The sequence below is a fragment of the Cupressus sempervirens genome, chromosome 7 (assembly GCF_028749045.1).
Source record: "Cupressus sempervirens isolate cs-2001-9-10 chromosome 7, ASM2874904v1, whole genome shotgun sequence".
NCBI lineage: Eukaryota > Viridiplantae > Streptophyta > Pinopsida > Cupressales > Cupressaceae > Cupressus > Cupressus sempervirens.
In genome coordinates, this window is record NC_143124.1 from 513,070,093 (window position 1) to 513,142,181 (window position 72,089).

Consider the following 72,089-nt stretch of genomic DNA (forward strand, 5'->3'; position numbering starts at 1 on the left):
TAGGACAATGATTGGTATAGTTGTCTAGAGAGACATGTTAGTTAATGAGGTTTTTATTAGATAAAATGGAAATGAATAGTAGCAATTCACAACTACAACCAAGTTGCCAAGCACAAACCAACGTGACTAGAAACAAAAAGCATTAAGAAGAAGACTATCTAAAGATATAACCTTAATGATGGTAGAGCCATCCCTATTCAAGTGCACACTCTTACTCTAGTACAAATTTTGGAGAGAGATTTTAGAAGACTTGTCTACCTTTGTATGACTTTACAAATGATATTCTCTTTCAAATTCTTAAATTTAGAAGTTAGGATGAACTCTTCATAGAGGGCCCATCCATAAGCACAAAAGGGACAAAGGAATGTAGTGCAATTCTCTCAAGGGTGAGTTGAAGCTAATATGAGCTCAACGGAATTATAGACTATGCAATTGAGGTAGGTAGGTAGGACTCACCAATAGAAGTTGATGGGGAAAAAAGAGCAAGACTAACTAGAGTCACACAAATTGTATGAGAAACTATACTAGAAGAAAGACATTACAACATCTTGACAAGACTAGTCATCTTGAGAGAAACCATCAACTAAAGAGTCAAAAGAGCGAATAGTCAAATGATCTTCAAGGGCATTCCTACAACACATGAGCACTGCTCTTTCCTCAAGAGAGAAGATAGTAAGAAGCCAAGGCCAATGACAAAGTATCATCTACAGTTAAAGGGTAGATCCTCACAATTAAGTAGTATTATCTCAACCATCAAAATAATATCCCAAAATGCCAATGTCCACCAAAATAATATCCCGAAAATATCACTGTCCACCAAAATATGAGGCTATGAAGAGTGGATCTATTATAATCTAACATCAATGTTTACACATACTATATGAGTTTGTTGATGTGGGAAAAATATCAATAAAAGTCTAAACTAAGTGAAAAATGTACAAAACATATCATAACTTCATAATGATAATGGACATTGATTCTCCTATTTCATATACCATCACCAATATAATTTGTTGCAAATAATATTTATTAATTTCACTTATATCTCTTTAAAACCAAAGGAAAATCTCTTCTTGAAGTTACTTCATTTGCTAAGGGCACTTCAATTCACTCAAATTGTATCATCTACATATGTTAGACTTCACATATCCAAAACAAATTTGAACGATTGTGTAAGAAAGTTCTTTCAAAGAAAAGTCGTGTATTGGAAGAAAATAATGGTATTATGTTTTTATTGATCGAATAAGATGCCTAAAAGGTAGAACAAGTGATCAAATATTTTACGAGGTGTCACAATTGCATTTACTCTCAAACCTTAATAATAGATAAATATTCTAAAGACGATTTTTAATGAATTTTTACAACTTAGCCATAATAAAGATAACAACACGACGACTTTTATATTGTGGATGCCAAATCCCTTGATCAACACACCCAACACGAAAGGTCTTCAATGCAAACTCCAAGAAATATTCAAGTACTGCATCTACACAATGTAACATCAATAGATTAAACTATACACAAAAGTACTATAATAAATATAAAAACATAACTAGTACATGATGGAAGAAGAAATAAACATATCCTTAGTTTATCAATTTAGTTTTTTTTTAAACAACAAAATTGCACAAGAAATAGATGTTACAAAACAAACCTACATGGAAATGTCGATATCCAAATATATATTAATAAAACTCAAAACATGGTGATCAAATTCTTTAACCTTTTGTTCCATCTGCATTGTATACTTCCGTGGACCCATAATAACTCTTTGATAGAGATGTTTTTACATCGTCTTTTTACTTATTTTTAATAATAATATAATTCGTATTATATCATGTGTATAAAATTCATTGGATTGAAATTAAAAACAATTTTGCAGAATTTTGATCTTTCTTGCCCTATATTTTAAAACCATTACGAAATGTTCTTCAAATCAAAGCATTTAGGATTACCATCCCCCATTTAAATGGCCTGAATATTGATATCCTCAGGAAAATTTCTTTGAATTTTGAAAAGGAAGTCTTTTGTTGGAACATTGAGATTTTGAGCAACTTTGAATGTTAGTTTCCATCTTAAGAGGAGTGGCTATAATAGAAGGGAGTGTCCTCAAAGAAACTAAAAGAAATAGAATTCTTTAATATTATTCAAATGGAGGAAACTTCTAAGGATTTGCTTTAAAAAGATAAAATTGCAGATATAGATCAAAATAACAATCAAATGCCATGGGAGAAAGACTCAATAGAAAACAAGGGTAATTTGGTAAACAACTATTCTGAGGGAGAGGCAAATCTTATGAACTATATGTTTCTCTTATATTCTCAAATAAATATTAATAGAACTCAATATTTGCTAATCAAATTCGTTAATCTTTCTTTCCATTCACATTTTATACTTAGATGAACCCATAATAACTCTTCGATATAGATGTTATTATGTCATCTTATTATTTATTTTTCATAATAATATAAAGTGCATTACAATCGTAGGTATGAAATTAATTAGCTTGAAATTAAAAATATTTCTACAAAATCTTGGCCTTTCTTGCCACGGATTTTAAAACCATTGGTGAATGTTCTTCAAATTGAAGAATTGGGGATTACCCTTCCCCATTTAAATGTTAGGGTTCTTATTGCTTAGACTCGGAGACTGATATCCAAGGGAGATTTCTTTGAATTTTGATGAGGAAATCTTATGTTGAAACATTGAGATTTAGGGGAACTTGAATGCTTGTTTCCATTGTAAGAGGAATTACCATAACATAAGTGAGTGTTCTATGTTAAAGAAAAACAAAACAAAACATAATCCTTAAATTATTTTAAAACTGAGGAACATTCTAAGGATTTGTCTAAAAATAACAATATTGCAGATGTGGATAAACAGAACAATTAGATGTCAAGGGAGAAAGTCTCATTAGAAAACAAGGGTGATTTGGTATATAGCTCTTGTGAGGGAGAGGCAAGTCTTATGAACTATAATGTTTCTCTCATAAACCCTCTATTTGATAATGAGTTTGATGTTAATCCTACATGGAGACAAATCATGAATCAAGTCGATGTTGACAAGAGGACCCAAGGACGAAGAGTAGTAATGCCCAAAGAAGGTTAAATGCCTAGCAATTAGCTTTAAGCATCATACAAGAGAGCGAAAAACAATATCATTGTGCTAAGCAAATAACTCAATGATAATACCCTTAATAGAGATAACCAGTCATGAATGAGAGTATTGGTAGAGAATTAGTGGTTTATGAAGCTGATATGATGAGTGTTGAGAAGAAGGGTGACTATCCACCATTTGTGGAAGTCTCGAAAAAAGGAAAACATTTAGTAGGCATTCTCCCTCTTAGTTTAGTCTAGATAGAATGCCCCAAAAATAATGGGGAGATGCCTAAATGTTTCGATAGATTTTATAGGAACCAAGAAAACATCACCCATCCTTCCAAATGAATCTAAACATTACTAGCTCGAATGTAAGAGGTCATAAAATGAAAGATGGGAAGTTAGTTGTCTAATATTCCTACAAAATAATATGTAACAAAGATATTACCTACCTACAAGACATTAAAGTGATAGGATGTAATGCCTCTAGTGTCCTAAAATTCATTTGGGATCACGCCAAGTCCTTTTATTCTAATCATGAGCATGGTAAAGGTGGGCTTGCCATTTTGTTAGGACCTAGATGGGCTGAAAATTTTGCCAATAATGGTGTTTCTCCTTGAAATAGGGTTTGTAGGATCACCATAAGAAATTGGGGAATTGATGTTTGTACATGAAATATTTATGCCCCTAATTATTATAGGGAGAGGAGCTGCTTTTTGGGACTGGAGCTCCACACCATTCCCTATTGGTGATTTTGATATGACTAATTATAAAAGGGGATAATTTGCATGACTTGAAACATCGATGGAAAGGAAATGAGCAAAAATTTTGGGATAAATCTAAGAGAAAACTCAATCTAGTTGACCCCTTAGAAAGAAAAAAGGAAGAATCTAAATTGATTTGGTTTACATGATGTGATAATCAATGATCTAAGAAAATGATTTACTACAAGCTTGATAAGATTTTTGTGGATGCTTACACCTTTTCTTTTGTCTATGATGAATCATGCAATCTTGTTTCTATTACTCCTATTGTATGCTTGATCACTCTCCTATTTTTGCAATTATTAAAAATGATAATGGCATTATTAATACGATTAGGCCTAGAAGGAATAGTTTTCAAACTCAATACCTCCTTGTTTAAAGATGAAGAGACTATCGTGGCTATCAAGATTGCCATTTGTATTTCCAAATCTTGTCATCAAAAATTGCATGTGTTAGAGAGATGTGATGTCCTCATTAATGTTTGTATGAGAATGTTTTAATTTATGAGAGAAAAGAAGGCTAATGATAGAAATTGGAGGATGGCTTTAAATCTAAAATCAATTGCATTAAAGTTGACTTGCAACAAAAAGGGCGTGATGAATGGCTTGAAAGTGAACTAATAAAAGCCAAGATGGAATGGAGCAAAATCATAAATAATATTTTTTATGGGAAACGAATCGGGGGTCAAGTCAATTGGTTAAAAGGAGACAAAGGGTCTAGCTATTTTTTCAATATCATCAGAAAAAAAAAACAAAAGAGGGAGAGAAATGAAGAGATTGCAGTAAATGGTACTTCTACTAATAATCTTGAGGACATTTGCAAAGCCTTTTTATGCAATTTATGAAACCCTTTTTAATTCAAAATGCAAACTAGAGAATTTTGAGAAGATGAAGGAGCAATATTTTAAAAGGTTCCTAAAAAGTGTTGGAGAGAGATTATAGGAACTTGTCCAAAGATATTTCTATAATCGAAATTTATAATACACCGGATCCTTAACTAATGCTAAATCGAGTTTTGATGGGTTGTTAGCAAAATTCTATAAAGAAAATATTGATTGGATTGAGCAAGAGGAAATGGAACTTTATAATTAGTCATTCCATAAAGGAACATACCATCAATCAAGGTGTGATCAAACTACTTCCCAAAGGAGGAGACAAAACCCTAGTTAAAACTTGGAGACCAATTGAATCTCTCCTATAAATTTCTAGCTAAGACTCTTGCTAGAAGAATGCTAGTTGTATTAGGGAAGATTATATTGGTTATTAAAATAGGGTTTATACAAGGTAGACACATCCTTTAGAACTTAATCGCCAAGAGGGAAGTTGTGCATTGGACTAAAGAAGATTGGCATACTATAGCCATGGTGTTGCTTAACTAAAAAAGCCTATAGTAGAACTAACTAGCCATTTGTGATTGGTATGATGGGAGCTCTATGGTTTCCTTCATGCTTATGTGGATCCATTGAAATATTATTTCAAGACTCCTCAGTTTTAATTGGTATCAATGACTCCTTGTCTAATACTATTCAAGTTGTAGAGGTTAATTAGGCAAAGGTGCCCCATTGCCTCGACCTTATTTGTTATTTCTTTTTATGCTTTATATTATGTCTTGAGACATATAGAGTTGGGACCACAGAAAAAATGAATAAGGTTACCTAATAATAATTTATTACTCAATTTGCAAACGACGTTGCTCTCTTTCCTAAATTTAGTGAGAATAATTGAGTTGCTCCTCATAAATCCACAGCTATTGGTTGGTCTAATATAACTCCTACATGGATTGCTATTAAGGGGTGGGGATTGTTTGGGCCCTCTGGGCTATGAGACACCTTGGCATTCCTTTTGCTCTTAGTCCCTCATTGAAAGAAACACGCGAGTGAATCTTCACTAAGATTGAAAAAACCCATCTTAAATGGAAAACTCATCTTCTCTCTTTTACTTGAAGGATGTAGCTGGTTCAAAGGTGTTATCTTCTCTTGATATTTACTACTCTTCCACATGGTTGTTCTCTAATAGCCAAGTCAATAAATTGGAAATAATTTTGAGAGACTTCCTTTGATCTAATGAAGAATGTAACAAAAAAAGACACAATGTTTCCTGGGATTGGTGTTGTACTCCAAAATAACTTGTGGGGTTGGGTTTTTGGGCGCTCAAGACACATGGAGTTGCCTTAGTTGTCAAATGGATCTTCAAGGTCAATTAAGGAGGAAAGCCTTGAAAGCTACTCATTAGAAGCAATATTAGTCCCTCCTACACAAAGAAGGACAAAAATTGGAGCTCTTTGGACTTTAGTGATATAAAATGAGGCGATTTTGAGGTCAAGACCTTTGGAGCTACTACTTTCTCCTCACTGCAGAAAGCATGGGCAAGTGAGGAGTCTTCTTGGTGATTAACATGTTATTGGTAACTCCCCCACATAGTTGTGGACAGATCTCCTTGGTGGGTGCTATGTTGATTATAAGACCTCTTGTTCCTACTCAATGTTGTTCAGCTCCGATTCAAAACTCCTTGAGTATTTCTATTGTTGGTGATCTCCTTCTTTGTAATCGGCTAGGATCATGGGAAGAATTATGTTACAAGTTTAACATTTCCCCCTTCTCACGAGAAAACATATATAAGGTTTGTAAGGTAGTCGAGGCTTTCTTTCCTAGCAAGATTATTTCAGATAGATAGTCAATAGAGAATTTGAAATGCAATAATGGAAAATTCTTTCTTTTTTATTAATACCAAACATATTTATTTGATTCTCAAAGGCAGTGTTGGGATTACTCAATCAATAATGAGTCTTGGGTTTGTCATTGGTTGAAGTTCAAGTGGTCTTTTGTCTTGAATCATTTATGGCATTGTCTTAGTGAACTTAAGTAAAGGTGTTCGATGTTTATTATGGAGGTCCTACCTAAGAGAGTTGTTGTTGGGGATGTCTTATCAACTGTTGATCTATCCCATGTTGTAGGCTCTATGTTTAGCCACTAAGACTATTTTTCACCTTTTCTTTGAGTGTATATTTGCAATCATGGTTTGGTCTTTGTTTCTAGGATCCCTCATTGTGTGGAACTCCTAACCCAACTTATCTTGGTTTAAAATTCTTGTTGGTTTTATTGATTATTTTGATGACCACCTCAACACCTTCTTGTCTTCATTATTTTGTGAAGTTAATTGATTTTTGTGACCAAGAGAAAATGAGGATGTCTTTCAAGGTTCAAGGAGGATCCATATTGAGTTTAATCATAGATTCACTTTCCTTTTTATCATGCTACAAGCATCTATTGTCTTAGAGATCCCTAAGAGTCGCTTCATGATCCTAGTCAAAGAAGGGATGTTGCTAATCTATAAATCAAACATTAAATCAGCTCATTTTTTATGCATATAAAAAACATGTTGGATCAAGAGGAACTCAAAGCTATTCACAATTTATGAAGGACGAAAATATCACTAAGGAATACATTGCAACTATTAACAATATTCCTAAAATTATAGATGATCCTCACATTATGCAAGTAATTGGTAAATTATTTATTTGATGTATTAACAACGAGAAAAGATGCTCAATAAATAAGTTTACAAAATTTACAAAATAAGCAAGTTTCCAAAAAGAAACTACAAATAAGATCAGAGACAATCTTTCACCCAAAACTACAATAAAGTACATTTTTTAACATTAAATAAACAATAAAATAGTATTCTAATACTCTTCATTAATGCTCAATCTATCAATACCACCAAAAGAGCCCCTGAATTTTACAAAATTATCAAGACTAAGGGACTCTGTGAGGATATCTATTGTTTGATCCTCTTTTAGAACATACAACAATTGAATGGATCCATCTTCAACAAGCTAATGAATGAAGTTACAATGAATTTCCACATGCTCGATTCTTTCATGGAAGACTGGATTCTTGGCAAGTTTGATAATCAGGTCCCTAATTATCACAAAACAAAGGTGTCGAACTTGTTTGAGATATTTGCATATCTACAAGCATCCATCGAAGCCAAACTATCTCACAAGCTACTTTAACAATTCCACGATACTCTACTTCTGTCGAGGAGAGAGCCACATTTTAGTCCATGTGAGTGCACCTGATCCCCAAACTAAACAACTACCTAGATGTTGATTTTTTGTGATCAATTTAACCTGCTCAATTTGAATTTGTGTAACCAAGAAGCCTAGGATCTTGACTCTGAGTGTACAAGTGTCCAAAATCAGAAGTACCCTTCACATAACATAGCACACGATTTGCTTCAAAAAAGCCTCCCTCTCATGTTTCCCCTAATTCCCATATGATGGGGGTTAAAGGAAAATCTCAATTCTGGTGTCTTTCACTTTGTAGGGTGATTGGGTTATTATGGACTTATCTTTTCATTGATCACCAATTTGTCTTGGTGAGGGTTTTGCAATGTTTGGCATCCCCTTCTCAGTCTATGTTTCATAGTGTCTCAAGCTCGTATTTCATAGAAGAGTGTATTGCATATCTTTTGGGTTGTTTGCAAATTGTTTAATTTTACACCTACTTTGTAATTGGGTTTCAAGGCCGCTTCAAAACCTATTTTACTTGATCAAAAAGAAAACACACACTTTGCTACTACCGAATGATTAGCCTTGGCAACTATCATGAAGCATGAAATGTAGCTCATTGTAAAACTGAGGTCAAGTCTAGTCGCAGTGAGATAGATGAGACTAGCCACTAGTTGCCTAAAGAATGATTCATCTACTACAGGTGAATCAAACCTAGCTAACAACTTAAGCCCTTTTCCACGGGTGTGGAGACAAGTTTGCAATCCTCCATTTAGAACTTATCTAGAAGAGTTCGGGCATACTTGGACTGGGAGAAGAAGATATTTCTTTGTCTGCCAAACCTCAACACCTAAACAATAATGGAGAACTACCTAATCTATCATGTCAAATGAGTTGCACAAACCCTGTTTGAGCTCACTAATCAATTGTTTTGAGCTGCTAGTAATGATCAAGTCATCAACATAGACAACCAACGGAATCTCATTAGCAACCTATTTGACATACAAAATAGGATTAGATGGACATCTCTAATAGCCATAATCTATGAGGTACTTATCAATCTTGATGTACCAAGCCTAAGAAGCCTATTTTAGGCCATAGAGTGCTTTTACTAATCTGCACAACTTGTGTTCTTGATTGGCAACCTTGAACTTTGGAGGTTGAGTCATATAAACTTCTTCCTTCAACTCATTGAGGAAAGTACTTATAACATCCATCTAATGAACTTTCCAACCAAATTGGGTTGTCGAGGCAAGGACAAGCTAAATGGTACCCATCTTGGTTGTAGGATAAAAAGTCTCCACATAGCCAATGCTTTCCTTCTATAAGAACCCCCTCAATGAGACAAGCTTTGTACTTGTCAAGGGTTTTGTCAACTTCGTATTTCACCTTATACACCCATTTGTAACTAATGGACTTCTTCCCTGAAGGAAGATCAAAAAGGAACCAAGTGTAATTCTTCTGGAGACTTTGATATTCACCTTCCATAGCCTTTTCCCACTCACATTTCCCTTTAGCCTCTAAATATGCTTCAAGTTCATAAGCACTATGAATGATGGTCATGAGAGAAAAATTAATTGTATGTTGTTTGCTCTTGTTTTTGGATGATCTACCCTCAATGAGCTCAGTGTGATGAAGATCACCAATCCTCTTAGCCCACCATTTAGGTTGAGGAGTAGAAAAACCAACATCGAATGTAGGAGCTAGAACTAGTATTGGATTTGGAACAGGTTCAACAGGTGGAAGATTACCATCATCCAAAGGAAACTCAGGTTGAGCATCTTCAAACTCATAATCTACATCATCCCTCCCAATTAGGTAGACCTATTGGAAGATGGACACCCAAATTAGAAGTCCGCAAAGGTTGATGCTTGAAATTTTGCACAGATGAGGATGGGTGAAAAGGTCCATGTGCTTCTTCAAAGAAAACATCCCTACTGAAGACAATACAATCAATGTCTACATCTATCAATCAATGGGCCTTGTGGTCATCATTGTACCCTACGAACATAAGATTTTGACTCTTGGAATCCAAATCAGAGTGTTGGGCATCTGGAATCCATACATAAGCTAAAGAGCCAAAGATTTTGAGATGACTAATACTAGGTTTGTGACTAGTCCAAACTTCTTTGAGAGTCTTTCCCTAAACAACCTCTGAAGGGATCCTATTAAGGAGATAGACAACAATCAAATTGCTTCTGCCCAAAATTAGGAACACTCATGTGTTGTAATATGGAACGAGCCATCTCAACAATACTAAGATTGTGTTGCTCTACAACATCAGATTGCTAAGGAGTGTGGGGTGTTGTAATGCTCCCCATCTTTTAGACCCTCAGTGAAGTTCTTACCTTTTCATTCTTCGAAGGTTAAGTGGAGAAATAAGGAGAAATAAATTAAATTAAAGCCAATAAATGAATAAATCTAAAGGTGACTTTATATTTAAATAATTTAATTTTATAGAAGCACAACTAATTATTGTATTGAAAAGAGGGAAGCTTCTAGAGAGTGCAATTAAATAATATTTTATTTCCTTCTAGAAGGGTGAAGGAGAAGAATAAATAGAGGCGAGAGCTTCATTGTTAGTATCGGATTATTGTCAATTGCATTTGATATGAACTTGGGAGAAGAAACTAAAGGTTTTTTATTTTAGTTAGCCATTGGAGAGCATTAATTCTTCAGTGTTGCAACCATTTGAAGTGGTGAAATATCCACTGAATTTGGCATTCAGGAGAGCTTCATTCCAGAGTTCTATTTGTGCTTAAAGTTAAGGAATAATCTAAGGGTTTGAAGAATATTGAAGGACTATCAAGTGCAGACCTGAAGATTCATCTTTGGTAGCCATTAGTAATCGTTTTTTTCCTTGCTGCTACAATACGTGTGAACAATGTCGTTACAGTATTTATGCTTGATTCTGATTGCAACTTTCATCTCCATTTGTGGGCATCACTATTATCAGGTTCCTCTTGCAACTATTAGTAGTTAGCATTGTAATCTTAGGCATATAATTTTGTTGTTGTAAGTGATAATTCAGAATCGGATTTGGCATTGTTGTAGTCATTATTGTAAGCCCATTTGTCTTGGCAAATTCATAGCAACATTATACATGGGAAGGAATTCAATAAAGGAGATATATGTTGCATATCATTTGTTTGACGAAATGTCCATCTAATAGCATATATGATCAGCATAATAGTTTTATGCCAATTGTTTGTCAAAATGTCAATTGGATGTAGGTATGCATTCCATGTCTAGTTTCCATGTATATGCATTGAAAATACCAAAAAGAATTGCACTTTCATATTAGTTCATTGTAAGAGGTACTGAAATATCATTTGTGAACATTCTGAATTTCTTAGCATCATTCAAACTATATCAAACAATTTGAAACACAAAAAAGCCAAAAAAGAGAAAGACAACATATAAGTGTTTAACAATATTCTTTGAGCTAAAATCAGTCAGTTTGGGCAAGTGATATTGCATTGCTATCAAAGCTTTCTTGCAAAATGTTTGATGAAATGTCAAACAATTGAATTAGAGAAGAATTTGTTGTTTGACAAAGTTATAACCAGTTGGAGTTATTATATTGGTATCAGAGTGGTTTCCTGCCATCCTGTGGAGTGGGAAATTTATATTATTATCAGATTTGTTGTTGAATTTGGAGTGACTAGCACTAGTGTTTTCTAGCCATGGACAGACATAGGAGGATTGACAATTCTAGAAGTCGATGGAGTAATGAGGAAGTTAGTACAAAAATAAATGCTTCGCAAGAGAGTATCAAGAAACTTAAGTTTCATCAACAGAGATTGACAGAGAGCTTGTTGAATCCAGAGACAATTGAAAGGGCGACGAGTTATATGGTTTCCACCTTTAGAAGGACGACATCAAGGTTGTAGGGAAGGAAGCCAAAGTTTTCACTGATAGGAGTCCCTGATACAAATGTACCTATATTTAATACAACACTTGCTAGTCCTAATTGCAGTGTTGACAATGGACTTATTTCACAGGGACATGTGGTTGTGTCAATGGCAGCAGAGGATAGCGGCACCAAGCTTTGGCTAGTTGAGGCTCCCAGAGCTGTGTCTACAGTTAGTGCAGAGACAGTTGATGTAGTTGTTACCACTAATACTTTCAGCTCTTTCAAGGATGGGATTACTATTGGAGATTTGTCTGTGAGATCTCATGGTGTTGCTACAGTGCAGGAGGCAGTTGCTCCCTTAGGTGGGACCGAGACACATATAGAGTCACCCAGCTATGATGTTGGTGATGTGGGTGTTTCAACAGAGTTAGTAGATGTGGGTTTATGTTGTAGCATTATTGATTCGCAACCTAGCATTGAGTCGTGTGCAAAGTCGAGAGTCTGAAGTTGAGGCTTTGCTAGGAGATGTCGATGCAAAGAGTATGGACACATTTAATGATCCATTTAATGATGCTATGAGATGTATGGGGTATGACACCCCTTGTTAGATATTGGGTGATGACTCTTAGGAGGTTTTGGATGAGTCTCAGGATTGATGTTTACAGGATCTTACTATTGAGGTACAAGTTGAGACATTTGAGGAGATTGATACTGAGAGGGCTTACATTTCTTTGGATGAGGAGTTGTTTGAGGTACATAGTAGTTGTATCTCGAATGCAAAGTGGTGCAAGGACAATAGCACACGTATGAGTGATCTTGTGGTGGACAATTTTGATCCAATTTCCTATCACAGTGCAGTTAGTGAGATATAGAGCTTGCATAGAAGTCATGGGTTACAAAGGCATCATGTGACTTATCAGCTAAAGGTGAGTGACAGTGGCATTTTTTCATCTCTTGATCATTATGATGTTATTCGCCATATGCTAGCTACATCTGGTTAGGGTGCTCCTATATCAAATGAACATGATGATAGTAATCTTTCCATAGTAGAGGTTCATGTGCTTCAAGAAGCGGTTAGGATTTTGAGCATAGTTACTCTTAATTAGTTGCTAACAGGGATTACCTTCTAGAGTGGGGTAGCACCTACTATGAGATGTTGTTAGGGAAAGAGGAGGACGTGGTTGAGCTCACCCAAGAGCTTGACGGGACTGTAGGCTCTCTTCAGTATACTCAGTTGGCTCTTCAGAAGTTACAGTCACAATTGGATGAGGTTACCATAGAGTTAGAGCGGGTAAAATTGACACCAGCCCCAGAGCCTGTTCCATTACATATTGTGGTTGGTGGTGACTTTGTTTCTACGGTTGAGGATGAGGGATGTGATGATGTAGCGAACACATTCATCCATGATATGAGTGTGGTATGTACAAAGGAGGTGAGAGCATCAGTGGAGACGGGCTCTCATGGTGATTTGCTTCCTTCTACTGGATGTGAATCTATTTCTTCTTTTCATACAGCTGGTAGCATTAGACAATTGGCATTTTCACATTTTTGAAGGGATCAGCTGTGGATTGCAGGGAAGCAAACTGATGCTTCCACACATAATTTCTACTATACTAAGTCATTTATGGAGTATTTGCTTGAGAGCTTGGATTTGTGGGAGGTTTCATACAGTATATCTAAGGGTACTCTCATTCGGGGTTCTCGTCCTATACAACGATTGGTGAGGAAGATTGTAGAGACTTTGGCTACAATGCTTCCCAATAGGGATTCTGTGGTTGGGTTTACTGAGAGGGTTTCCCAGGATCCTGCCTGAACAATAGTTCGAGTCAAAGATTGGAGCCATCTTTTGATTCCCAGTTTGATGATGATGAGCCCTTGACATAGATTGTGAGTTTTTATCGGCATAACACTGTGAGGAGTGTTCATTACTTTTCTTTTAACCCACAGGTAGAGGGCTTGGTTTTCAGCATTATGGATGGTGATAGAAGGTTTGGAATTCATTATACCCGTAGATGGCATACTTCTCCACCAAGGGATGGAGATTCTGAGATATAGGGTATTGGGAAACAATTGGATGTGCTAATGAATGAGATGAATCGAAATCACAAACGGATGACTCAACTAATTTCAAATCCAAGATTTGAGCAGTGTGATATCACTTTTTAAAGAGAAAAATGTGATGATACAGTTGCATCTTTAGATTTGCAGGATATTTCTTATGAAACATTGAATGAGTTGGGCACAATTGAGGTGGAATGTAATGAGAATTCATGTCAAGTTAAATCAAATGATGCAGTTGTTGCCATGAGTTCCCCAAATCATGTATTTGATGGTGATGCAACAATAGTGGGAGTAGGAGCATGCAAGGATACTATCATATCAACAGTCACTTCTATGTCAGTTAAACCATCTAATGAGGAGTTTAGTAGTATGCATTTGGTTGTAGATGTGTGCTCTGATGATAGTAAACTTGTTATTGCTGATGAGGTCAGTGATATAGTGACAAAGTCATGTTATACTATCAATCAACAAAGTGTCGATGTTCACTTCATGGACAGTACTATGTTCGACATGGATGCAACATTGTCTTATGACAAACTGATGTTTAAGGTTGATGTTGATCACTCATCTGAGTGGAGTTGGGCTCAGTTTTCACCATTTATAAAGATTCAGTTTTGTGTTGCGACAGTTGGTAATATTCCTGTGTCCATAGATTTTAACACGGCTACACCTTTTGTTGATATAGTAGGCATGAGTGCATATGATTCTCTTGTAGCTACGTCTCTTCAATGGGATTGTTGATTAGGGTTCTAGTCCAGTATATATTATATGGGTGGGGACCAGGATGAAGATCTTCCTTGTGGGGTTTTCTTATGGTGATATTCTAACTCCTACATCATTAGCAAAGGTTTTGAGTGTTGTACTACAAGTTATGTTGTTGGTCCAGATGATGTTAGTGGTATGTAGTTGGTTCAATGTTGACAAGGGTGTCGCATACTACTTCATTTGGATCCATGTAGAGGTTGGAGTTCATTGTGTTGCTAGATTGCTTGAGGACAAGCAATTTTAGGGAGGCTGGACTGTAATGTTCCCCCATCTTTTAGACCCTCAATGGAGTTCTTAGCTTTTCATTCTCTGAAGGCTAAGTGGAGAAATAAGAAAAAATAAATTAAATTAAATTCAATAAATAAATAAATCTAAAGGTGTCTTTATATGTAATTTATTTAATTTTCTAGAAGCACAACTAATTATTGTATTGGAAAGGGGGAGGCTTCTAGAGAGTGCAATTAAATAATATTTTATTTCCTTCTAGAAGGGTGAAGGAAAAGAATAAATAGAGGCGAGAGCTTCATTATTAGGCATCAGATTATTGTCAGTTGCATTTGATATGAACTTGGGAGAAGAAACTAAAGGTTTTTTATTTCAGTTAGCCATTAGAGGGCATCAATTCTTTAGTGTTGCAACCATTTGAGGTGGTGAAATATCCACTGAATTTGGCATTTAAGAGAGCTTTATTTTGGAATTCTATTTGTGCTTAAAGTTAAGGAATAATCTAAGGGTTTGAAGAATATTGAAGGACTATCAAGTACATACCTGAAGATTCATCTTTGGCAGCCATTAGTAATCGATTTTTTTCCTTGTTGCTACAATAAACGTGAACAGTGTCATGCTACAATATTTATGCTTGATTTTGATTGCAACTTTCATCTCCATCTATGGGCATCACTATTATTAGGTTCCTCTTGCAACTATTAGTAGTTAGCATTGTAATCTTAGGCATATAATTTTGTTGTTGTAAGTGATAATTCATAATCAGATCTGGCATTGTTGTAGTCATTATTGTAGGCCCATTTGTCTTGGCAAATTCATAGCAACATTGTACATGGGAAGGAATCCAATAAAGGAGATATATGTTGCATACCATTTGTTTGACGAAATGACCATTTAATAGCATATATGATCAACATAATAGTTTTATGCCAATTGTTTGTCAAAATATCAGTTGGTTGTAAGTATGCATTACATATCTAGTTTCCATGTATATGCATTAAAAATACCAAAAAGAACTGCACTTGCATATTAGTTCATTGTAAGAGGTATTGTAATATCATTTGCGGACATTGTGAATTTCTTAGCATCATTCAAACTATATCAAACAGTCTGAAACACAAAAAAAATCAAAAAAGAGGAAGACAGCATACAAGTGTTTGACAATATTCCTTAAGCTAAAATTAGTCAGTTTGGGCAAGAGATATTACATTGGTATCAGAGCTTGCTTGCAAAGTGCTTGAGGAAATGTCAAACAACTAAATTGGAGAAGAATTTGGTGTTTCACAAAGTTATAACTGGTTGGGGTTATTATAGGTGTGGCTAACAGACATTTAAAACCATGTGTATCACAGAAACTGGAGAAAGAAATAGAACAAAATTCCCCCCCATCTCACCTAAGAGTAATTATACAACCACCAAACTCTTTTTCTACCAAGGCCTTAAACTTCTAAAATACAATAAACACATTTGATTTTTGTCTAAGAAAGTACATCCATATTTTGTAACTAAAATCATCAACAAAAAGAAAGAAATACCTGCAACCACTAACAAAATGTGTATTGATTAGCCCACAAAGATCAACATGAATCAACTAATGTACTTTAGAGGCTTGCCATGAGTCAACATCCTTGAACAATGTTCAGTAATACTTCCCATCTTGACAAGCTTCGCAAACACCATGATGTTGAATCTGGATCTCATGTAAACTAGCTACAAACTCCTCCTGAGCCAACTAAGAGAGATATTGCAAAATTAAGTGTCCATGCCAAAGACTGGTGATGGGATAACTTATGGTTGCCATGGCTAACTCTAGAGAATCACTAGTATCCACAAGTCAGAAAAGACCATGATTCTCAATGCTAACAACTATACTAGTGTGAGTCTCTCGATCAACAATCAAACAGTTGTGTGAGTTGAATACAACATCCAACTGAGGATAATTCCACAGGATCTAACTAGTAGAAAGAAGATTTAGTTCTATGTTGGGAACATAGTACACTAAGGAATATCAGATCCCTCCCACCAGAATGTACCTAAACAGTGCCCTCACCAACAATTGTACATTCTTCTCCTCCTTCAAAAATAACTGAGTTAGTGAACAAAGAGAAGCTTGTGAACCAATCACATTGATGAGTAAAGTAGCGGGAAGCATCCGAGTCAATGTACCAAGAAAAAGACTTCACAAAATCTGCATATATTTTAGCCATGAAAGCGTAAAAGGAAAATTCTTTATGCTCAACGTGCTCAGCTACATGCACTTTTTGTTGAGACCCTCCTTGCTTCTTTTGATCATAAGCCAATTGTTGACGGCAATCCTTCTTCATATGACCATATTTATAATAGTATTTACATTGTATGTTATTTTTCTTATAATCGTCCTAAGGTTGACTTGAGACTTTATGTTGCGAAGGTTAACCATTCCCTTTGTTTTTTTGACTAAGAGTGTGCTACAAAAGCTTGCTCTGCGAAAGATGAGGAAGGACTAGTACCAAACTATTGTTTCGAATGGTCCTGCTGCAGAAGCTTGGTACATAGGTCTGAAAACTTCATATCAACATTCATGGAAGTAATGTTGAGAGTTTCAACAAAATGTTCATAAGACCTCAGAAGGCTCATTAAAATAATAACCACCATGTCTTCTTTCTCCATCTTCTGACCAATCGCCTCCTACTGATCACAAATGTCCTTAATCTTTGTTAGATACTCCTGTAAGGACATTTTCTCATCCATCATGATGGAGAAAAGTTGATTCTTTAAAAAGAATGCATGACTTTTATCAAAGGTTTCTTGCAAGCCCTTCAAGTGCTCTCAAATCTCAGCGACTGATTTTCCAAAGGGAACCTATGGAAGTTGATCATTTGTGATAGAAAGTTTAATGAGCATGGCATGTTCATAATTGCGCTCATCAAACTTTTACTAATCTTTATGCATTGCAATTAGACGTTGAATGGTGCCCAAGACGATCTTATCAAGACAACGATACTAAAAAATGATCATCACTTGTTGCTTCCAAGTGTTGTAGTTTCTACCATTGAAAGGTTGACTACCTTCCAACATGATGTTGATCGATGAAGCCATCTTCACATCTTTTGAGACACAAAACAAGGAACTCTAAAGATGTTGAGTGCACGAAATTCTATGTACACATTTCAATGCATTGAGATAGGTATAAATATGTGGACACAAAATCAAGGCACAAATTTCAAGACAAAATTATCTGAAGACCTAGAAACTTTCTACAAACACCCAAAAGATATCTAAAAAACCCAGAAAGAATCTGAAATCAAAATAAAACTAACCACATGGAAATTGATGCACAAAAAATGAGGTACTAGCAAAATCTAAGAGCAACCTAGTTGAGCTCTTGAAAAACCCACCAAGAATCTGCAACTAGTTTTTTACGACAAAGAACCTAAGAGTTCTAAAGAAAACCTTGCCGTTTTTTTTTTAAAACCCAAAATATTGCAGAGATCTAAAAAAATGGAGACACAAATATGGTTGTAAATCAGTGACAAAGGGTTTTAGAAACCCTAGACATCGTCCTTAGCAGTAGAATTGCAGAAAATATGGGTCAAAACAACCCCAAAAAATGGTGAGGAGATCTAGAAAAAATGGCCAGAAAACAAGCAGGCAAAAAATGACCAAAATCCAATCGTTGTGGAGAGAAATCTAGACATGCAGGAGATTATTCCTACAAAAAAACAATGCCTGCAACCCTCCCACAAAAATGAGCAAAGGGTAGGAAAAAGAAAATTGGCCACCCACAAGTTACAAGAGATGAAAAAATGCAGATAGGAAACCACATGATTTGCAACAAGAAAGTCACGATTTGCAATAGGAAACCCTTGTCGAGATCCACTCAATTCTGCAAAGAAAACACAACAAAAAACCCTAGTCATGTTTTGAAAAGAGTTTAAATACCAAGTTTCTAATGAGCCCAAGCTAAAAGATAAATTTTGAAAAAAATAATGGGTATAATTTTTTAAAAGAAATTATATTTCTTTCAAAAAAAATTAATCTCGCTTTGATACCATATCACACAAGTGATTGGTAAATTATTTGATGTATTAACAATGAGCAAGGATGCACAATTAAAAAGTTTACAGTATTTACAAAATAAGCAAGTTTCTAACTGCAGATAAGATTAGAGACGATCTTATCAGCTAAAATTACAATGAAGTACGTTATTGAGCATTAAATAAACAATAAAACATTATTTTAATACCTCATTGGGACACACCTGCTACTGCTGTTCCAGACATTGATCCCCCCTTGGGGAGGTTTGATACCGATAGAGCTGAAGATAGCAATAATGTCATATGATCATGGGATGTTGTATGACCTTGTTTATGTATATAGTATATGATAGTGAAAACTCTCGATCTCATTATTTTGTATTGTATGATGTGAACTGATCAGTAGCATAACTGTTAGATCTTTTTGATGGCAGACTTGATATTTACAGTTAGACTAGTTGGTTGGTAATGATCTCATGGATATGATGTAAATCTTTTTGTGAACTGTTTTTAATACAAAGAAGATCATGTCTATGATTTGTATTTCTGAATTTGAAAGCCTTCAATATATCTAATTGTAAAGATGCATTTTCCTCATTAAACAGTTATTCTTACAAATATTGATCACAATATACCTAAACTCACGAAATTCACTGCAGGTAAAATCAGTTATATGTCATTATATATGTAAATTGTAATGCTTAAGAAATTAAGATTTATAAAAATTAAACATTTAGCCAAGTTTATGTTTATTATGGAAGTCCTCCATGACATTGGGTTGAAAAATTCAGTATTAGCGTGCTTCATAAATTTTCTTAGATTTATAAATTGTGTGGTTAAACTTTGTAACAAAATTACAAGTTACCATTGCTAAATCTTTTTTATTCTGTTCAACATGTCATGTGATTGTTTTCGACAAACTTGAAATCTTCAAAATATGCATCTCTAGAGACCTGATTTCCTCAAAAATAATAACATCTTAAATCTGTTTTGTGTATCACATTTTATAAGTATATCACAGTCTACATGATATTGTATGTTTTCCATCATTATCAAACTGACTAAAAGCATTGCATACAAAATCAACTAAATATGTCACGGTCTTCTGTGATGCTTAAAGAAATTCAACTTCAGGGTTTAAGTAAAATAACATCTAAATTTTTATTAACATTTTGTGCAAAACTAGTTTGCAAGACTCAAATTGATATAATATCTATGTTCCAGAAAATTTCTTACATATACAATTTGTACAGACAAAATTCACTATCTAAATTCTCTTTTTATGCTTTTAGTTTTAATGAATCAAATTTTGCACGCTGGAGTAAGTAATGAAGAAAATCTTAGCATGCTTTGCTAGAGTTGGTACGGTGCATGTTTCTGTTCATTTTGAGGTGACTGAGGTAGTATCTCACATGCAATTGAATGCTACTTCAACTCCTGCTTGATGGAATCCTTACCATTGCTCCCATTCCCTCAACAAAGAAAATTACTTTGCTCAAGAGAAACATCTACCATATCAAATTAGAGATTTGTGAAGTACAAGAAGAAATAATTCTTGGCTATTAGTGATGCAGCCCTTGATCGATTTGACAAGGAAATTCTGCATCTTGATGTCAACCCATGATTGTATACTCTTGGGATGTAGAAGGCTTAATTGATCCTGTCTAGAAGTATGATAGTAGAATAATTATTGAGTCTCCATTAAATAAGAGTCATGTGTCTACAGGAGTTTTAAATGGATTGTTTAGATGTAATTTGATTTTGACAGTTGTCCTCTAGGCACTATGAATATACGCGCTGCTAGATGCCCACCAAGACTTCAATCTCACTGAGTCCATGGACGATAGAGCTTTGCAATCCATGTGATGGTGAGTTGAACTAGAAAAAAGTGTGGTTTTACCTGTCATAGATAAGGTATCTTCCATATCTCAATTGCCACCACCACCATCCCTTGTCCCCAGCTTGGTTCACATGGTCCGAACTCAGGCAAGGCCAAGAGAATCTTAAAGACATTAATAGAGTTATGCTTGCACAGAATTATCTTTTTCTGTGTTTTTTCCTTGCTTCGATTGCCTCATTAGTGTGCATTTAAGTGTTGTTTGACCATTATCCAATCCACTTTTCTATTAGAGGGTCCCCACCATGAGAAAACAGTGAATTTGGAATCTAAATTAAATGAGCAATTGGAGATCTTAGTTGGAATGCTTGGTCATTGGTGTTATAAAGTGATTCCTAGCACAACCGCTTAAATTAAGATTCATGGCAGGTAGGCACAATTCTTCACCAACATTCTCTGAGGCAACAACCAGAGATTTTGCAAGGGTATCCTCCGATTTGGATCAAACATCTGTCGACAATTATCTTCAACTCGAAGTGACTGCTCCGCACCATAAAGTTTGAGTTAGTAGAGTCTTCTGCAGCTAGAGGAGTTGAAAGCCGAGCATATGTGAATTGGCTAATATTAGGAATTATATATTCAAGGTAAAACTGAAAACTCTCAGAGATATTTTGGAAACAGCTTTTATTCATAGATGGATTGGTTTTTTTGCATTTCCATGCCAGTGGTGTGAGAGAAAGTCCACTACGATGGAAACCATGTAATGTTCTTTCAACTTTCCTAGTTTTTCAGTAATATATTTTACTGCTTTTCAATTGTTTCAGAGAAAATGAATATATTTCTCAATCAAAAACGAATATCCAAATGCCACTTAATAAACAACTGTGAGTATAGTTAGTGAATATTACCATTGCGAAGCTCTGCAGAAATGAAAATGATAGTATGACTTCCACAAAGACCCTGCAAAGTAGTGAGTAGATCATGAACAATTGCCTCGTTGTAGACAACATCTGACCCAAGAACTGAAAGGCAGAAATTCAGGTGTTAAAGGATATGTGATAATTAATAGCTATGGTCTTTGATCTGATATTCACTTGAAGATGTAGAATTTTAACAGCAGAAGATATGGATTGCTAAATTACAAAATTACACCAAACTATTCTATCAATCATATTGTTTCTAAAATTCTCGACTTAAATTAGGATTAGCCATGTGAATTCATCTTCATATTTGAGCTCTGTGTGAGAGCTAAGGGTCAAATTAAATGTGAAATACAGCCAATTTGAAAGTTTCCAGTTAGATTATTAGGAAAGAATCCTGACTTATTGATTTTTTTTGGTTTATTTTAGAAAATGCTATCCAATGCTTTACAAGAATTTAATAATAATAGATTGTGCAAGATTCTTGGATTGATTCAACTCAGAAGAAATGATTTTCTCAAAATGCTTAGTCTACGTTTTAACCAAACAAGCATGTCTATTTATAGATTCTGTATTTATCAATTTCTTCGACATTTTAACACTGCTTTCAAATGTTCATTTGCACATCTGCAGTGGCATATTTCTTACAAAAGTCAGGTGGTGTCCAAACTGTCTCATTTGTACTTCATATAATATGCTTCATTTTATTGAGAGAGAAAGCTGTTGAGTATTTGACAGTCTATGATTAAATTCAGTAAGGATTCCAATTTTCTGATATTTTGAGAAAATCATTTCTTCCATGTCTATGACAAAAATCATGCTGAATGTGAGCTTCCATATTTCATTCCATGTACACTTATAAATAACAACCTAATGCAAAACTGGAAGGTGCAAATCATTCTGAGAATAGGTAACTATCTGCTTATGGAAGAATTTAACTGTGATTATAAGATATACTGTCCAATGATCTTGAAGATTTGTCCGGCCCAAGCAGAAGTTTTATGAGATGATATCATTGATTGAAGTTTCGTATACTAATCTTTGGCAGGGGCTCTTATTGGTAATTGTACCCTATTCTAGTTAATATTAATAAAGAATAATTCACACCCTTCTAGGTATTCTATATACAATGATTAACTTAGAGCAGAATTTACATTGTGCTTCTAATTGTGACTGCTATGGGCTAGATATTACATCCCAAAATTTGACCTAATTTAAATTTATGTATAGCTGTTGAATTGAATGGATTTTCTTTCATAATCATGTGAAAAGGGTAGTTAAATATATCCGTTGTATGCATTATTTGTTTAATTGTTTAATGATGATGGTCGTTATCCATTGTTGGCATATGATGATGATAGAAGTTAGCAGTTGCTTGATTTCAGAATTATGGTTAATAATTAAATTTCTTGCTAATATCTATATTAAATGTTGTTATGGATTTATCATGGAACTTGTAATTATCATGGAAAATGTTGCACGGGTGATTGCAGGAGAAGATGAAGGGGAGAAGCATTGCTAAAAGAGATCAATGGAATGGGATACTATCTTAGTCCACTTATTTGGTCGACAAGTATGACCTCTAACTATCTTGGTAAGGACCTAACGACTTGTATAGCAGAGTACAATCATTTGGACACACATGAGCTATTAGATAAACATTAAAAGCATTAATGATTTTAACTTAACTAAAATACATACCTTTATCGGATTATGCTTGACTTTTCCATCATTTCATTATAACACATATTTATGTACGTGCACATAGATATAGAAATAAAAGTGACACCATAATATCATTTTTATGCAAGATTCTATCTAATACGTACATTTAAATACATGTACAAGAAGATAAAATAATCTTCCAAATAACGCATGTATTTATATATACATAACATAAGATACAATCGTGGATAAAACATATAATATGATGTCATTTTATAAATACATCTACATGCAAATAGATAAATATATTACAAACTATCCTTGAGTTCTAACCTTCAAATTCTTTTCCTTATTTTTTTTTTCAATTCTTTACTACAAATCGAATTGCACATTTGGCATTTGATTCTTGAGGGGTCAAGAAAGCAAATCTTTTAGAACGATCATGAGTTACGGCTGGCGATCTTGGAAAGCCTTTTATTTATGGAAGCTATGAGAAACCAAGAATATAGCAAGACCATTGAGTCTCATTCCTCACGATATCTCTCTGCATTATTCCTCACGTTCTTTCCCTCTGCATATTTCCTTGTCACGATTTGCCCATTTCATTGAATACTTTTATTGAAAGACGTGATTGGTAATCACACTGAGGTCTGCATTTGGAGTTATTTTCGTGAAGGAATTGATTAATAGCATCCAACCAAGGCTAAAATATTTTCCGAACTTACCAAGTTATTTGGTTGACTTACCATATCCAATTGATTTATAACATGTTTTATCATATACCACTGCATTGTATTTATAGCAGTAAGATACAAATTCTTGAAATGTCGTACAACATCCTTGTTTGATATCATCGGATAGTTCCTCCTTAAGTCGGAACTTCTCATGATAAGTCAAGACCAATTGTTCATGATATGATTTCACATCTTTATTTTACTGTTGAATGTCAGAATCAAATGGTATTTATTTTGCAAGTCTTAAGATTATATTTCTCAGGTCACAAAAATGTGATATGATGAAAACATGTAATATTATTATATCAAGTTGAGGATCAACAAACAGAGCTGATTGCTTTGAGATTCAAACACTTAGGACTCACTCGGCTGTATAGCCAAAGAAAAGGTGAAGAGGTGAGATAGAAATCTCCAATAACATGGAAATAAAAATAAAACATAGCATAACAATTCTATATTATTTTTAAAAGGAAAAATCAATTAATAGCTCATGCATGTTCATACTTTTTGTTCTCCTGTTGTCAAGTCGAGCGGTGGTGATCAGGTAATTGAACCCATTTGAAAACCTTAGCCAAGGTCATTAAAGGCATGTTTTCCATCTATGATCACTTGATGTCAATAGTGCCAATTATTCAGACATGTCCGTCCGTAACTGTGCAGACATTCTAAACACCGGAAATGCTCAGGTGGCTGAACTAGAAGTATCCCAAGCTTGATCTCGAAGTAGGGAGGGCCTTTCTATTCAATAAATTGAGTGGGGATGAATATGGTCCGAGGTTGGAAGGTTAAGCTTGAGTCAATGCTTCTCCTCTTGCCAAAAGCCAAGGCTTACACAACTAGTTAAAAACCTGCCAGTTACTTCTTGTATGTTTCTTCTTTCCATTACTGATATGCATTTAATTTCCTCTTGTAACTGATCATGTTTTTCTTTACTATATGCAAAGTATGATAGTTAATTGTTATTTCAGTTACTTCAGTTAATCGTTATTTTAGTTACTTCAGCTAATCATTATTTCAATTACTTCAGTTAATCGTTATTTTAGTTAACTCAGTTAATCGTCATTTCAATTAATAGTTATTCAAATTATTTCAGTTGAATGGTTATCTCAATTAATTGTTAGTAGTTAAATCAGTTAATGTCTCTTGAAAAGGGATTAAGATGCTTTGTTTTGAAAGTTGGTTGAAGAAAAATCTTTCATTTCTATGTGAAACCAAAAATTAGTTCTTATTTTGTTATGAAAATCCATTTGTTACACTAGATTTGTGATTGATGTAGATTATAGTAATAAATCCAAGAATATTTGCACAACTGATTCTTTTTTTCAGTGTTCTGGATTCTCCAAAGATAATTTATCATTTGCTGAACTATAAAACGAGGCTTCAAAATGTGATGAAAACCCCAAACGTGTTGTTTAAAGAATTTTTGCAAAAACTGATTTTAGAATAATTTAGAAAATTTTAGAACAAATAATTTCAATTAAGAAATAATAATAAAATTCAAAAAAATCATTTGGATCTGATACCATGTTACACAAGTAATTGGTAAAATATTACATGAATTAATGAATAGGCAAGAGCAAGATGCATGGAGCGTGACATCGAGCAGCCATAGAGGAGGTTTCCTGGTTTTCATAGGCATGGACGTTTCAGTTAACAGCAATGGAGAGCCCTCAGTGACCCTTCAATCGTAGGGGCTAACCGAGCTACAATACAATGCCTATGCACCCAACTTTCAACAAAATGAGAAAACTCAATATAGTAAACCGTTGGAAGGGCAGCAAGTGCACAATCAACATCGAAGTTTCAGGCAAATTAAATTGTTGGGATACCCGCTTAGGGGCGAACAGAGTTTTGATTTCAAATGGATAGAGAAGAAGCTTTGCAAGCCAAAACGGGAAATCATAGATGGGGACGAAAATAGGGCTCCCAAGGAGGCACCCAATTCGAACATTGAACATGTCGTAGTCACAACATTGCAGATGTTAGCTCCCTGAAACAAAATGCCTTTTATTCTAAACTAGGCAGGACCAAGGTTGTCTTTTGATAAGATTGAATCCCGGTGTGAACAGTATCTAGGTAAGGAATCTTCTCTCAAGACTCACAAATGGTTTCTTTCTAGTTATTTTCTCTACTGGATCAAATAAGGAATGGATCTTCAATAGTAGGTTTTTTCTGTTGGAAGGTCGATTTATTTTTTGTGGATTGGTCCCCAAAGATTTAACCCTACTACTGAAAAATGAATGAAATCCCTTTATGGATTAAGCTTCCTAACCTGCCACAAGAATATAGAAACCTTGAAACTGCAAAGTTCATAGGGAATAAAATGGGGTCTTTCTTATGTTTTGAGGAGGCTATTGATGCAAACGATCTCTCCACCTATCCAGGCATGCAAATTCTTTGGCAAGAGACTCATCCTTTGCTTGACAAAATCGAGATTAGGTCAGTGGAAGACCTATGGAAGGAAAAAATAGAGGTTAATGTTAACATGCCCTCCACAAACACGAGAGACTTTCCTAGTTGCAATTGATAAAAGGAAAGGACTTCCTTGAGATGAACTGGAACAAGAAATTTTCAAGCTGATAGGTCAAAAAAGTGGTATTGATTTTGGATCGGAGATCACAAAGACCATGTGTGAATCTATTTGTAATAGGTGGGAAAGTTTGAATGCAAGTTTGGACAGAACGATAGAAAAAAGGGTTGTAATCACCTCCTCCTTTGTGATGGAATGTGGTGCTTGCATTCTACAAGATGATATCCACAAGCAACAAAAACCGAGTGTGCATAGTGCAAGGAATGGGCTCAAGCAGCAGGCAAGTGATGACCAAGATTTTACCAAATCCTCAAAGGAAACACAGGGGTTTCAATCAGGGGAGGAGTTAGCTGAAGAAACCCACCAGGCATGAGTTTTACATCAGGGGCCAAATCATGACACACAGGATGGGAACGATATGAGAAGCATAAAGGCCCCTGAGAGTCAGAAAGGGGAGTCTAAGAAGAGTAGGAAACACCAGGGTAATAGTAAACTGTTGAACCCAGATGTGGACAGCGATGATCAAGGGGAGTCAGAAATGGGAGTTATACCCTCTTGGGGGGAGAATACAAATCAAGTGGAAGGCCAAGGAGGCAGAATTTTATGGCTATAGAAATATCCCCCATTTGCAATTTGGAAAGCTCCTTTGTAGGGTTAAGGATAGCAGTGGAGATACTGATTCAGAATATGAGATTTATCCATTGGAAGATCAAGGAAGGTTGGATGACCTAGGGCTCCTAGATGCTCTAGGCATCATGGAATACAGATCCATTATACAATCTTTATCTGTCATCAATAGACCCAATATAGGGGATAGTAAGAAGAGGGGACCAATCAGCAAAATTGAAGTTGGCAATAGCAGGGAGCATGGCCAATCAAAATAAGCTCTTGAGATCAGGAAGGGGATATGCCCTTTCCCGGGAGCAATGAGGCTCCTTAGGTGGAATGTCAAGGTTGCAATGCCACTAACAAGACATGCCTGATCAAAAAGTACCTTGATTGCGTTAGATCAGATGTCGTTTTGCAAGAAAGAAAAATTAGCAATGAGGATGTGGAGATTTTCAAAAGGCATTTCCCTAGATGGAAAAGAGAATTGGTGGACTCGGTTGGGGCCTCTCGTGGATTAGGAGCGATGTGGTCTGAACAAGGGGTGGAAATCAAGATTAGAGCAAGAAATAGATATTGGATGTGGATGGAGATAGCTTCCAAACAGCTCTTGAGGGTTTGGCAAGCTATTAATCTGAATGGTCCAAATGATCCCAATCAAAAAAGGATTGTATGACAAGATCTATCCACCATCCTTAGGCAGAATTGGGAAGATATGTTAATATTGAGTGGGGACTTTAATGCTATTTTGAGTCCTTTGGAAGAAAAGAGGGAAAATGGTGGATGGGAAGAAGTCAACAAGATTTTGAAGACTTTGTGACTAATAATGGGTTGATAGAAGTTATTATGAGGAATGGAGAATTCACATGGACCAACAAATGCATTGGCTTTTTTGAATATGGCTGAGAAGCTAGATCGATTTCAGTTAGCGGGAAACTGGGCAATCATTAACTGGTTATGTTCAACTGAGATCCTTCTCATCACAGGATCCAATCATTATCTGGTTTGCCTTCACATCCAAGATGAGAGCACTTCTGAACAAGCACCTTTCAAATTTGAATCTATGTGGCGGAAAACATCCGTGAATGGTGGAATAATGCACCACATAGAGAAGGTAACAAGTTTTTCAAATTCTTTAAAAGATTTAAATTCTTATAGGAGCAACCTAAAGTTTGGAACAGGGAAGTTTTTAAGAACATTTTTTATGAAGAATTTAAGATTGAAGATGATTTTTCTAATCTCCATGCAAACATTATTGCACGTGGCATGGAGGAAGATGATTTCAAGCAAGAGCAGAAGCTGAACAGAAAATATGTTGAGACTCTAGCCAAAGATAAAGTTTATTGGAGGCAGAAATCAAGGGAGACATGGTTGTGGGAGGGAGATAGAAACACGAGTTTCTTACACAATTCAATTAAAGACAAGGGGTCTAAACGACAAGATTTTCTCCATTGATGATGCCAGTGGGAATGTGCTACAGACTCCTGAGGCAATTAACAAGGAAGCAGACAATAATTTTCACATCTTTTGGGCTGATCAGGAAACTCTAAATAGGAATATGGATATCCTAGAGATTATCCCAAAGTGTGTGATAGAGGAACAGAACAAAGACTTAATTGGGGAGATTTCTAAAGAAGAGGTGAGGAATGCAGTAATGTCCATGGGTAGTGAAAAAACTACAGGACCGGATGGGTTCTTTGCCATCTTTTTTTCAAAAATTTCACAAATTGTTGGTGAGGAGGTGTAGGAGGTGGTGGAGGAATCGATACAAGGTTAACTCATTTTGAAGGGCTTAAAAAATACCTTTATTGCTTTGATCCAAAAGAAGGAAGATAGAATTGATTTTGGTGACTACAGGCCAATATCTTTGTGCAGTCCAATCTATAAAATTATTGCAAAAACTATGGTAAACAAGCTGAAGAACATGCCTTCTATGATCATTTTTGAGGAACAAAGTGGGTTTTCCCCAAATCGATCAATCTATGAAGGAACAATTGTGGCTCATGAAGCTATTCACTCAGTGAGGACAGCAACAACATCTAGAGTGATGATCAAACTTGACATTAAAAAGACCTATGATGCACTCAATCATGCTTTCCTGTTAAAAGCATTAGAACAGCTTAGTTTTGATGGGGATTGGATTGACTAGGTCTGGAGTCGCATCAATACCCCCAGGTTTTCGGTTTTGGTTGGAGACCCTCAAGGTTTATTTGATTCAAAAAAAGGTATTTGGTAGGGAGACTGCCTCTCCCCCTTGCTATTTATGATCATGGTTGAAGCTCTAGGGAGGCTGATCACAAAGAAAAGAGAGGATGGACAATGGAAAGGTATAAAGATTGTGGATGGTGTTGACCCAATCTCACATCTTCAATTTACTGACAATACATCCCTGATGGGGGAGGCCAGCAAAAGAGAAGCAAGAGTAATTAGATCTACTTTGAATAAATATAGTGATGCCGCAGGCCAGAGCATCAATTGGGCTAAATCTGAAGTCTTTTTTTTCAATACAAATTTACCTTTACAAAGATCCATATGCAGAATTCTAGAAGTGAGAATGGGAAACCTGCCTGGTAAATATCTTGGGATCCCTCCGTTTGGGTGTGCTACAAAGACTAGTCTATGGAAGGACCTAGTGCACAGTTGTTTTAGAAAAATGGAGGCTTGGAAAAGCAAGAGGTCGTCATTTGCAGGTAGGATTTTAATGCTCAAATCTGTGATCTTCGCTATTCTAGTCTTTTCAATGATGTGCATGAAAATACCCAAGAAGGTGATTAGAATAATTGAACAGAAAATGCCAAATTTCTTTTGGCATGGTGCACAAGATGATGAAAAATGGCCACTTTTAGCATGGAGAGAAATTTGTAAAAGAAATAAAGATGGGGAAGCAGGATTAAGAGATTGGCAAACAATGAGTTTAGCCTTGGGGGCTGCAAGTTAGTTTGGAACATTTATCATGGCCCCAACCTTCTATGGGTGAAAATGGTTAAGCATCTTGATCGTTAGGCAAGGGATAGAAATTTTACTATTAGAAACCCATCCAAAGGTTCAGTAATATGGAACTTCATTCTCGATTGTCATTTCCTGATCACTAATCATATATCATGGCAGATTAGAAATGATTTAAAGGCTAAGTTTTGGTAAGACTCATGGTGTGGCCTACCTGCTCTAAAAGAAAATGTAGACCTACATGATGCAAGAGTATTGTCAACAGTGTGATGTGGTGATAAATTGGCTGATTATTTGGAACAGAGACAAAGTGTAGGTGGTTGGGAATGGTGTTGGAGTTCCTTAGAGTATAATGGGTTAAGTGGGCAGAAAAAACAACTTCTACAGTCCACTCTTAAACAGAGACCAATAAACGTATGCAATAAAGATGATAACATAGCATGGTGTGCAGCGAAGAGTGGCAACTACTTGGTGAAGGTGGCTTATCAAATGCTAATTGGAGGAGCAGAGATGGAGAGCGGCTTGTAGATCTCTTTTGGGGGAAAGACTATCTTCCCAAGCCAGAATCCTTTGCTTGACTGGCTCCTCGGGGAAGAATTCTAACAAGTGAGCACAAGGAACGTCTTCGTTTCCAATGAGCAACAAGGTGTGTATTATGTGAATCAGCTGAGGAGACCGTCGATGACGTGCTTCTTAATTACAATTATGCTTGGGAATATTGGGCAGTGGTGATAGATAAGTTAGATTGGCATGGACCATTTCCTCAATCACTGAGAGAAGCTTTCATAGGATGGCTAGTGAGACAAAAGAAATCAGTTCTTTTGTGTTTATAATCACCTAGCCCATCAACTGTAATATGGAAATTATGGAAAGAATGGAACAGAAGAGATTTCCAAAGAATGGAACAGAAGAGATTTCCAGAGGCAAATGGAATCCATTGAGAAAATTTAACAAAGAATTAATTTAGCTATAGAGGAACTGAGAAGCTCAGCTATAGATAGACTTGGTCATGAGACTTCACTGGATGGGATCAAAAAATGTAGAGAATATGGTTGGAAATAAGATTTAAACAAGCAGGACAAGTGAGTGGAGCCAGAGGGACATTAAAATCAAGAGCAGAAGCAAAATGGCAACTCCTTGAGAAGGAATGTGTGAAGATTAATTTTGATGTTGCATCAAATCATAATTTGAGCTTATCTGGTGTAGGAGTCATTATTCAAAATAAGGAAGGGGAAATCATAGCAATTGGAGACAAGAGACTTGTGCATGGATCCAACAATGTGGCAGAGTTGAGGGCGGCATGGCTCACAATCAGAATAGGAAAGGAGTTGGGATGTAACAGAATACATTTGGAAGGTGACTCGATGGTTGCAGTTCAAGCTGTAATGAAAGGCAATTAGCAGTAGTGGCACTTACAACCACTACTAGATTTGATTATGGTGAAGCCAGAAACTTTGGAAGATTTTAAAATCAGCAATATATTCAGGGAAGCCAATTTGGAGGCTGAAAGATTATCCAAATGGGCTTATCTTTCAATACCGAGAATGATTGGATCTTGGATAATTTCAAAAACATTATAATCACATGTCCATTATAGACTCACAGCATCTTTCCTAGGGAATTTTAAAATGATTAAAGGAACTTGAAATTTTAGTGATGTGACTTGAACAACTAAGGACAAATGTGAAAATATCAAGTCGGGCTTACCTTGCTGTCATAAGAGCATTTTGACATGAGTGCATCAGCTAATAAATCCTGCGGAGTATAGAAATCTATTTCGAATGCATAATAAAGCTTTTGGAGGCTGGGAAAGTATGATAGTTCAGTAGATGTCCAATTCATTATTATTATAAGGCTGAATGGATCGCAAAAATATGGGGTGAACTAAGGAAAAAGTGACAACTTAATTATTAGTTAGCAAGAATTGGGAAGGGCTACATTCTATTTATATTAAGAAGTGGCTTACAGGTGGGGCGAAGTGGGTTACTTGTCAGTGAGACAGGTGAAACTCTGAAGAGTGGTTTGAAGAGGGCTACATATTAGGAGAAATCAATGGAGGCTAATTTCATAGTCATGACTAAAACTAGGAAACACACAGGTTTCGAAGGACCAGCATGTAATGAGAGATTTAGGGGTCAGCTGAAGATTAAATTGGATAGGATGGTGGAGTTGGTGGGGGATTTTAGGGTCAATGTTTCAAGAGAGCATGAAAAGATGGAGGGTTAATTTGAATATTATTTCAATGGTGATAGCTTGGAGTTTAGAACTGGGGGAAGAAATGGAAGTGTTAAATTGGGTTGCCAAAACCCTTTTCAATAAGGAGTTGTTAGTGAGGCTTGACTCCATTCTGGAAGGAGCCATCCCAGGCTATGGAACAGACATTTCAGAGTGTTTCCAAAATGAATGGGGCGCAATTGCATATGGACTCATGCCTTTCATCTCATGGACTGAAAAAGTAGACAAGAACAATTATATGCTGAAACGGTTTCTCAGGTCGGAGGAAATGAAAGTGGAAATCTGGAACTCCTTGCAGATGGAAAAAAATAGCCAGAAGAACCTGCGGCAAGGCGAGTCATCTAGAGGAAAGGAGGAGGATAGGGCTCGCAAACATTGTGAAAAGAGAGAAAGGATAGCTGAAATTGACACAGGATGAAGACGATTGCAATCAAGGGAACATCCTCAGCATCCACAAGATCTGCTGCCCATGAGCAGATATCATGAAGGAGGACGAACAAGATGAACACACGAGAGGGGATGTTTATCCCTAATCTGTTAAAGGAGGAAATGCACGAATGGTTCAAATAAAATTTTTGTGTGTGTCTGGTTTGGGAGGGGAGATGACCTTTGAAGGTTGGCCCAGTTTTGGTTTCTTGGTATGGATGCTCTCTTCCAGCAATTAAATTTTGGTCATGAAGATGGAATGCAATTAAGTTAGCATAGCGCAGAAGTCAGGAATCAGGATAATGACAGTGCAAGTTATTTGGTTGATGTTCTCTTGCCATAACAGTTGTGTTTGTTTGTAAATTTGTTAAATTTTTATGGGGGGATTGGATAAGTCTTGATAGGAGAGGATGATTATGGTCATAGATAATTACAATATGTAAGCAGTTGTTCTGGTTATTAGTCTGATATTATGCAGGATGGGGTGTAGTTAGATGGATAGTCTTGGATTCGAACAGATTCCTAGATGTATAGTCTTTTTTTATATTAAACAACTTAAATCACTGTTACCAATCAAAAAAAATGAATGAGCAACACACTCATATATCGTTTACAAAGACCATGTTTCTATTACAAATAAATCATTGTTATTTTAAACATTCTAATAACAAAAGAATAAAGGAATATTAGAAATATTCTAATATTTACAAGATACACAATATTGATCATTAAAAGAATAATAATTAAGATAATAAATAAGATATTTGGATATATTATTCTAATAGGATCTATCACACCACTGAATAGCACTCCATGATTTACCTGCAGTAGCTGTTTGAACATGATAGCAAACCAATAAGTTTCCAAGGTGAGTGTCCTTCCAAAGTCTGCCGATCCATTTCACTGAGGGGCAGACCCCTTGGGTAAAAGTATCTATGATGCCCAATCCACCCTTCCAGATCAGTTCAGTAGTGTAGTTGTTTATCCAATGTCAGCTGTTCATCACTGATTATGTGGTTTTGGTGAACAAATGTTGTGTTTTAGCAATGTATTTGATTATTAGCATAATGTTCTTAGCATGTTGGGTGATTCAGTCCTAACAATATAGACATCTGTAATTCATATCTCATGATTTCAGAAATCTGGATGAATGTACTGCCAAAGAGTAGTTCACTTCATGATTATTGCTATACTGAATGGTATACCGCCAGTTAATAGATTTTATCATTGAAGGCCTTGGTTGGTTCTCTGTTAGACACCTCTGCGTTTCAGGCCCATTTTGGCATTGACCGCATCTGCTTGCAATCAATTACTTTAGCTTGATAAGATTTCATTGCAATCTACTAGTGTGTTTTCATTCTCTATGCATGCTTGTCCACTAAGGAGAGAATGATTTGGGTTGGCTCTATTGCCTGTGCACTCTAGTTGGTTTGCCACCTTTTCATATCAACAATGCAGTCATCTAGATAGAATATGTGTTTTCCAAACACCCTATGCTCTCAACTTACCCATAGTGGGAACTTGGTGATCAGAAAGTGCCCAGGCATGCACATGCATTTCCTTATGGAAAAATCAAAAAACAAGTTGATGTGGGGTATTTACATGTACGCATATACATTGCTTTGGGTATTTACATGTACACATACCATACACTGCTGTGTCCAAAATCGTCTACTCTCAGAATAATGGACTATGAAAATCTCATGTACACTATTCATCAAATTCGCTAGCATACAATGTACCTTCTAGCACTACTTCCTTCCTATATCTTTCCATCATCAAGCCGTCACTTTTTTGGAATCCTTGTCTATGCAGTATGTCACCTCTTTATTGAATCTCATACTGATGACTACCACTAGTGCTTGTTGGGCATTGTGTTCCTCTTGATGGTAGCTCACATATGGGTCTTTGTGGAACTTCTTCACCAATTGATCCTCTATGTACTCAGCCTTGTCGTCTTGATCCTCCTCTTTTAGTGGATAAATGATGGTGGTGGCTATTCTTCTTTCATGATTTATCTCCATTTATTGGTTCCTCTTTGATGGTTAAATTCTTACAAAGCATATTTAGCATGATTTCAACACTACATTTAAAGATCATTGAACCACTACCAAACAATTACATGTCACTTGATATACAATTTTGGACTTGTGAGATTTTCGGTATGGAATGGACATTTTGCTATTTCAATTCCTGAGAAAGGGTATGTCATTTGATCTAAGTGTACTTTCTTGAGCATCCAATAGTTAAGAACATTCATCAGATCGTGACTACTTGACACATCAATTCATCTTTCTAAAGGAGTAGAAACACTTGTTTCTGGTCTCTTCATCAACCCTTGATATGTTCACCCTCAAGCTTTGGTAGCAATTAAAGAGCTTGTTCCTTAAAGGACCATCCAGTCCTCCCTTTCTTTCCTCTATATTTTTGGGCTGGGCTATCTCTATTTTTATTTTGGATGGGAAATATTCTTCTTTGTAATGGGAGCCGGTACTTAATATGGCTCTTGGTTGTCAAGACTCATTCATGTACTCATTGAGTTGTACTTGACGATGATGTTGGTATAAAAATTTATTCATTACACCTTAGTAAGCATAGCTAACTGAATACTTCTTTATTTCTTAGGTAAATATCTCTAGAAATTTCGTACTTGATCTCCTTTTCTATTTTTGAGGAATCAGGTGTCATCTGCATCTCCTTTCTCTTTCTCAAAGCGTAGGTGGATGAGTTGTCATTACCTCCTTTTTATCCACTATAAATTATAAAATACGTTTTATTGTTGTATACTCAATGAATGGCATAGCTGAGATGTATTAATCCATAATGAGTCTGTGCCAGCTGGTTGAGTAACAAGGTTATGTGTAAGCAGCTTCAAGTTCATGTTTATGGGCAGAGATTTCATGTAATTTTCTGAGATCTTATAATTACATTGGTATTTGTTCTGATCTCTACAAGCAGAGTTGCATGGTTAATAACACCTCTAAAAGGCTACATAATAGCCTAAAAGACAGTTGTACACTGAATATATTTTAGTGGTCAATTACCTGCCTGGTAGATATTGTGGCTATCTGTACAGCACTAGTAGTTTGTTCATTTTGGCAGAAATTGCTTTGTGTTTGGTTCTCAACGTCAATTTATCAAATGATTAACAATACTTACAATAAATCATGGTGTGTGTCAGGATGTATGTCATTGGTAAATACTGTGTAGCCAATGGGCCCTTGGGAAGGTTCTTGTTATGTAGCCAACGGCCCTTCAGAAAGGTTCTTCGGAAAGTATATATACACCCTTTTGGGTCATTGTAAATCATCTGTATGTAATCTCTTGGCATATGCGAATAATACAAAGTGTTTTGTTGTTCTTATCTATGGCATGTATGCATTAATCTATTTACCCCATGCAGTAAACATTTGGTGCCGTTGTCCGATGGACCTGGAACAAAGAATGAAGACTAATGCCGAATCAGCTGAACAAGAATAAGAATAAGCTGAAAGAAAATGATGAAATACCCACAACACAAGGAAATCTAATTTTGGCACAGCAAGCCGAACACAGAAGGAGGTTCTAGAAGATTTCCGACGGACACAGAAGCGTAGAAGAATTGTTGGAGGAGACTCGACAGCGGGTGGAATTGGTGGAAGAAGCAAAGGACGAGTTTTTGAGCCTATACTCACCGAGGGAAGAGAATCCAAATAGAAGGGAATCGACTCGCACAACTCAGAGTGTCAAGGGAGCACGAGCGTGGAGTGAACTCTTCGTCCATGATACACTTCCAAAACAGACAAATTCACTTAACGGAGACCCTTCTTCACCAAAAAGCACAGCTGCCAAGATACAAAGCGTTGGTGCCGGAGTGCAAAGCGTTGGTGTCGGGATACAAAGCGTTGGTGCCGGAGTGTAGAGCATTGGTGTCAGGATACAAAGCGTTGGTGCCAAAGTACAAAGTGTTGGTGTTGGGATACAAAGCATTGATGTCGGAATATAGAACGTCGGTGTTGCAGTACCAAACAGCGCCCCTACACAACATCCTGTAACAATGGTAGGACCAAAAGAAAAATTGCCAAAATTTGATGGTGATGGAGCAGCCGATCCAATCCGACATTGTAAAGCATGTGAAACGATTTGGTGGGCGAATAGCATAACAGATACAAACGAATGGGTCCGACAGTTTTCGGCCACCCTATGGGGTGTTGCAATTGATTGGTTTGCCGATACAGATCCCCAGAAGTTAAACAATTGGGACAACATCAAAAAAGAGTTCATTACGGAATTTCAACTGTTGCGCGACGACAACAAAATTATAGCGGCAATATACAACACAAAACAGGGAAAAAATGAAACAGTCTAAGTCTACGCCAGGAAGTTAAAAGATTTGATAAATAAAATGGAAAATAAGCCGGCTGACAAATTGCAAAAAAGATGGTTTATTGAAGGTCTGCACCCGAAGTTGCGGAAGAAGATGAAGATTGTGCCGCCATCGTCATACACTAAAGTATACAATCGAGCAATGAACCTAGAAAGTGAGCAGAAGACGAAAAAGAAGAAGAAGAATAGCTCGTTTGATTCAAATGACAACACATCTTCAGAAGAAGAGAGCAGTGATGACGAAAAGGGCAGCAAGAAGGTCCGCGCCTTCCAAAAAGATATGATTCGGATGATGAAAGAATTCAAGAACATGCAGAAGGAGACCAAGGGAAATGAGCTATGGTGCACCAAGTGTAAGAAAGAAGGCCATAGGAAGGGATCCTATCTGAAGGACCAATTTTGCGAGATTTGCCAGATCATGGGACATTCCACAAAGGAATGCCCTTTCAATCTGAAAACAAGAGGACCTCAGCAAGTGTTCCTGACACAAGAGGCTTCTGCGTCAGGAGGGAGTGGGAACACCACTATGGAGGGTGCCACATCGAGAGGATACAGAAATAATTGGCGAGGTTAAAACAACAACACCAATGGCAACAATAATAATGGTAGCAGGAGTCGAATTCAATATGATCGGACAATTGGCCAATAGGTCAATGTCGAGCATGTAATTTGTGGGGCCACTTTGCCTGAGATTGTACAACAGCAAACACACTGAAATTATTATGCAGATGGTGCGGACCCGACGATCATGAAGATGCTAAGTGCCCGAAGTCGGAAGTAAATTTGATCACCATCGAGATGGACAAAGAGGAGGTTTTGGCCATCACGCAGAAACAAGCGAAAGTGTATCCCGACCCAACGGAAGAAAAGAAGAGATTGGAGGAAGCACGGGCAGAAATCCAAAAAGCAATGCAAGCAGAGAAAGCACACCTGAAGGACACTACTGGTAGCACAGAACTGCGCAGAATAGAACATTGTACGGCAAATATTACAAACCGAGGTACCTGTCAAAATAAATGATTTGTTGCTCACTATGCCTCAACTCTGTACAGCACTCACGAACATTGCTCCAACTGCCAAGTTACCAACAAAACAAGGAAGGAAGAAGGTGGCGCAAGTGCAGAAGATCCGATACTGCTAGCTCTCTCCTCCGAACAGCATTCGACAATCATCAAAATGAGAATTCTAGGGACTATTCTGACAGACACGATTGTGGACAAAGGGTCCGGTGTCAATGTGTTACCAGAGGACACCTAGAAAAGATTGGGACAACCGACGTTGTGGCCACCTACGTTCCAATTATTAACGACGGATCAGCACGGGATCAAACTGTTGGAAGTCCTGATGACACAGCCTGTGACTATTGGAACACAACCATTCGTACTCGACTTCATCATCATTCCGCTGAAGAGGAGAGGATATGATGCTATTTTGGTCCGGGGATGGCTCGTGCAAGCAAAGGTTAAGCATCACTGGAAGAAGAATACTCTATCAATGGAGCGCAGAGGCAGAAGATTCATAATTGACCTACACACACAAATGGTAGGTGAGAAGGCAACGTCATTGAATTCCGAAGGTGAAGGTAAAGGGGATAACAAGGGGAAGAAGAGAATAGAACCTGATAAAGAGGGAGTATTGAGACTAGAAGGAGGGTTGGGCGAGGACGATCTAGACTCGTTGAACGGCCTTTTCCACTGGCAGATGGAGGATTACGAGCTCTTTTTGAGCTATAATATGTTAAGGGTCAACGAAGGTGAGAGAGAAGAGGGAAATGAATGTCTAAAGGAATAAAGAGAAGCGGAAGAAGGAAAGGCAATTATGGCTGAAGCTGAAGGGAAGAACATACAGTACAAACTCAAAAAAATGAAAGATTCCACTATACGGAACACAGTGAACTGACTGCGCGGAAAGAAAATGTTACGTCGAATCACGGATATAGTAGAAAGGTGCCGACAGTAAGGAAAACACATCATACGGTCTGCACAAGAAACAAAGAGGAAGGGTTTAATAAAAGCTTCAATAGTACAGAGTGAAGGTTCTAAAATCAAGAAAATAACTATTGACGGCAAGGAATGGAAGCCAAGGGAATTCATGGTACGTGATATGGAAAACCTGATGGAGAGATCATGTAACTTAAATAAACTTCGACAATTGCAAGCACAAAAGGCCACGGAGGTGACGCAAAATAGGCGCAAAGCATGGCATGATAAACACCTGAAACTGAACAAGCTCCAACCAAGACAGCTGGTGTTCAAGTATGGCGGATGGAATGAAATTAAACCAGGGAAGTTTAAAGTCAAATGGGTCGAGCCATACCAAATCCGGAAAGTAGATGATAACGGAGCAATAAAACTATGGACGCTAGACGAAAAGGAAGAGGCCGACGTAGTGAATAGGTCGAAATTGAATGTCTACCATGAAAGAAATAACACACCTCCATGGATGAACAACTGAGAAAAGAACGACTGCAAATACTGTATATATGTAAATATTGTACATATGTAAGATAAGTAAGGACAGAGTTCAAAAAAAAAAAAAAAAAAAAGAGAATGAAGTTAGAAAGGCACTGTACGGTGACTGTACGGCATCCCAGTGCATTCCAAGACACCGTATGGTTCTTTCCAAATTGTACGGCATCTTCACTATGGTCTAAGTCACCGTATGGCCAAGTAGGTGGCTAACAAGCACACCGTACGGCATCATAAGTAGCATAAAGGATCGTACAGCCATAAGAAGCATTGAAGACCGTACAACCTCAGGTCCTAAAAGGAAAAAACAAAACAAACTATATGGCTTAGGCTATCGTACGGCTTGAAGAAACTATACAGCCAGAACAAAAGACAACATACGGTTAGAAGAGGAGAAGTCGTATAGTCAAGTAGATACCAAGTACAGACAAACGTTGCAAGCATAACATGTACGGCCAAACATGAAACTATATGGACATAGAAGGAGAAGACATTTAAGAAGGTTGTACGGTTGGGAGAAAAGGATTGTACGGCAACAAAAGCCAACATGAAAGATACCTTGCATCATAAATCAGTATCCGTACGGTCAAAAAGAGAACAAACACAGTAAAGAGCACTACAACGATACGGAAAGGAATCGGAGAAGCCGTAGCAATGAAGTAATTCTCTGGAGGCCGTACCAGAGCATTTAGGCAATAGAAGCCATATACCCTCAGGAAAAGTATCCGCACATTGGAAGAGAGCAACCGTACTACGAAGAAGGGTGATAGGAGGTTTTCTAAAAAAAAAAAACGACGACAGATTGAAACAGTTCAGAATGAGTAATGCATGATGCCAAAGGGAAGAGAAAGATATAAACAAGTAGAAAACGCAAGCAGTTGTTAGAAAGAGTGTGGGATCAGAAGAAAATTACAAAAATGGTGTGTTCCATAGGCTTTTGCGTGGGTTTGAGAGTGTTGATTTGCTCTTGGCTGGTTTGAGAGCGCTAGCCCAGAACCCCGTGGGGGCGCTGCCCCTTGACCCCGCTCCAGTCGGTGCGGTTATCAATCGTGGGAAGTGTGACCAGTTGATGAGACCTGGAGTTGCTACAGGCATGGAGTGTCTGTGTACTAGAGGCACTTAGAGTAGGTGTTGGACGTGAAGCTGTCTTGGTGGATGTATAGAGAGCTCGAGAGGAGCTGATCATCTAGTTGAAAGCAATACAACGACACTTGGCTAAGTGTACCCAGAGTTGGAAACAAAGAAAGCGGCACAGGTGGCTATCAAGGTCAGCTTGACTAAGGAGATAGTGTGTTTTTGGAGATCAGTTTGGTGCAAGCATGAAACGAATGTGAAAGTAATGTGACAGAAACAGATCTATCTTGTTGTAGTTAGTCAGTTAATGTATTCCGTTTTGTTAACTTCTCAGATATTTTGTAATTGTCGTCCAAAGACAACTTTTTCTTTTGGGGGGGATGATGTAGTCGATAAATATTGTGTAGCCGACAAAGTGTGTGTCAGGATGTATGTCATCGGTAAATACTGTGTAGCCGACAAGCCCTTTAAGAAGGTTCTTGTTATGTAGCTGACGGCCCTTCAGGAAGGTTCTTCGAAAAGTATATATACACCCTTTTGGGTCATTGTAAATCATTTGTATGTAATCTCTTGGCATATGCGAATAATACAAGGAGTTCTGCTGTTCTTATCTATGGCCTGTATGCATTAATCTATTTACCCCATGCGGTAAACAGCTCTGATATAGGTGACTTTCATGTCTTAACAACATGAGCTATCCAGCACCATATGTGTGTAGGTTTCATGGTGTTCCTGGTAACACATAGTTTTGAAGTTGCTTCCTTTGTAATTTGCCATTAAATATATGAATAAAAGTTGAGCTAAAGTGCTCTCGATATGATCACAACAAAGATTTTTATCAGTGTGTAATGTGTGTGTGTTCTGGGATGATCCTTCACTGAATAAACCTATAGGTTGTTAATCATGTACTTTGATGTTAAATTATCTCACTTTGTCTGTCACTTTGGGTCTACTTGAAACATATCAGTCGGAATCATCCATCTAATTAAACTATCTACCAAACTGGATTTTAAACAAGACAAAAAAACTACTGTCAAGCATCATGAAGAAGAGCTTTGCAGAAGACTGCCCCCAAGAATTTATTGAAAATCCATACGGCTCATAGAAAGAGAGAACATAGGCAAAGCAAAAAGAGTATAGATTGAACCAGTTTTTGAGACTCCTAGATAGCTGAAATGATTGAGTTTGAGCTCAACTATTGGAAAACAAAATTATGCTTTACTTCCAAACTAGCATTCTCAATAACACTAAACAAGAAACAAAGAATTCAAATAGAAAGAAAAGAAAATAAATAGCATACCATAGTCAGGAAGAGGATTCAATAGGTCAGAATCCAAATCCTCCCCCCATGTCAGCTCTCTCACAGAGGCTGAACCTCGTGCATCCAACTCCGCATTTTCTTCAACATTCTTTGCAAGCAGCCTCAATCGGTCAGGCATATCTGTTAAAACGACATTCCCACCCAGAAGAGCTGCTATGCAACTACAGAAAAACCCATTAAACCCAAGTCAAACTCTGTACCCACAAAAACTGGAAAAACACAAAAAATTAACATATGTCCTTTTCTCCTGCCTCCAAATAGTAATATGAGGTACTAGGAACCAAGAAATTTGCAATAGTAACGTGATTCTCAATCAAACAAACATCTTTGACAGGTAAAGAAATTCTAAAAGCCTATACAAACTCTTTTTTTAAGGATATTGAAATATTCTTTGTAAGGAGTTGAAATCATCTTATCCATTTTTTTATGCAGAGAACGAGTGTCTTGGATAGATTTACTAATTACTGCATACCCAACAAGTCCGCAGCCTGAGCCGAGCTCCACGCACTTTTTCCCTCTCAAGTTCAACAAATCGCTATCAACGGCATGCTCTAAGAACTTCCCCAACACAACCCCACTATCCCACATAACACCTCCTGTAACACCTGACGTGTTCTGTATTTTTTATTTCATTTGGTTATATCAGAATTGAATTTATATTCACGTCATTTTCATTCAGATGCAGCGGAAAATAATATGGAAAATATATACCCACCATCGAGGATGGAGATTGCTGGATGCAGAGGTTATGACCACAGGCATCCAGTTTGAGGTGGTTGGATGTTTGTTTAACAAAATTGTTCTGGCGAGCTGTGCAGGGTTGCCCAATTGCCCACAGCAGCATAATCTCTTCTGACGCATCAGAAATCAGTCTTCCTTGAAGTTGCATGTCTCCTATCTTCAAAATTCCATCTCCTTCTGCTTCTGCTTCTTTCGGAACTCCTTGGCTTGCCATTTCTCCCTGACTAGTTAAAAGTACTTTTTTAGGTTATCAAAGAAAACCGTTTTAAAGTTGTTGTGATAGTACTCAGCAAAATTAAGGAGCTCGGACTCACGGCCGCGACCGCATACTGTCCAGTTTGATTACTAGAGAGTCGTGAATGAAAGACTCTCCTGGAGACAAAGCCCACAAGTGTTTCAAAAAATTCAGACCTTTTTAATGGAAACGTGAGGAAAGCTTCGGAGTGTTCATATCTATGGACCTTTCGTAAAGAGAGAGCGGAAGGCCACCAGTTGTGCAGCCCATAAAGCTAGCAAACTATCCTAGAGCATTTACTCAAATCAGAGAACCATTCCCCAAATCAAAGCTACTTCCCAGACGGAAGTGATGATCTCAAATGGATGTCCCAAGATATTTTATTTTAGTATACTATTGCATCCCTTCCCTGCAAGTTCGCATATAATTTCATCCATAGTTCTATACCTGGTTATGGAAGCATTCAAATGTATATGAATGTGCTATAATTTACAATTTTGTACATATTTTTAAACAAATCTAAATTTCTATTCGCTGCGAGGGGAAAAAGCTATAGGAGAAAATTTAAATTTGAATATTTTAATTGGTGAACAAAAATTATAAATGATAATGGCTGACGGGTAATATAGCCTATATATTATTTGATCGAAGTACTTTGGTGTGTGGTTTGATTAATTCTATATTAATCAAATTGTGAGTAATCTAGTACAAACGATACAGAGTAGGGACGGTATCATTCAACGTAATTTCTTTGAAATGTTATTAAATATTTAAGAATTAGAGAGATTGTGTGTCATTTTCTCTGTAATTTTGATAAGCTTTGGTTAAGTGTGAACATATGCAACAACGTCAAGTAGCTGGTCCAGACTTGAGAACAGAGGCATGTGATTTCCAAAGTCAAATTGATGTTTGGGATTAAGGAACATTGAGCTAATGTAAGTGCTTTTAGTTTGAAGCATTTGTTTGGATGGCAAAATCTTTTTTTTTTTTTGTTGAAGGCTAGTAAGAGATGTTAATGAAAATCTAATATTAACGAGAAACATTATTCAAGGATGTATCGTTTTATAACAACTTTCATTTGGTAACACACCTTTTGGTTTGCATTGTTAAACTACTATGTTATGACAAAAATTGAGGTGATTTATAGGATGTTCTTGACAATGCAATTTTTCGATACTTCATTCGATCTATTAATTCATCAAATGTTTGTAACTTTTTGTAATTCTAGAAAAAATAGCTTGCATTATATTATAGGTTATCCATTTGTGTTGTATGTCTAGTTCAGCGAAGGTTCCTCAATTTCTTTAAATACATTTTATGCTTTTCTTTCTAATTTCTGTGAAGGTTAGTGCGGCTTTCTTTGGTTTTTCAACTTCACAGACATTTCACAGAGCATTTTTGACAGGTTAGTAGAGGTTTGTGAATGCTAAGGCTTACAAGTATGAATAATTTGTTTCCTAAGATTATTTTAGTTTTTAATTTCAAAGAGTTTCTCCATTTGGTCTCTATACCTAGTTAAGCTATGGTTTGTTGATTTGTTTTGATCTCTTCTATGTTTCTTTTTACTCTATATTTCTAGTTCAAGTAGGGTTTTTCCATTTTCTCTCTATACTTAGTTCAGTCAAGGCTTCTCCTTTATTTTGTTTCTTTTTGTGAACTATAATAATTTTATTTTCAAACTATTGTCATGTTTATACTATGGTTTCTCCATGTGCTTTGTATATAATTTAGCTATCGTTGCTCTATTTATAAAGATATCTTCTACTTTTGAGAAACTCTGGGTGAACTAAATATACAAAATAAGACACTCAAAGGGCATAACTAATATCCTCTAATAGAATCTGAAATAATGGTCATTTAGAAGTAAAAACAAAAAGATAAGAGGTCAAAATAAAACATCAAACCTTGGGGCAAATGCAAAAGGCCTAAGTAAATTGGACAAAAGGAAAATGTAGGGCAAATGGAGAAATCATCAAATAATGGAAGTCTAAAAGAAACGAAATAATAAAACCCACTAATTGCCCATGATTCTTTGAGGATTACAAAAAGTCACAAATGTATAAAGAAATAATAAATAAAATGAAGTAACCAGAATTTTTTTTATTTCTCTTTGGCTTGTACATCTAGTTGAGTTAGGGTTTGTCCATTTGTTTTGTGTGTATATTTTGTCTAGGGTATCTTCATTTATTTTGACCTCTATTCCTTTTCCTTTTAAGCTTTTTTGTTCTGTTTAGTATATAGTAAAAAAAAAATCATTGTCATATTTAGAAAATATAGGACATGCATATATGTTTGCAATAGTATATTTTCCATTTGCAATATCTAATCATATAAAGGTAAAAATTAGTAATCATTAAATTCAATTGATTATCTAATTTGCTTAATGCCCAAAAAAATTATTTAAATCTCTTGTGATATTTTTTTGCTTTACATATTTTGTTGAGCTATGGTTTGTCTATTTGCTATGCACATTTTATTTGACTAAGGTTTTGTTATTTCATTTGACCTCTTATCTAAATTTCCTTTTAAATTTCTTGTTTCATATGATATCTAATAATTTTATTTTCAAACAATTGTTAAGTTTTTCTATCTATGGGACAAATATATGTTTGAAGAATTCTCAAGTATGCTTTGTCAAATAAAATGGGAACTTGCACCTAGTGAATGCAATAGTATATTTTTCATTTGTATGAACTAATAATATAAGCTAAAAAGTAATACTAATTAAATTCAATTTTCCATTTAATTTTCTTGATGCTATTTTAGAATTGTTCAAAGTCATATGTATGTATGTTGAGGCTTTTCAATGTGTGAAGATCTCATTAAAACTTTCAATTTTTAGACAATTATACTAGTTTTCCTATAAGCATATATTGTTTTATATATCCAGTTCAAATAATGTGATAATTACATGTTTGTATTGTATGATTTGTTCAAGAAATAGAAAGTTTAATGAGTCTACACAAAGAAGATATTCCTTAAAGTCTACAACAATTGAAGGTTACATGATGTGCAGTTTAGAGATCTAATAGACTTGGATGCTTGTATTAGTCTGCACCTATTACAGTAGAGATTGTTTGTCATTGAATTATTCTTGCATCAGTAAGCACTATGCATGGTGCTCAATATTTAATATATTAAAAATGTTAACGTATTTTGAATATCTATACTTTACAAGAATGTATTCTTCATTTATTTCAATTAAGTGGTACACAATAATGTTTGTAGAGATTTTGTAGAGTAAATTTTTATACAATGATTTTGTATTCTCAAGAATTTTGGATTCAAATAGCTTTTTATCATGCAACTTGAAATAGGATTCAAATAGCTACTCATCTTCACTAAGTCAAATTTAACTCATTCAAACTATCACATAAGATACTCCAACCATAGACATAATGTCTGCACTCATCTTGCAACACAAAAGTATGCTTACATAACAAGAACTACCAATCATTGTTTGTATTATATTGGTCAATAACCTATAACACTAGAATCTAAGTTTTTCTGCAACCTCAAAACATATGTTGACATTGAATGATAAGACTTATCATCAATACAACATGTTTTTTACCTCAACAATCTCCCCAAGTTCCAACAATCTACTTTACTCTCAATAATCTCCCCCTTTGACATTAATGACAATATATGGTGAAAAACCATCAACCCAAAAGTAAAATCTAAGTAAAATTTTGTGAATATCCTTGACATATATAACCTTTAAACTTCACATAAAAATACCTTCCCTGAAGAAAGTTTTTTCACATGAATATCTCCCCTTTTGACATCAATGAGAAAGGGTGTCATAAAAATGTCAAGTATCTAAAATAATAAGCTATCTCCTTTAAGAATATTTATCTCCCTTACCAAGATCTCTCCCCATTAAAAAACATATGCAATACCTCTGAACTCATAAGTTGATTTAGATCAAGCCAATCTACAATCAAAATACAAATCAAGTGTCAACAAACCTTGTTATAAAAAATTGATCAAATAAGAGCTTTCATATTTATCTCTACATAATGCAACCACTCCCCCTTAGGAGCAATACCAAGCATCACATCCAATTATATGAATGTGCTTTGATTATATTGGATTGATGCATTCCTACATCAATTAATCTTTACAAGGCATGACCATCACCTTAAACATACCCCTGAGACACTCAAAGGCGTCTTTAGGAAAAACCTTAATAAAGATATCTACAACTTGTTCTTGTGTGCTCACATATTTCAATCGTACTTCCTTCTCTGCAACTTTCTCTCTAAAAAATGATAATTAATAGATATATGCTTAGTATTTGAATATAAAATAGGCTTTTTTGACATGTTTATAATACTTGTATTATCACAATACATAATTGTAATACCCTTAAATTGGCACATTGGCATTTTGAACCAATTTTGGTGCATCAATCTCACAACATCTATTTCTTGATTAATTAAGTCCTATTGGATTATGCATTTCTAGTTCTCATCATCTTTACTTGACCTAAGTGTCAAATGTATAAAATCCCCAAGATGTATTAATTATATACTTTATTTAACTCCAGAATATTGATTGAAATTGACTGAATTAACCTTCTAATTGAATTAATTTAATTACAAGTCCTATGCACTTTAATTAATTTAATTTAATCAAATCATTGTTGGATTGATCTCTCAAGCACTTTGCATTCAAATCTCTATTACTTTTACATGCTCATCATCTAGAGTACAATGCATTCATTTAGCTTAATTTGCTTGTTATTATTCTTAGATTAATTTGAATATTATATAGATTAATTCATATCTTTGCATACAAAATCTCAAAAACATAGATTAATCTTGCATTTGCATTCATTCAAATCCTTCGTACTAGTTTGGTTTGGTTGCTAAACTCTCGATTCTTAGAGCGCATAGTAAAACCTTGTCTAGTTAGAAGGCAATAGATCACCTTGTGCAAGCATGTTGAATGAATAATCTCATGTTCATTTTGGGATGTTACTAACAAACAATGACCATGTTGAAGTGTGTGGTTGAATTATAGGCCCATATTTAACACTCACATTTTTGGTGCCCATTGTGGGGCAGAAAATTTAATTTTCTTGCCTCATTTATTTTCATTTTTGACATTGTGCATTTGGATCTGTATACAACAGTGAAATCTTGCGCACAAAGAAGCTTTCTCGTGTGAGAAATCTAAAAGTGCACGCCCTTCTTTGTACTTTCTCTAGCCAAAGTGCATATTCTCGCATGGTGAGAGCATTCTCTCGTATGGCACAAAGTACTTCCTCGCACGACCTAGTGCAAAGTCTTGTGCAGGACTTGACAAGAGAGAGTTTTAAAATGTGTATTTTAATAGTCTATTATTCATGGTTTTGTTCTAATCTCTTTTTTTGAAGCACTTATTTTGTCATTTTTTATTTCTAAAACAACATAATAGTTGTTCGCAGGATGAGTGTCAAAGATACCTTGAAATGAACACACAAAATTTACTAATGGTTTGATTGCATTTTGCTTGTCAAGGACCCGCTTGTCAAAGAATCCTAGAATAAGACAAGTTGGGATTGATAAGCTAGCTCAGTGATGAATATATTCGGCATGTTTGGGTAAGGTGAAAAGGTAGAAGAGTATGCTCTTTTCCCTTTGGGAAAATTAGAAAGTTGGACCCTTGAATCTAAGTTAAGTCTAAGTCAACCTTTAGTGGGCTTGTTGGAGCAATTCAACCTTCAAGAATTACCCAAGTGAGCAAGCACCTAACATTGGTGATTTGACCTCACTACAACAAAGAAGCTTTGTAGAGTCAAAAAATCCAAGGCCATGTTAATTTCTTTCTCTTAATTCTGATATTTTATATCAAGAGGAGGCTCTATCTATTGCACTGGACAATGCCACCCCTAGTCTTGCTAGTCAAGTGTGTGCACTTTCAGGTGTCAATGTGGACTATTGGCCTCAACCTCATTCATGAGGCCACTAGGGATTAATGTGAATGGAAGCCTATTAAAAACTTTGTTGTCATTTGCTACCCAATTCACCTCTGAAAGGAGGCATAATCTTTGTGCAAGGAGGGGGAAGAATCTCTCATGTAGATCCTAACCATATGCATGTACCTAGATAGTGGAAGGTGGTATATGACATTGGCCCCTGCCTCTAGTTTAACTTTTGAACATATATGTTATTGAATCCTTGGAATACACAAAAAACAAAGACGCCTTCTACTGGGGTGACATGGTTGTGTGAGGTGGATGCATGCATATAAGTTGTGAGACAAAGATTTTGTTGCCTCTACCATTTTTGGTTATAGGGATAAAAGAGTGTTTTTTTCGACTCTATAATTATCCAAGTTGTCCAAAAAAAAGATCAAGACTCCCCCGTCCCTCTGAGTTGCTTTGTCCTCAGTTGGATTGTTTACGACTACTACGTGTATCCCCTTATCTATTTTTACAAACAAGTATGAAAACCAACTGTCTACATGCCAAATCAACACAACATTATGTCAATCTGAAAATGATATCCAAATTTGACTAAAAATTTACAAACGTTGTATCTACTATGTCCAAAACCTGTTAGAAATTATCAGAAGTCTCTTCAAATTCAATCTAAACTTGTAATGTATTCTTTACTCCCTTGCTTTATAGAAAAAATTCACATGAGTCAGGACCTTTGGGTCTATCAGTCTACACTTCTTTACAAAGTCTTTTGTACTTCCTCACACAAGAGTTTGAGTTTTCATGCACGAGATTGTACCAACACACTATCAACTTGTCCAAAATTGGTTTAAAAGTTGGTCAACTTTGTCATCTATCACTTCCTCGCATGATTTATTGCAAAACTTTGCATAAGAAAAGAACCTGTGAATTGTTGTTCCCTTTCCTCACACGGGTCTACCTACTTCCTCGCACCGGTCTATCAGGATCTTCACATGATATTTAGTCATTATAATGTCAAAATTGCTCAACATTGGTTTGTCAAAATTACTCGCTTGGTTTAGAACATTTACTAGCCTCAGAGTCATTTCCTCATGCAAATTTGTTAGAATTTGTCCAAAATAGTGAGTTATTTTTAGCTCCCTCGACAAAACTCAATCTAAATTTGGTCTTTTTCCTAGTACATTAATTCATTCCTCTATCTACAATAGTCTAAAACTTAAACAACTTTCTTAGTTGATCACTTGTGACCCATATATGAACTAGTCTTGTTACTCTGTTGTCTTATTTGCTCTATTGTGTTTGGCATACCTTGTGTCACGATAGTCAAAACTCTTGATTGTTCTAGAAACTTCTCTAACTATTTGTATCCTGTTATACATCATGCTTACTTACTTTGAGACAATGTTCTAACTGTGGTCCTTATTTAAACTTTGGCTTAAGCCATTGTCTATGACTATTGCAACTAGGAGTGGAAACATATTTCCTCCCCATAGACCTAGACAAGGTAGAGAAAAAGGAAGGAATCGTGGTAGAGGTTGTTCCCAATTATACATATAGTCTAAGTATAGTGAAGGACCCTTATAGTCTCCTTCACCTATTGGTCCACATAGTGCTCGACAAGTGTTTTCCATAAACTTGCAGCAAGTTAGGAATCTGTTATTTCAAGAACATCCAGACATTGACAAGACACCTACATCTTTTGATAGAACAAATGAACTTCTATTTGAAACACCTATATATCCTAAGCATAGTGAAAACTTCTACACTCCTAGAATGGCAGATCAAGATCAAGAAATGGGTGAAAACAGTAAGAGAACAAACAAAGAGGAATTCCAAAGAACCAAAAGGGTCAAGGATTCTTACACCTACACAAATGATTATGGGAATGCTAAAGAGATACCCCTAGAAGACATGGAGAAATTTTGTAAAGATAAAAACTTCCAAAAAATGATGGAAATATTGCTCAATGATGAGAAAGAGAAATATTTCCTCAAACTTGCTCAAGGAGAAAAAATACCCCAAAAATACAATGTTGAAATAATCGTCATATAAGAAGAGGAATTTGAAACCTCCATATTACAAAAACAACTCCAATCCATTCAAGAACAATTGACCCAAATGTTGAAAGACAAATATTAACTGGCTAAACAATACATGTTAGACATTATTTGTCCATTTCCTTTTGACAAGGATTTGTACATGCCTCGTTTTCCTAGAGGAGTTGAGCTACCCAAATACAACAAGTAACTAAGAACATGTGATCCCATAGATCACTTGAGGGAGTTTGGTTCTTTTTCCATGGAATTCATGCACAATCAAATGTATCTCATGCACTTGTTCCCACGAAGTTTGGGTGGCTAAGCTATGGCATGGTTTTCATGGTTACCTACTGGAATTAAAACTTTTTATGAGATTGCTAATATGTTCATACATCAATACTCACACAAAATTCAACATCAAATCAATATAAGGGATATATGTAACCTTAAACAAAGAGTTAGGGAACCCTTCCTAACATTCCTCCAAAGATAGAGACAATTGTACACCAAAAACTCAAATAAGATACTTGAGACATAATACAAATTCTATATACAAAATACATATATATATAATACAAATTGTGTATATATGTAACCAGATTCTATATACAAAATACAAATTCAAGGTCCACATACCTTTGAAGACATAATTACACAAGGTATTAATATAGAGGAGTTCATCGTAAAGAAAGGTAAAATAACCCTTCAAAAAGAAATAAAACAAGGGTCTACCTCTAGCAAAGATAAGTCCAAGTATGTTAATAAAAACTGAGAGGTAGTACATGATGGATTGGTGGATAATATCACTCCCAAATCTTCTAAGGTGACTTTTAATCTCATAGATAACATGCATGTGTCTAAAACCACTAAACAACCTACTATAGACAACAAGACATTTGGAAACAAAGCTAAGAACCCATCTTGGGTTTCTCAACCCAAACATGAATACATACCTCTGGGTGAACCTCTTGAAGTGATCCACAAGTCTCTACTTCAAAATTAGATTATTACTTCACTTGATAATACTTGTCCTTATGATCCACAATGACGACCTATATGGTGGAATGACAATGTGTATTATGATTACCATCAAAATAAGGGTCATAAAACAAACAATATATTAACCTAAGACATAAGGTTCAAGACCTCATTGATGATGGTGAAATAGTTATGGGTGGAGATAACATTAATTTGGATCGTAAATCTTTTAAGGAGCCATTTCCTCCTTATGACAAGGGAGAAAGTTCTAAATAGAAAAACAATAACAAGGTCAACTATACATATTCCAATGATGATAGTGTAATCGACATGGTTGAACCTTTAGACTTTGAACATTGTGATGTTATCATAATTAAATGTAAAAATGACAATATGAAACCTAAGACTTCATTTTTTTAAGAGGTGTTATATCTCTCACATCTGATTAAAAGAAGTCACAATTATGTGCCAATATTGTCACACATTTTCGTGCTAAGATAGTACTCAAAGGCCCTACACCTTTTGCTCCTAAAATAGATCAACATAAAGACAAACCTACTACTGGTTCATCTAGAAAGAATGAAAAAATCATAACATCCTCCATAGTTGCAAGCTATATCATCCTTGAACAATTACAACGAACAAATGCTCAAATAACTATCTTTGAACTACTTTTACTTGCTCATAGGTAGATTCTTTACAAAGACTTCATTGAGGCAAGTGTACCTCAAGATCTTGATTTTGATAGGTTTCAATCCATGGTAGGTCACTTGACCTCACCTCATTATTTGTCCTTTTTTGAAGAGGACAAAAATTCTTTGAGTCATCCTCACAATCTACCATTGCATGTTGAATTCATGATACATAAAAAATGTGTCCATTGCGTGCTTGTAGACAATGGAGTTGGTCTTAATATATGTTCTACTACTTTTCTCAAATAATTGGCTTATGATGAGGAGTCTATTGATCCTCATCACAAAATCACCATCAAAGTGTATGATGAAGTAGAACACTAATCCCTAAGTCTTGTTGTGTTGCCTCTTCAAGTTGGTCCTATAGAATGAGATGGTATCTATTAGGTCCTTGGTATTCCTTTACCATACAACATACTATAAATAATACCATGGATTCATGAAATGCAAGTAGTACCTTCAACATACCATAAATGTGTCAAGTTTCCATTCCAAGGATCATAAGTTATTATACCTATTAATACTAGTTACACATTTTACATGCTCAAGTCTGCTAATAGTTTTGTTCCTACTAATAGAGAGTCTACAGAAAATCATGTCAAAAAGTTCAAAGAAATGGAGAAGACTCTTAAGTTAATAGAAATTGGAATGGGCAAGTATCACATTGAACTAGTTTTGTCTTTGACATCTCTTCCTGAATCTCCCTGTCATTATGGGAGACCATCTGAAATGAATAAACCTTTTGTGGTATCACCTAAGATTGTATTCAATCATTCCTTTGTAAAGGACACTATACCTCTAGAAGAAAAATATTAAAATAGAGCCATCATTGCTTGGTTATACAAAGAAGAAGTCCTAGATGATCTCACAGATCAGTCTCATGACATAACTCTCAAAAAGTATGGACTAGGTCTTAGATTGATAAAATGCCTTAGCTACAAAGGCAATGGTCCTATTGGATGTAACAATAAAGGATTGATAGATCTAATCAAAGAAACATCTAGATGGCCTTGTGGCACAATAGGCTTAGGCTTCAAGAAATTTCCCTTTCATCTCAGGATCAATAAATCTATACTTGAATTTGATAGTTCATCCAAACATGAGTCACAAACTGAGTCTAGCAACCAAGCAAAAAGTTTTGATGATGAGGATGCTTTTCCTTATCCTATTTCATTGGATCTTGCTACATTCTTTGCAGTTTCAAATGACTTTGTACATCACATCAGTATTGTTGAAGCTGATAGTGATTCTCCTAAGAATACTACTGATACTCCCCTAACTCAAAAGGAATAGGGCAAGTCTAGTCATACTATTATTGTTGAACAACTTTGTCAAAATCAAGATGATAATGAAAGTGGATAATGGGTACCCACAATTGTTGGGGAATTCTACAACTTGACTCCATGTAGCACTTATTCTCGAGAGTATGAATTTTATTCTCTCTCAGATGCAACTTTCGATAAGGATGTCAACAAAGTTCACACATACGAAAGTCAACTTGAAATAGGAGATCAATCTATGGTTTGGTATAATGAGTCTAACCCTACTAATGTCGATGTGTCTTCAATTGATGTCATTAGAACTCAAAGGAATTCAAACATACCTTTGCACGAAATCACTTTAGGTCTCAAATTACTTGTCCATGCATTTTATGACTATACTATGAATGCAATTGAACCTGCAACTACTCTTTCACTCACTTATCTTGAGCTAATAGACTAGAACTCAAATACTACATCTAGTGAAGTCCCCATGTTCTACAACAATTATGCTCTTCCTTATTATCTTCATGATGTCAAACTAGTAATTTCTTCCACTAGTGAGCATAGTATCAATATGAATTAAGTTGACATCAAATATCTTAGTCATATAATTAGAAGAAAAAATAATAGATGTTCTGATGGTGAAAACCACATTGTGGTAGTATCATAACCAAAAATAGTAAAAACAAAAGACATATTTGAATTGAAAATCTCTTCGAGGTGCCTAGAGATGAGATGTTTGATGCACTTCCAAGTCATTTTTAGGAGCTACCATCAGTATTGACAGAACCAACACAACCAATAAATCTAGAACTAAGGAACATCCTCATATTATACATCTTGCATAATCTTTAACTGTTGAAGGAAAAGAAGAATTTTGTTGCTTTCTTCTAGGAAAAGAAGATCCACTTTGCATGAACATACTTAGATATGACAGATCTAGATCCTGACCTTATCATGCATCATTTGTCTATTGCACCATGGGTGAAACCTGTTAAACAAGAAACTCAGAAAGATGCACCCTCATATGACACTTCTTGTTAAAGTTGAATTGGAAAAACTCTTGAAAACTGGTTTTAGTCATGCCATTGATTATGCTAAATGGATATGAAATATAGTTCCATTCTCAAAACATGAAAAATCTATCAGATTCTACATTGATTTTTGGGATCTCAACAAAGCATGTCCTAAGGAAGATTTCCCACTACCTAACATTAATATGATAGTGGACATGATGATTGGATATGAAATATATTCTTTAATGAATGGTTTCTCTGGTTATAATCAACTCACAATTTCCCAATAATTCTAAGAGAAGACTACTTTCACTTGTTCATGGGGTAATTTTTGCTATAATGTAATATCATTTGGTCTAAAGAATATTGGTACAACATATCAACGTGTAGTTACAAAAATATTCCATGACATGATGCATGAAATGATGGAAGACTATGTTGATGATACTCTAGTGAAGAGTATGTAGTGAAGCACTCATCTTCAAGATTTGGGACCTATTCTAAATCACATGGATAAATTTAGTCTCAGATTGAATCCTAAGAAATGTGCCCTTGGTCTCACATTAGGGAAACTACTTGGTTACATTGTGTTTGTGAAAGGAATCAAGGTGCATCTAAAAAAGGTTCAAGCTATAATGGAGATGCCTCCACCTTGTAACATAAATCAAATGAGAGGGCTATAAGGAATACTTCAATCTATTTGTTGGTTCATATCAGAGTTAGCAGATAAATCACAACCTTTCACTTAAACTTTGCATAAAGGTGTAAAATATGACTGGAACACAAATTGTGATCAAAGGTTAATGTAGATCAAACAATATCTTGCTAATTTGTTGATACTAATGCCTGCTATTTATGGGAAACCACTAATTTTGTACATCTGTACAATAGACTCATCTCTAGGAATCTTATTGGCTCAAGAAGATAACAACAACAAGGAATGAGCTATTTACTATCTTAGTCATACATTGATCTCATATGAGATGAATTATAGCATTATCAAGAAAGCTTGTTTTGCAATTTTTTTCACTTCCCAGAAGATGAGACACTACATGCTTGCTCATACCAGAAGACTCATTGCAAAGATCGATCCATTAAAGTACTTACTCAGTAGAGATACTCTGACAAGAAGGTTAGCTAAATGGGTTATGATCTTGAGTATATTTGACATTGAATATGTAAAATCAAAAACTATCAAAGGACAAGACATTTCTAGTCAACTAGCAGAGGCACCATTACAAAGTGACCAACCATTGAATGTTGAATTTCCTGATGAATCTATTCTATTATTGATGCACCAAACATGGGTAATCTTCTTTGATGGTTCTTTCACACAAAAAGAATCTGGTGTTGGACTTCTATTCATAACACCATAGAAATATTCTTTACCTAAGGCATACAAGATTCTATTTCCTTGTACAAACAATATTGCTAATTATGAAGCCTTAATCAATGGCATGAAAATCATTGTTGAATGGAGGGTAAATGAACTAAAAATATTTGATGACTCACAGTTGGTGGTTAACCAGGTCAATGATATATATTAGAAAAATATGAAAAATTAACACCTTATAAGATAATGGTTGATGATTTAAAAAATTACTTTGTACATGTTACTTTTCAATAGATTTCTCAGGCAAATAACAAGGTGACCAATGCAATGGCCACTCGAGCTTCAATGTTACAAATGCTACAAAATGACTTTCAACATGAGCTCTTGGTGGAGACATTATCCTATCATGCCTATGATTCCCCTAAATTTTGAATGATCTATTCTATCAAAGGACATGATTCATCTTGTTACCATCATATCTACTCTTACTTACATGACCAGATTGTTTCAAATACTCTAACCCAGAATGAGAAACATCACCTTATCTGAAATGCTTCATGGCATGTCATTATTGCTGATGACTTGTTTAGGAGAGGTATCAATGGTACACTCCTTAGGTGTCTATAACCCTAAGAGTTAAAACATGTGTTACTTGAGGCACACAAGAGCATTTGTGGGTCACATTCAAATCATTTGACATTGGCTTGCAAACTTATTAGAGTTGGTTACTATTGACCAAAAATGGAGAAATACACAGTCAAATATTCCAAGTCTTGTAAACAATGCTAACTTCATGGCAATCTAATTCATGCTCCAACTAGGGAGCTAATTCCTTTCATCACATTTTGGCCATTTCAACAATGGGCCTTCAATTTGGTGGGTCAGATTCACCCATCTTCTTTGCATGGACATAAGTTCATCATCATAGCTATAGACTACTTCACAAAATGAGTATAGATAGCCCCTCTTGCTGAGGCTAATGGAAAAACTATAGGTCTATTTATTCTCAACTACACCATCTCTAGGTATGTGTACCATCCTCCATCATTATTAACAATAGAGGACAATTCAAAAACAAAGATCTCCAAGAGCTATGTTCAAAGTTCAAAATCACACAACGTTGGTCTTCTATCTATTACTCCCAGGGTAATGGAGTAGTGGAAGCATCCAACAAGGCTATTTTCAATGATGGGCCTCCTAAAGGCCATCTTTTTTAGTTCTTTTTATCTTATTTTCAATCAATGATTTTGCAAACAATCACGACTTTATGGTTTTCAAGTATATGAACTTATGGTTTTTGTATATATGTTATATATGTGAAGACATGAATTAGAAGTATGTATGGTTTAAAGACATGATATTTTGTTGATATTTTCTTGAATTCATGAATATGAATGGTATAATAAAGTAGTTATTGTAATACCCCAAAATTGGCTCATTGCCGTTATACCAATTCTAGTCTATTTTTGATAATTCCAAAGTCCTATTCTAATAGGCAATTCTCATTCTGCTATTCGCTACTTGACTTAATTGTCAGATGCAGAAAAACCCTAATTTGCATTCATCATATTTCTTATTTAATTCCTATAGTACGTACTCATATTAGTTGCATTAAACCTACTTGATTAATATTTAATTTAATTATTAAGTATTTATACTTTAATTAAATTAAATTATATCCTAAGGCTAATATACTATGGAATTAAATTTATTTAATTTAATAAATACGCCTATCTTAATTAATTAAATGTAATTATTTAATTAAATAAGAAAGATATTTCTAATTAATTAAAAGAAATTATTTAATTAAATAGAGTACTTACTTCTAAATAATTAAACAAAGTTATTTAATTAAATGGGAAGATATTCCTAATTAATTAAATAAAGTTATTTAATTAAACAAAAGTGTCTCTAATTAATTAAATATTATTTAATTAAATAGAAAAAGTAATTATGAGAGCATATTTCATTTTATTAAATTAAATATCTCAACAAAATCTCTCTTCAGTTCAAAAAAGGGAATTTCCAGTTCACTATTGATCAAAAATGAGTTAACACAGTTAACTCCTTTTTCTACTCAAATTAAAACAGTTAACTCCTTATTTATCTCAAATTAAGTCTGTTAACTCCCTTTAACTTAGGGATCTCCCTTTATGACTGAAACTCATCTTCAATCCTGACCGTTGATCTGAATCGATCTCAACCGTTGATGGATTCCAGGAAACTCTATTTAAGAGACCCTCATCTCTTCATTTGGGGGAGGATGAATTGATTTGCTATCAAATTGCTGTTGAAATTCATGCTCATATTTACTTCCATTTCTTGCACACATTCTCATTTTTTAGTTTAATCATGCATATGCTTAATCTACTTTGCTTCATTTGTTCTTAGATTACATTGCATCTTTCATTTTCTTAGATTAATCCGTATACTCATTCTTAGCTTAATTCCATTGTCAAATCCTTCGTTCTTAGAGGGTCTGGTTGCCTACACCTCGATTCTGAGGATATTAACTGGCAAAATCCCTTTAGATAGAAGGCAACAGGTCGCCTTGCAGGGAAAATTTTGGATGTATAATTCAATGTTCATTCTGCGATGAATCCGCAAATAAGGACCGTGTTGAAGTGTGTGTGTTAGTATAGGCCGCATTTTCACGCATACATTTCTGGCACCCACCGTGGGGCTTAGAAAATCAATTTTTCTGGCCTCTTTTTGGATTTTTTTAATCATTTTTTTGTTCTCTGTCCGTACTGTTCCGTACAGGTTTGAATCTTCGCGTGAAACTGTTCATTTTCGCGCGAAGATATAGAATCTTCGCGCGAAGATTCTTTCCGCATCGCGCGAGAAAGTTCTTCGGCGTGCGAATCTTCGTGCGAGACTTTATTTTTTCGCGCGAGCTAAATTTAATCTCGCGCGAGCCGGATTTGATTTCGTGTGGGCCGTAAAACTTCTTCGCGCAGACTGTCAGGAATTTTGTGCGAAACTCTGCTGACAGAGGCAAATTTTTTTTGCATTGATTTGCGTGTTTTTCTGATTTTTCTGTTGACTGCTAGCAGTTTCTAGTGTTTCTGTGTTCTGTCTTGATTTTTTTTTTGAACAGCATAGTAGTGCTTTCAAGAATAATGGGAAAAGCGTGCTAAAGTTGTCAGGAACAGGTAAGAATCTACTAAGCGCGTTGCGAGGATCACCAGGTAATCTTCATCAGCTGATAACATTTCATTTGGATCTAAAACAAACATCTTTCGTATTGAGCTTGTGTGTTTCCTTCTGTACTTCCGTTTTACAACACATGCATAAACTCATACTAGGGTGTAATCTCTGTTAGTATTCATTTAGTAGGCTTAGTCTTTAGTGATAGATCTGATTAACTATCTTGGGTTATTGGACTCGCTAATCTGTCGGCCCCTCGTTCCACCCTGTGGTTGCAAGCTCAACGCCACGTTAAATAGGGGAGGGGTCTACAGGACATAAGCGTTGAAGGCTCCACAAGGCGACCCTTTTGTGCTTTTTAGAACTCACTAATTTCTAAGTTGTGGACTTGTTTTGGCTTGTGTGAGGGGTTAAATGTTCCACATCTTTGGACTCACCTCACATTAGTTAAAGCGTTAAGTGTACCACCTTGGGCTTTTTGATTACTTTTAGATAGATTTGCTTTCAGGAATTAACATCTGTACACACATAGTAATTAAGCCCCCATGAACACTATTCGTGGATCTTAAGGGAGTGGGTTCCTAGTGAAACTCCTCTCTAAGACGAATTCCTTATGGGTGGGGAGGATACTTTGAGCATCTTGTAGATAGATGAATCTTTGACTTGTTGATTAAGGCATCCTTTCTCCGGAGAGGTTGATAGATCACAGGAAGATGATATCATAGATCTTTAAGGGATAATCTTAGTCTAGTGTGTCGGATTAATCTATTTGCTTTGATTGAGCTAAAGGTGAAAAGGTGTCAGAACCTTGAATCTGGAAGCTAAGTCCCCTTGTGGTATACTATTGTGAGTCGGTCACCTTTAGAGAGGGTTAACCGTAGCAGACAATCCCTCTACAGGGAAAACTGTGATGACAGAACCTCAAGCGGTAATAGCCATTTTTGCCATTGTAGTGACAACCGCTATATAAATGTCCTTGTGGAAGAAATCTCCACGGGTGTGGTTCACTGTGGGTTGTCAGATCTCCCTAGCAGCTCTTGAAGATTAAGTTCTCAGACTGTGTCAAAACCTCGGTGCGCCGGGATTGGAGGTCACCCCTGTGAGCCATAAAAGTTGCAAAGTCAAACCATTATTAAATGCCTTAGAGAAGCCAACTTTTATTTTTCTAAGGAACACGTGCGATGATTGCAAAACTCTTTGAAAATGTACACAAATAGCTCTCTTATGGATTAAACACAAACTAAGTCACTTGATTTTTCGTGCGCAAGGTTGCTTTTGCCCCTGCTCATTGTTTTCGAACGTTCTTGAAATCACTTGCTTGTTGTTCTACGTCCCTGTTTATCTGCCTGGTTATTGGATCGATCAAAAATTTTGTCAAAATTAGTCGCTGTTGTGAAACTGTTCTGTTCGTTCGCCCGAAATCATTTTTCTCTCGCACGAAATCATTTGGATCTCGCGCGAAGCCATTTTTCCCTCGCGCGAAATTAAAGTTCTGTTGCGCATCTTCGCGCGATACAGAAATATTCTTGCGCGAAATTAAAAACTGTTACTGATCTTCGCGCGAGACATAAAAATCTTCGCGCGAGCCGTAAAACTTCTTCGCGCAACCCGTAAAGGTTTTTCGCGCAAAGTTTTGTATCAACATTTACAATCTGGGTCTGTTTTAGCTATCTGCAACCTGCACGCTGTCCTTTTTTGCGTCCATTTATCGCTCTCTTTTTGCAAACAGTCCTGGAATAGTGGCACTTTGCTTAATTGAAAACTTGGGTCTTATACCTTGACTAGTCTCGTCTCATACATCCTCGTCTTAATGCTTGCCATACTTTGTGTTGCAGTGGTCATAATCTCTGGCTGTTTTAGCCTTTAAATCAGACCATTTGTGCCTTAGTGAACAACATTCTTGTTACCATCTTGTCCTTTTTGAGACTCAGTCTTAGTATAGTCCTTGTCTATGTTCTAGCTTTGTGTCCTTGCCTATGACTGTCACAACCAGAAGTGGCAACGTGTTTTATCCTAATAATATTAGACATGGTCATGCTAGGGGTCGTAATCGCGGCAGAGGTAGCTTACCTTTCGCTACGCAATCCATATCTAGTTTGGCTAGTGAGGTGTCTTCACGGTCTTCCTCACCTGCAAGGTCATCTCAAGATCAACGAACATTTCCCAATCTGCAACAAATTGGGAATCTTTTTTACCAAAAGGATACTGAGATAGGTAGGAGTCCTACATTCTCAAACACAATGTATGACCCTTTCTCCATGGACCCTTTTGAAACACAACATACGAAAACTAAACAAGTTCCTATAGTGCCTAATCGTGAACCTGAACAGGGTAGCCATAGTCGATATCAAGAACAACCTAGGGATGACAAGGAGAAAGAGAAAGAAAATGACACTAATGAAGAACAAGAAGAGGTGGAAATCCTTCCTGAACACATAGCAAGATGTCGACAAGACAAAAACTTTCAGAAGGTCATGGGAATCCTAATCAACGAAGAGAAAGAAAAGTACTTTCTCAAACTCGCCCAAGAAGGAGCTAAACTGCCAACACATTTCGATGTGGAGACCATTATCACACGTGAAGAAGAAACTGAGACCACTAAACTCCAAAAACAACTGAAAATTATGCAAGACCAATTGGCTCAGATGATGCATGAGAAAGAGAAACCTAAAAAGACATACACATTGGACACTCTTTGTTCATTTCCATTTGACAAAAGTATAAACATGCCGCCTTTCCCAAGAGGTGTAGAACTACCCAAATATGACAAGTACTTTGGTACTACTGATCCCCAAGATCACTTGCGAGAATTTGGTGCTTTATCTATGGAGTTTATACACAATCAAACGTACCTCATGCGTTTATTCCCTAGAAGCCTAGGTGGTCAAGCTTTGGAGTGGTTTTCACATTTACCTCCTGGCATCAAGACGTTTGACGAAATTGCTAATTCATTTGTTCAGCAATATTCTCATAACATTCAACACCCTGTGAATATTCGAGATCTATGCAACCTTAAACAGAAGGTGGGTGAGCCTTTTCTCACTTTCCTCCAACGGTGGAGACAGCTTTATACCAAGTACTCCCGTAAAATCCCAGAAACGGAGAAGCTCGACATTTTCACCGATAACCTCTTACCTGATTTCAGGTATAGAGTCCAACTACAAGGTTCGCGTACCTTTGAAGACATGATTACACAGGCTATCCGTATCGAAGAATTTATGGTCAAGAAGGGTGAGCTCACTCTTCAGAGAGACTCAAAACAAGGTTCCACTTCCAACAAGGATAAAATCAAACATGTCAACAAGAATCGAGAAATTGTACATGATGGGGTTGTTGATAATGTCACACCAAAACTTGCTAAAGCAGCATTTAATCTCACAGACTGCTTCAAAGTGGCCAAAAGTGCTGAGAAGCCTCCTCCTGACAATAAAATGTCTGGGAATAAACCGAGAAACTCATGGGCAGTGCGACCCAAGCGAGAGTATACGCCTTTAGGAGAACCTTTGGATATGGTTTACAAAACATTGCTACAACACAAGCTTATCTCACCAATGGATAACCCTCGTCCCTATGATCCACAACCATGTCCACCATGGTGGAATGAGACCTCATTTTGTGAGTATCACCAAAACAAGGGTCATAAAACCATCAACTATATAAACTTACGTCATACAGTCCAAGACATGATTGATGCTGGTGAACTTGTGGTAGATGGACATAACAAAAACTCGGACCACAAGGCGTTCAAAGAGCCTTTCCCACCTTATGAAAAAGGAGAGACTTCGAAACTAGAACCCTACAATAAGGTCAACTATACGTATTCCAATGATGACAATGTCATTCACATGGTTGAACCTGTAGATTTTCAATACTGCGACGTTATTACCATAAAGGGGAAACAAGATAACGATAAACCCAAGACACCATTTGTCTTGAGAGGCCCTACTTTCAATAACATGGATAATACGTCTTCGCAACACTGTGCTAATGTTGTTACTCGCTCTCATGCGAAATTGGTGCTCAAAGGTCCTACATCTCCTACTTCAAATCTCGAACAACACAAGGACAAAGCCCTTGCTGGTCCATTCGGTAAAGGTGCAAAACACACGACGAACTTGACTGTAACCAGTTATAGTGTTCTAGATCAATTGAAACGAACCAATGCTCACATTTCTATATTTGAGCTACTTAAAATCTCGCCCGCTCATAAGCAAATTCTGGACAGAGCCCTCACTGAGACAAACGTTCCTCAGGGTCTTGATCTTGAACAATTTCAATCCATGGTAGGTCACCTGACCTCACCTCATCTTATGACCTTCTCCGAGGAGGATGACAACTCACTGAATCACCCACACAATCAACCTCTGCACATTGAGGTTATGATCCACTAGACACATGTTCGTCGGGTACTCATTGACAATGGCGCTGGCCTAAATATTATTTTTGCAGCTCTGCTTAGACAATTGAGTTATTCTAAGGACTCTATCGATCCTCGATGAAAGATCACTATTAAAGCATACGATGAAGTAGAACGAAAGTCACTAGGTCTTGTGACTTTACCAATTCGCGTCGGTCCTGTCGAAAGGGATGTCACCTGTCAGGTGCTCGACATTACCTTAGCCTACAACATTCTGTTAGGATGGCCATGGATACATGAGATGTGCGATGTGCCATCCACATACCACCAATGCATTAAATTCCCATTTCATGGCTCTGAAGTTACTATTCCAGCAACTACTAGCTACACTTGCAATATGCTCAAAGCTGCTGAATCTTTCATCCCTACTAACCGTGAGTCTACTGATTGTCACAACAATAAGCTGAAACAAATTGAGCAATCATTTAAATTGAAAGAAACTGGTATGGGAGAGTACCACATGGAACTAGTGTTATCATTAACATCAATTCCAGAATCCCCTCGACATTTTGGGAGACCCTCACTAGCAAAGAAGCCATTCGTATTGACACCTCATACCAAGTTTAATGGTTCTTTTGTCAAAGCTACAGTTCCCTTAGAAGATGAAAGCGAAAACAGAGCCATTGCTGCATGGCTTTACAAAGAAGAGTCTCCAGTAGACCTAACATAACAAGTTCGAGAAATCACTCCTAAGAAGTATGGACCTGGTCTTAAGCTTATGAAGCGCTTTGGCTATAAGGGAACTAGCCCTATTGGGTGCAATAACAATGGTTTAATAGATCCTGTCAAAGCAACAGCTCGAAGCAACAGTGACACAACTAGCCTAGGGTTCAAGAAGGTCCCTTTCCATTTGGGATCCAATAAATTCATACATGTACCTGAGAGTTCATCTGAAAATGAGTCACAATCTGAATCAGGTAGTCAAAAGGAAGAATCTGATGATGAGGATTCTTACCCTCATCCTATTCCTTATGATCTTGCTAAATTCTTTGTTGAGCCAGATGAATTTGTGCCACATGTTAGCACTCTGGATGATACTAGTGATTCTTCTGGGGACAATACTGAGCAAATCGAATATAATTCAGAAAAGGGAGAATCTAGTCAGTCATGTCATGTTGAGTATTTGTGTAAGAATCCAGAGGCTGAAGGAGAGTATGTCCCTATCACTGTTGGGGAGTTCTATAGTCTCTCACCATGTAGCACCGATTCTCATGAATATGAATTTGACAATCTTTCAGAAGCGACTACTGATAAAGACATTGACCAAGTGCATGTCTATGAAAATCAAATCGAAGTGGGTGAAACGTCTAGGGATAGGTCACAGGGGTCTGGTCCAACTAGTGTCTTAGATTCATCAATTACTAATGTTCGTACTCTGAGATGTTTGAATACACCTGTGCGTGAGGTCGCCATAGGTCTCGAATTTTTGGTCCAAGCATTTAATAACTATACTGTAAACGCAATTAAACCAGCCACTACTCTCTCACTCGCACATCCCGAGCTTATAGACTAGAACCCCAATGCATCTAACAAAGTCCCCACGTTCCAGAATGACTATACTCTTGCCTGTTACCTAAACGCTATCGAACCTGTAACGTCTTCCACCAATGAGCAGAGCATCAACATGACTGAGGCTGACATCAAATATCTTAGTCACATAATTAAAAGGAAATATTGCAAGAGGTCCGATGGTGAAAACCACATTGTGGCAATGTCGGATCCAAAAATAGTAAAAACAAAAGACGTATCCAAGGGTGAAAACCTCTTTGAGGCGCTCGCAGATGAGATATTTGATGTGCTCCCTAGTCACTTTTAGGAGAGATCATCAGTGTTAATAGAGCCAACACAACCAATTAACCTAGGCATAGAAGAACATCCTCATGTGATACATTTGGCTCAGTCATTGTCAACTGAAGAAAAGGAACAATTCATTGCCTTTTTCAAGGGAAAGAAAATAAATTTTTCCTGCACATATTCTGACATGCCAGGATTGGATCCTGATCTTATTATGCACCACTTGTCCATAATGCCAGGCATAAAACCAGTTAAACAGAAGCTCTGCAAAATGCATCCTCATGTTGCATTGCTAGTCAAAGTCGAATTGGAGAAACTTCTGAAGGCTGGTTTCATTCGTGCAATTGATTATGCTGAATGGATATCCAATATTGTCCCTGTGTCCAAGCATGATAAGTCTATCAGAGTTTGTACAGATTTCTGTGATCTTAACTTGGCATGTCCTAAAGATGACTTCCCACTCCCTAATATTGATATGATTGTGGACATGACAGCTGGCTATGAGATGTACTCACTTATGGATGGTTTTTCTGGATACAATCAGATAAAAATTGCACCAGAAGATCAAGAGAAAATAGCCTTCACATGTGCATGGGGAATCTTTTGTTGGAATGTAATGCCATTTGGTTTAAAGAATGCTGGAGCTACATATCAGCGGGCTGTTACTACAATCTTCCATGACATGATGCATAGAACTATGGAGGACTATGTTGATGATACTTTGGTCAAAAGCGCTAAACACAATACCCATTTGCACGATTTGGGACCAATCCTAGATCGTATGGAAAAGTTTAGTCTTCGGCTCAATCCTAAGAAGTGTGCATTTGGTGTCACATCAGGAAAACTGTTAGGATATATTGTTTCTGCAAAGGAATTGAAGTAGATCCAGAAAAAGTACAAGCAATAATGGACATGCCACCACCTCAAAACATTAGCCAGATGAGAGGACTACAAGGAAGGCTTCAATCTATTCGCAGATTTATTTCACAATTGGCGGATAAATCACAACCCTTCACAAAGACTTTACATAAGGGTGTGAAATTCAATTGGAGCCAGGATTGTGAGCAAAGCTTAATACAGATTAAACAGTATCTTGTCAATCCACCAATCCTGATGCCTCCTACGCATGGGAAACCTTTGCTTTTATACATTTCAGCTATTGAAACATCTTTGGGAATCCTGTTGGCTCAAGAAGACAATGATAACAAAGAAAGAGCTATTTATTACTTGAGCCGAACATTGGTCTCTTATGAGAAAAACTACAGTATTATTGGGAAAGCTTGCTTGGCAGTTGTCTTTGCTTCCCAAATGTTGAGACACTACATGCTTGCCCACACTACACAACTTGTGGCTAAAATAGATCCCTTAAAATAGTTACTCAGTAAGGAAGCTCTCACAGGAAGATTGGCTAAATAGGTCATGATACTAAGTGAGTTCGACATCCAATATGTTGAACGCAAAGCTATAAAGGGATAGGCAATTGCAGACCAACTAGCTGAGGCACCCATACCGAGTCTCCTACCAATAAACATTGATTTTCCAGATGAGTCAATTCTAACACTCACTCACCATACATGGGTTATGTTCTTCGATAAATCCTTCACACAACAAGGATCAGGTGCTGGATTGCTTTTCATTACACCATAGAAATACTCATTGCCCAAAGCATACAAGATTTTGTTTCCTTGTACAAATAACATTGCTGAATATGAAGCTTTGATCAATGGTATGAAAATTGCAGCTGAATGGAGAGTAGATCAATTGGATATCTTCGGTGACTCCCAGCTTGTCATCAACCAAGTAAATGATGTGTATCAAACAAAGGATGAAAAACTAATTCCTTATAAGCACATGGTTGATGACTTGACAAAATATTTTGCACACATAACCTTCCAACAGGTTCCACGTGCAGATAATAAAGCAGCTGGTGCCATGGCCACTCTGGCTTCCCTTCTACAAATGCCAGAAAATGATCTCCGACACGAGTTCTTGGTGGAAGCGTTACACTACCCAGCTTATGACACACCTGATTCCAAGATGATCTGTTCTATTATAGGACAAGAATCATCCCGCTACCATCACATCTATTCCTACCTTCGTAATCAAACCATTCTGGAAGGTCTGACCCGGAATGAGAAACGTTACCTAATCTGTAACGCTTGACATTATGTCATTATTGCTGATGATCTATATAGGGGAGGTCTCGACGGAACACTCCTTAGGTGTTTAGAACCCGACGAGTCCAAACGTGCACTAATTGACGTTCACGAAGGCATTTGCGGATCTCATTCCAATGGCCTAACACTAGCTCGCAAACTCCTTTGTGCTGGTTACTACTAGCCTAAAATGGAGCAAGAAGCTATTAAATATGCTAGGTCCTGCAAACAGTGTCAACTACACGAGAATCTCATTCACGCTCCAGCTAGAGAGTTGATTCCCTCTACTTCAACATGGCCATTTCAACAATGGGCCTTTGACTTGGTAGGATAGATTCACCCAACCTCTTCTAATGGACATAAGTTCATTATCACCGCTACAGATTATTTCACGAAATGGGTAGAGGCAATCCCTCTCACAATTGCTGATGGCAAAACTGTAGCGCTTTTTATCACAAACTACATCATCTGTAGATATGGTATACCATCCTCAATCATTACTGATAATGGAGGACAATTCAAAAATAAAGACCTTAAGGAACTGTGCAAGAAATTTAAAATTACACAACATTGGTCTTCCATTTATTACCCCTAGGGTAATGGGCAAGCTGAGGCATCAAATAAGGCAATTCTAAAAATTCTTCATCGCACAGTTAGTAAGTCAGGGCGAGATTGGCATCTCTAGATCAATCTAGCCCTGTGGGCATATAGAACAAGCATTAGAAATCCAACGGGCACAACTCCTTTTGTGTTGGTATATGGGGCAGATGTTGTGCTCCCGATAGAGATTGAGATTCCTACCTTGAGAATCTCTATGAAAGGCCTTATCACAGATGATGACTGTAGGATAGCTCGGCTTCAAGAACTTGTGTTGCTGGATGAACGACGACAAGTGGCCTGTGATCATCTACGAGCATATCAACAAAGAATGGCGCGAAACTACAATAGGAGGATTAGGCCACGTGACTTCCAGCTGGGTGATCTCGTCCTAAGAGAGAATCCTAAGAATCAACAACAACGAATACAAAAGGGAAAGTTTGAACCAAACTGGCTAGGTCCTTACATCATTACTGCAGTATATGGATCTGGCGCCTATCAACTTTCTACAACTGAAGGAGAAGTGCTTAAAGAGCCTATGAACACTCTCCACTTGAAGCAGTTTTTTAGTTGATTCAATCTCAGCAAGCTCTCTGTACATATCTAAATGTCCTAAAAAAAATCCTAAAAATTAGAAAAAGTCTTAAAAAAAAAAAATAATAATAAAAATAAATAAATAAATAAAATCCGAGAAGGTGAGAACCTGGTAAACAGGCGCCTCTTGTTCATCACTTTTATGCTTTTTCTTTCCTGCTTGTCCTGCTCATGTATCCATGGACTGAGTTTTGTCATAGGTCGAGGGCATTCCCCTCCAGTGTCACTCTTTTCAAGATTTGCCTCATAGAATCTCCTTCGTGATAGTCACCAGTTGTTCTGACTACGTCTGCCTACTGTCACCAGTGTCACTCTTTTCGAGATTTTCCTCATAGAATCTCCTTCGTGACAGTCACCAATTGTTCTGACTGCGTCTGCCTACTGTCACCAGTGTCACTCTTTTCAAGATTTTCCTCATAGAATCTCCTTCATGACAGTCACCAGTTGTTCTGACTGCGTCTGCCTACTGTCACCAGTGTCACTCTTTTCGAGATTTTCCTCATAGAATCTCCTTCGTGACAGTCACCAGTTGTTCTAACTGCGTCTGCCTACTGTCACCAGTGTCACCCTACTGAAGAGATTTATTTCTTACATATTCTGGACATTGACACTTAACATCATCCTGAAAACATTAATCTCAATGATATACTTGTTTGGATCTTCTGAGCATTTTCTCTTATTGCTTTGTTTTGCTTTATCATATCTCCTCGAGCAACATTGATGATGTCATCTCCAACTAGAGAAGTAATGACTGGGGGCATGATCTTTTCATATGTTTTCTATTTGCGGTTTAGTTCCAATACGTTGATACATTCCTATAAGAGGGGTGTCCACTATAAGAGCCTCCATTCCGTATTGGATGGCCGTGTGTACCTTGACTCCTTTTATACAGATATGTCAACGATATTGGTTCTTCTCCTTGTTTGTTGGAGTGAACTCTTCATGCTATAGTACATATTGATACTCGTCCTATTAAGTGAACGTACGGGTCACTGTGAGTATATTTAGCACACTTCTGTCTCAGGTTACGAACGCAAGGGTTGTTGCGGACATCATGAATATTGAATACTTTGCATAAGAGGAATCTCCTGTGTGTTTGGTGTGCCTGTCATACAAGCAACATTCAGGTCATCCTAGCATTCATGCTTTGATGCTTATGTTAACTTGTTACATTAAAAGGGACAAATGTTCTGGTCATTCTGGCTTCTTGTGCCTCGAATGCTTACATTTAATCTCGACATTCCAATAACGTATGTTACATTCATATTTTCATGATTGCAATGTCAGTGGAAGTTGTGTAACATACGAGCTTTGTTTTATATCTAATGATGATAAATCATTGAGGCTTGGTGACTAGACCTAAGGCTGCATTTATCATAATCTTGCATACTTCATTGGCATTAGCACGCAATTCGACAGTAATCCTATTCATACTCCACATGCATCAGATTCCTCCACGGCTGCACAAGCGTTTGGATCATTGATTCTCGTTCCTCCATGGAATACTTGTGACTGTCAAATAAAAAATGCACAAAACTATGTCAGATGTCAGTTCATACATATACGTTCTATCTAAACATACATCTCATGAACATCAAAGCAAAACAAAGCAGACAATGACATGTACATAGGAATACTCGGCTCAAAATCTCGTATATGTATATATCAAAGAATGGGTCAATACAAATAAAATGGGCGCTACTCGAGCGCAATCAATCAAAAAAATGATACATCTGGTGCTGGCACACTAATCGATACATAGCCAGAGATCAAAATGAAAGTCAAGCACAGAGCATCTAACTCTGTCCCGAACCCTCACCTCTGGGAGGAGCAGGAGGGACAGGGGCAATAGGTGGTGGAGGCGGTGGTGGCATATCCAGCCTGACAGGAGGTCGTGCACCTCCGGACTCTCGTGCGTACTGAGAGAATCGTTGCACCTGCAATGTCTCATCAGGTACTGCACTAGTGTATGCAGCATAATAATATGCAGCTCGAGTAGACTGGAAGCGGATCTCATCCTATGCCAACTCTAGCCTCCGCTCTGCAGCCTCCGCACGCTCTCTCTGGCGATCTGTCTCTCTCTGTCTCTCTACCAGCTGCGCATCCCTGACTGCCACTGCAATCTGCAACTCTCCCAACTGTCGGGAGGCTGCATGAACTCGCTCTCGGTACCGCCGTACCGCATCTTGTACTCCACCTACTGGCTGATCTGGCATATCCTCATCAACCATCTCTGGTGCATGCTGAGGTGGAGGTGCCTGTTGCGGTGGAGGTGCCTGCCGCTGTGGGACCTCCTGCTGAAGAACCTGCTCCTCTGTCCTCTGCCTCCTCTGTCGACTGTGTCCTGCTCCACTACCCCCAGTGTCTGGGTCTGATCCCATCTATTGTGGGGGAATAGGCATCTGCTGTACCCGGTTCTAGACCTGTGGTGGCACCTGTGGCTGTGCCTGCTGCTGCTGTGATCCCTGTCCCTGCCCCTATACCTGCCTTGCCATCCCTAATGGATCTGTGAAGCATGGGAATGGATGGCTCATCAAAAATGCCTGATATGCAGGTGTCATCCCAGCATCTACTACCTCTGGCAGGTAGTCCCACTAAACTGCAACCAAACTACGAATATCTATCATGGATCATCCTGGATCCATCCGTGGAGGCCATCCCCACTCTATATCCTTCTGTACCCTAGCATAGGTACAGTACTCAGCTGCAATGTCCTGTGGTCTACCATACTGTCGCCACACTCAAGAGATGACAAATCTCTCTATAATAGATGTCGTCCTGCCTGCCTGTGGTCGAGAACTAAACATCCAGGGCAGCTCTCTCGGGGCATCATCCCAATCCTCTATCTCTCTCTAGGGTCGCCATATAACGGACACCAGGTCATCGAGATTTGCCCTCCAATGTTCAGTCTTACCCAGGTGGGCCTGGGTAATATGCCCTCGATATCTGCAAATGTAGGGCTCCATGGGCTCCCAAGAATCCTCAAAAATCGGTCTACATACAGGGAGATGCTCCCAGGCCCAGATCTCTAATACATAAACACCTGCTGCCATGGTCTTCTTCTCGTGGAAGACAACCTCATGCATCTCATGAAAAAGATGGGCGAACATACACTGACCCCACCCAAAGATCTCAGGTGCCTCAACCATCCTACAGAGCATGACACCCCATCCACACTCCAACCCATGCTGTCCCCCGTCAGGACATAGGAAGCAGCTCAAGAAAATACCCAACATAGATGCCAACCTGTG

General features: G+C 36.8%; 1 protein-coding gene across 5 annotated transcripts; it reads right to left on the reverse strand.

Moving 5' to 3' along the window:
- Positions 1–1,204: 1,204 nt before the first annotated feature.
- LOC149547781 (uncharacterized) lies at positions 1,205–43,414 on the reverse strand. Of its 5 annotated transcripts, none has more exons than XM_089791832.1 (5): positions 42,639–43,414; positions 42,396–42,538; positions 41,903–42,084; positions 21,542–21,655; positions 1,205–1,486 (listed from the first exon to the last, which is right to left on the reverse strand). In XM_089791832.1, exons 1-5 carry the CDS (start codon positions 42,876–42,878, stop codon positions 1,359–1,361), a joined length of 807 nt encoding a protein of 268 aa, XP_089647958.1. In that variant the 5' UTR covers positions 42,879–43,414; the 3' UTR covers positions 1,205–1,358. The 5 variants fall into 5 exon arrangements, with proteins under 5 accessions (XP_089647958.1, XP_089647959.1, XP_089647962.1 ...); XM_089791833.1 differs by having other exon boundaries at positions 1,205–1,480; positions 42,639–43,346; XM_089791836.1 differs by having other exon boundaries at positions 1,274–1,480; positions 21,542–21,593; positions 42,639–43,344.
- Between the last annotated feature and the right edge of the window lie 28,675 nt (positions 43,415–72,089).

Coding starts and splice junctions, on each gene's coding strand:
- LOC149547781 (XM_089791832.1), bottom strand. CDS start 42,878: ATGGCAAGCCAAGGAGTTCCGAAAGAAGCAGAAGCAGAAGGAGATGGA. Junction 21,656..41,902: donor GAATCCTCTTCCTGACTATG/GTATGCTATTTA, acceptor TCTGCCTTTCAG/TTCTTGGGTCAGATGTTGTC. Junction 1,487..21,541: donor TTCTGCAGAGCTTCGCAATG/GTAATATTCACT, acceptor TACATTGTGTAG/ATGCAGTACTTGAATATTTC.